General features: G+C 41.4%; 2 protein-coding genes across 2 annotated transcripts; both read left to right on the top strand.

Annotated features, from left to right (window-relative positions):
- Positions 1-18178: 18178 nt before the first annotated feature.
- On the top strand, positions 18179-20263 carry LOC127654397 (regulator of G-protein signaling 5-like). Its single transcript, XM_052141555.1, has 5 exons — positions 18179-18281; positions 18492-18581; positions 18670-18731; positions 19108-19274; positions 19358-20263. Exons 1-5 carry the CDS (start codon positions 18208-18210, stop codon positions 19598-19600), a joined length of 636 nt encoding a protein of 211 aa, XP_051997515.1. The 5' UTR covers positions 18179-18207; the 3' UTR covers positions 19601-20263.
- A 19690-nt stretch (positions 20264-39953) lies between these two features.
- Positions 39954-58091, top strand: LOC127654399 (regulator of G-protein signaling 5-like). The gene is made up of 5 exons (XM_052141557.1): positions 39954-40089; positions 41400-41513; positions 48329-48390; positions 53635-53801; positions 56248-58091. The coding sequence occupies exons 1-5, from the start codon at positions 40046-40048 to the stop codon at positions 56407-56409; spliced, it is 549 nt and encodes a 182-aa protein (XP_051997517.1). The 5' UTR covers positions 39954-40045; the 3' UTR covers positions 56410-58091.
- The last annotated feature ends 13998 nt before the right edge of the window (positions 58092-72089 follow it).

The following is a 72089-nucleotide window of genomic DNA, read 5'->3' as shown; positions in this document are numbered from 1 at the left end:
TTGGACTCAGGGCCCTCTCTCTTAAGATGGCCCTGCTGATCACGCTTCGCCTCCATCAAGAGGGTCGGGGACCTGCAAGCGTTCTCTGTCAGCGACACTTGCCTGGAGTTCGGTCCGGCAGATACGTCTGTGATCCTAAGACCGCGACCAGGCTATGTGCCCAAGGTTCCTACCACACCATTCGAGATCAGGTAGTGAACCTGCAAGCTGCCCGGGAGGAGGCAGACCCAGCCCTTTCGTTGCTGTGTCCAGTGCACGCCCTGCGCATATACCTGGACCGCACACAGAGCACCAGATGCTCTGAGCAGCTCTTTGTCTGCTTTGGGGGACGGCAGAAAGGGAATGCCGTCTCCAAACAGAGGCTCGCCCACTGGGTTGTCGACGCCATCACACTGGCTTATCACACCCAGGCCGCGCCCCTACCCTTGCGGGTCCGAGCTCACTCAACAAGGGGTGTTGCGTCCTCGTGGGCACTGGCAAGGGCACCTCCCTAGCAGACATCTCTAGAGCCACGGGTTGGGCAACACCCAACACCTTCGCGAGGTTTTACAACCTCAGCGTTGAGTCGGTTAGCGTCTCGTGTTTTCTCAGGTCCGAGCCCGTGAGAACTTCGGTAACACGTGAGACCGACCGGCCGGGTGGATCGCTGCGCTCAGCGCCCTTTTCCTGACATCAAGGTAAAGTAGTGCACCTTCTTCCCAGAGCCCCACTCCGAGTCAGACCCCTAGTCGATTCCTCCCTAGCCCTCCGGGTCCGCGGTTCAGCGGAGGAACTTCGCCGACCCAAGCCACTCGTGGTACCCTGATGGCTACCCTGTACTGGTATAGGTGCTCCACAGGTAAGTCCTCCTGCTCGGACTCCCCTGTGTGTAATTCCACGGTTCTGTCCACCTTACTGAGCGGACCCCGTGTCTCCCTTAGGCAGTTACAGCTGCCCGGTTGCCGTGCTGTAGCAACTCCCCCTTCGAGGCTGGATCTACCACCGCACCATACTTTCCACACGAGCCCTAAGGCGGCCGTGTGACATGTCTACCACTTTTCCTCCCCAAGAAAAAGGGCAGGTGTGGTCTCTGCAGGGTCTGGGTAAGACCACCTTCCTTATATGCGTGTAAGGACCCGGCCGTGATTGCTCTATCGCGAGAAACATAGAGAGAAAGAGGCCCAGCCAGGCTGGCCCGTTCCCATGTTGGCAAACATCGCCTTGTTCCCCTCCCAGGGTAACTAGAAGGATTCCGATGTTCTTATGGGGCATTGGGGAAGAGTGCGTGCAGCCAGGTACAGGCGATCCGCAGCACTGGATGAAATCCCTGCCCGCCTCTGTATCGGCGGTTCACGCATTACCGGTTCAGCGCATGGCAAGATTGGAATGGGTCCCCTAGTGTCACTTCTCCGACACAGCGTGGAGTGAGCGACAGAAGGGAGCGTTTGGTTACGTATGTAACCTCCGTTCCCGAGGGAGGAACGACACGTTGTGTCTTTCCTCCGCCATGTCGCTGAACCGAGCCACTGTTGTGGCCAGACCATTTCCGGCTCCTCAGAAAAATCCTGAATGAACACCCGTATTTGCCCCGCTTAAATACCCGTATGTCCGGGGGCAGGGTATGCAAATACTGACTGCTAACTCCCATTGGCACTTTTCAATAGATCAGAGGTGAATATCGGCGCTCAAGAGAGACCCCTAGTGTCGCTTCTCCGACACAACGTGTCGTTCCCTCCCTCGGGGGAACGGAGGTTACATACGTAACCAAACGTTTTTGGGCTTTTATGTTGAAGTTCTTGTTAAGTTCCTGTTTCCTGTTTTTGTAGATCCTTGTAGTTTAATTTTATGATTGATTTTCCCCTGATCATTTCTCATTAACTGATTGTTTACCCAGGTGTTCCTCGTTCCCTTGTTTGTTCCCTTGTATATTTAAGCCCTTGTTTCCCATATTTAGTTTGTCAGTTCTTGCATGTTTTATTATGCTCTGTGCTAGGTTCCCTGTGTTTTTCTTTACTCTGTGTTTGCTTTAATATTTTAATAAAGCTGCACTTAGATCATCATTCTTTGCCTGCCTCGTCACAGAAGAACTGACAAAAGATGGATCTAGCAGCGGTCTTCCTCCAGTTGAGCCGAGCGAACCCCTCTATAATTGAATACTCACGTCTGTTCAGCACCATTGCCAGATGCACAGGATTTGCTGATAGTCACCTGAAGTCCATTTACCAGATCAGCTTCCTTGCCCATGAATGGAAGGAATTGCCGGAAAACGGTGATTACACGTGGGAGGAGTACGTGGATTTAATTTTAGAGATGTTTGCTTCTGAGAGTACTCATAAAGAGCCAATGCCCACGCCTGCCACGGCCAACGAGCCAACACCCATGCCTGCCACAGCCAACGAGCCAACATTCGTTCCACCTCCCAGGCCCCCAGTCCCTGTCCTGTGGCCTCCTCCCAGGCCTCCTGATCTGGACCCTGTTCTGTGGCCTCCTCCAGGCCTCCTGTCCCGGTCCCTGTCCTGTGGCCTCCTCCCAGGCCTCCAGACCCGGTCCCTGTCCTGTGGCCTCCTGACCCGGTCCCTGTCCTACGGCCGCCTCCCTGGCCTCCTGACCCGTTCCCTGTCCTACGGCCGCCTCCCTGGTCTCCTGTCCCGTTCCCTGTCCTACGGCTCCTCCCTGGCCTCCTGACACGGTCCCTGTCCTACGGCCGCCTCCCTGGCCTCCTGACCCGGTCCCTGTCCTACGGCCGCCTCCCAGGCCTCCTGATCCAGACCCTGTCCTGCGGCCACCTCCCAGGCCTCCTGACCTTGTCTGGTCTGCTCTGGTTACCTTGGTCTCCTGGCTTCCCGCCAGATCTGTTCTGGTTCCCTAGGTCTCCTGGCTGCCCACCAGATCTGCTCTGGTTCCCTTGGTCTCCTGGCTTCCCGCCTGATCTGTTCTGGTCCCCTTGGTCTCCTGGCTGCCCATCTGGTCTGCTGTGATTTCCGTTGGTCTCCTGGCTGCCCGTCTGGTCTGTTCTGGTCCCCTTGGTCTCCTGGCTGCCCGCCAGATCTGTTCTGGTCCCCTTGGTCTCCTGGCCGTCTGCCTGATCTGCTCTGGTTTCCTTGGTCTCCTGGTCGCCCGCCTGATCTGCTCTAGTCTCCTGGCCACCCGCCTGATCTGCTATGGTCTCCCTGACCTTGCCTTGTTCCTCTGCTCCCCTTGTGCAACCCCTTGGACTGCCTGTTTGCCCCTTGTGCCTCATGTTTTCTCCTTCACTCCAAGGATGATTTGTTTTTGTGCTTTTTGGAGCATCTGGAATCCGCACCTTAAAGCGGGGGCTCTGTCACATTCCTTGTTGTCATTTGTTTTTGTGCTTTTATGTTGAAGTTCTTGTTTAGTTCCTGTTTCCTGTTTCATTTTATGACTGGTTTTCCCCTGATTATTTCTCATTCCCTGATTGTTTCCCCAGGTTTTCCTCATTCCCTTGTTTGTTCCCTTGTATATTTAAGCCCTATATAGTTTGTCAGTTCTTGCATGTTTTGCTCTGTGCTAGGTTCCCTGTGTTTTTCTTTACTGTGTTTTCTTGTTTATTTTAATAAAGCTGCACTTAGATCCTCATTTTTTGCCTGCCTCGTCACACATCCAGCCATCTTATTGGTTCTTTAAATGAGGTTTAAAATCTAAACATTTTCTCTTATAATAAAGTTGTGGCACATTCTTTTTCCAGAAATTGTTCTATCATGCATGTTGTGAAGGTGTGGGTTACAAACAGTTGACATTTTCTGGTAATATGGACCTCTCTTACTGTATGTACTTTACTTGAAATTACCAAATATAACTGTACATAGTTTTAGGATTACACTGTACTAATAGATGTACAATTAGTGAATTCTTAAATGGTATAGCCAGTACAGAAGGTTTTCACAATTTTAGTGGCAGTAATCATCATTGGCCTGGCCTTTTCCAATCATAAGCTAATGTGATGTATTCCCAGACAAGTCCCCAATCACTCAGCCTCAGGGCTAATGTATAGCACTTCATGAGCATTAGAGCTGATATCAATGAGTGTGTGTAGTCTTTTATGTTTTTGCCTCCTTTATTGCCAGGAAACTAGGAAAACAGTACAAGCTGGAAATTAGTGGGCTTTTATTCAAGGTTCTGGTTGATCATAATAATAAAAATTTAATGGGTGTACTTTTTTCTTAATTTGTGCCTAGTGAAACATACAATCTTTGTTTATAATATTTTCAGTTTCTTCATAATACTTCATAAAGTGCATACATTTAAATTTACTGTAAAAAAAAGTATGCACCTATTGTCATCTTAATTAACAAAAAACATTATCAGAGGGTTGGAAGTGTGTTTATTTTGCCTTCAACTAACATCTAAAACACAATGAGTCAGACACGTTTCAAAAATGCTTAATCAAGCGCCATTATAAAATAGAATTACACTGTCACAAAACGTTTAAAATCAAAAGAAAGAAAATACATTTTAATGTATACTATTTAGTAAATTAGATAGTACTATGAATTTAATAAAAAATTAAAAGCATCACTTAAAACACATTATAGTCATGAGTAATGGAAAAATACAAATTAGAACCAAACAAGCTCAGCATTCAGCAAGTATCCTTTGTCCAAGGTGAATGTGGAAGAATTTATAGTTCTTATCAGTATAATTCTGTCATTTGAAGGATACAGAAGTCATGACCTGAAGAAGGATGGAAAAAAAGAAAGAAAAAAACATCTATCATTAGGATACAGTTATGGCCTAGAAACTTTCTTCATGCTCTATGGACATGTTCCTGTTCTGTCTTATTTTGTTAAATTAAAGCCACGAAAAACCATGCGATCCAGTGATTTTACCTTTCCAACCTCACCTGTGGTGAGGCGAGAACCAGCTTGACAGTATAAATAATATTTCAATTATAAACTTAAAATAGACACACACACACACACACACACACACACACACACACACACACACACACACACACACACACACACACACACACACACACACACACACACACGTCAAACATATGTCTGTAAATCACTCTCTCTCTCTCGCACTGGTGTCCCTGGTCGGCCCTTATCCCTCTCGGAGGCCTGATTAACCTGATTAGGGGCCGGGTGTGCAGCATCACTACCCGGCCCCGCCCTCCGACCTGCCACACTCACATACTCAAGTAGTTTATCATTTTTGGAAATGCCAGCATGGCACTATGATAAAAAGATACATATTTACTAGGGCTGTCAATCGATTAAACATTTTAATCAAATTAATTACATGGTGTCCCGATTAATTAATCGCGATTAATCGCATATACAAATATTTGCTGAGAAAGCCCCTTATATAACTATAATTCAATATATAATGATTATACATATTTATATCAATATATAAGTATACATAGTTATCATTAAATATTTAAAAATTATATATAAAATAAAAAATATCCAGATAATTAAAATGCATTGCATTCTTGTGGCAGAAGATTTAATCATTGATAAGACAATACAAAAAGCGGCTTTAGAATACAATGTATTGTTTACTACCATATTATTGATCATAAGTCAATCATTGGCATACAGTTCACAGCAATCCATTTCACAAGTGAATTTGTCAATCAGTTGGAGATTTATTATGAGGGATTGTTTAAGGACCCGTAAATTTACACCTGCGTCAGACATTTTTATTTGTATTTTGTATTAATGCTTACAACACTTTTACATCTAGAGCCAAGAGGTATATTAAAACAAACAACAACAACAAGAAAAATAAATAAATAAACAGTTTAATAAAAATATCAAATTGTTTACATATTTAAATACAGCTTTCTTGTTACTAAAATTGGAAATTGTTCTTAGGTATTGATGAACCTCTGAAATAAAAATGAAAACTAATGGTTTATAACCGCCATACTTACATTTATGAATACTAAACTTTGCCAACAAAAGCAGAATATTAATGAAATAATATGCCTTATGAAGAGACATGTCATAGCTAAAAAAAAACAGAATAAAACATTTTCAAAACAAAGTTGAAAGCTGGGAATAATATAATCTCTAACAATCTTGCAGAAATCAGACCAAAAACAAGTCGAGTAGGGACAACTCCAAAATAAATGATTTTTTTTTTCCGCCTGCAGACCACAAAATGTACAGAATATATCAACATCACAATTAAATCTCTCTACAAGAAAATAATTAGTGAGGTAGTACTTATAAATAAGTTTGAAGGAAATTTCTTTGATTTTATTCATGATAAAATATTTATAGGTAACTTCCAAATTTCATCCAATCTCAATCCCGCCACACCCTGCATCAGACATGCTTGTGTAGTGTCTCGGGTGCATTTCATCATAAACATAAAATGTTTAGGTCACTGTGTCAAGTTAAGTATAGTTTAATACTCAATCTTTAAACACATCTTGAGATCCCTTAGTTCGCATTTGCGCTCCTTCAAGTGTTTTGAACGCAAGAACGTAACGCATGTTTTCTTCACTGTATAAACTGCGCGTTGCTCATACAGCTGAAATTTCACTTACTGCCCTCTGGAGTAAACAGGTGGTACTACAAGCTTACATTTCTCAGGACTTTTCCTTATTATGGTCTGGGGAAGTTCCATTAATTGCGTTAATTTTTTTAACGCGTTATTTTTTGTAAAATTAATCGGACTGAATTAACGCGTTATATCGACAGTCCTAGTATTTACTGTTGCAATTTGCTGCATTAATACTATACAATATGTGGTTATAGATGTGTGTTTATAGTAATTTTACAATGGCTTCGAACACAGCTCATCCAATCACAACTTGGATCTAGTTTGAACAATCTGTTTCACACAAATGTGACATGGCACGGTGGTGCAGCGGTTAGCACTGTCGCCTCACAGCAAGAAGGTCGTGGGTTCAAACCCTGGTTGCCCCGGCCTTTCTGTGTGGAGTTTGCTGTTCTCCCCGTGTCTGCGTGGGTTCTCTCCGGGTACTCCGGCTTCCTCCCACCATCCAAAAGACATGCAGGCTAGGTTAATTGGTGTCTCCAAAAAAATTGTGACAGAATCCGTGACAGAATCCCCCCTAAAAAGGGCCGGATTCCAGACGGTCCTAAGAAACAAGAAAATAGAAAAAATAAACAAATTTTCAAGGAGAGAGGAGCTAGAAAAGGGGGAAAACAGACAGATAAAAGGGAGCACAAGGGACACAGAGACAGACCAAGGAGGCACAAGGGACAATTAGGCAGTCCATGGGGGCAAAAAGGGCAGACCAGGGAGGCCGAGAGGGCAGACTGGAAGACCAGGGAGGCCGAGAGGGCAAGCAAGCAGTCTCTGGGGGTGTGTGACGGGAACCGGGTCAGGTGGCCTGGGGGGCGTCCACAGGGTAGGGATAGGCTTAGGAGGCCAGGGAGGTATCGACCAGGCAGGGACAGGTTTAGGTGGTCTGGGAGATGGCCGTAGAGCAAGGGCCGGTTCAGGGGGCCTGGGAGGAAGCCACAGGACAGGAACAGGCTTAGGTGACCTAGGAGGTGGCCATAGGGCAAGGGCTGGTTCAGGGGGCCTGGGAGGAAGAGTGGCCACTAGGGGAGCTGGCGGAGCCAAGGAGGACTTCTGAGGCGGAGCAGTCGAAGACTTGGGTGGCGGCGCCGAAGGAGGCGCAGGCAAGGCCGCAGGAGACCCTGGGGGTGGAAGCTTGAGAGGCAGAGCCCTGGGTGGCTCGGGAAGCTCGAGAGGCGGAGCCCTGGAAGGCTCAAGAGGCTTGAGAGGCAGAGCCCTGGGAGGCTTGGGAGGAGGAGCCCTGGAACACTCGAGAGACTTGGGAGGCGGAGCCCTGGGAGGCTCGAGAGACTTGGGAGGCGGAGCCCTGGGAGGCTCGAGAGGTGGAGCCCTGGGAGGCTCGAAAGACTTGGGAGGCGGAGCCCTGGGAGGCTCGGGAGGAGGAGCCCTGGAAGACTTGAGGGACTTGAGAGGCGGAACACTGGAAGGCTCGAGAGGCAGAGCCCTGGAAGGCTCGAGAGGAGGAGCCCTAGGAGGCTCGAGAGGAGGAGCCCTAGGAGGCTCGAGAGGAGGAGCCCTGGGAGGTTCGAGGGGCGCTGGCTCTAGGACGGGCACGACCACTGGCGCTGGCTCTTGGACGGTCACGGTTACTGGTGGTTACTGGTGCTGGCTCAGGGACGGTCGAGGCGACAGGCGCTGGCTCACTGACCTCTGAGGCGACAGGCACTGGCTCACTGACCTCTGAGGTGACAGGCACTGACTGGTTGACCGTGGTATGCGCTGGCTTGGGTTCGCTGGGCGCTGAGGGCAGAGCCACGGGGGGTTCAGAACTAAACTAAACTTCAAAATAACAGTACAAAACCAAAAGACAACAGTGAACGTGACAATTATCTTGAACATTGTCTACGATTCATTTCATGTGTTATTGTAATTTAGCTAAAATTACACAGATCAATCCTTATGGTACTATATTTCACATGCTTTGCAGTTATGAAAGCTTGCCTGTCCAATAAGAAGAACGCCAATTCAGGGTCGGTTTTCCGATGTTCACACTAGTTTTGCCCGACCACGAACATGTTCCCACCTAGCTAGACTGAATTCAGTAGATAAATGGTTTTTTGTGTGTGTGTGTAGGAGTGGGTGTTGTGTTGGGAGCCGGACGTTTGCTGGATTCCATCTCTCACCCTAAAACTTAAACATAAACATACTCCTTCAGGTTTAGGTTTAAGGTTTAGGGAGGTAGGTTTTGTTGATTTAAAACTCACAGCATCAATAAAACTAAAGCAAATAACAAAATGTGAGATTAAGAATAAAGAAATTGCTGAAGCAACCAAATGATTTTATGGTGCTTTAATGACACTTTTAGCTCATGTGTAGACCTGCATGCTCTTCTGGACACATAACCCAGTCTGACTCCTTTTGCATTGCAAGTCCAACGCTGTCTTATCAGTTTAGCTACTGCAAAGCTTGATCGAACTTTCAAATGCAAACATTATAATGTATGTCCTTAAAAATCAAAAAGTATTTTGATGTTATAAAATAGCATTTTGTGAGGAACTGGGCAAAAAGTCTTATGAACTGATAATCTGCCATTTTACTTGTTTGTGTGAAGGTGAATAAAAGTAATTGTTGAAGATCAGGTTGTTAATGTTAGTAATGGTTCCTTAAGGTAAGTTTGAGAACCAGTGTCATACAAGGTGATTCAAACAAACCACTCATCCTTTCGATTGCTCCATTTTCATTTCCTACTTTTAGGAGGCAGCAGTGGGGCACCCACTACCATTTCTGTGAAGAGATCTAGCAAAATGGTTTTAGCCTCTGGCAACCATAGTGACTTCTCTGTGGTGGTGAAATTACCTTTATGTGAGACAACTTATCTGTAAGATAGAAAAGGAAGTGGTAGATGAGGAGACCAAGGTTATTTTCCCCTCCACACATCTTCCTCATCTCTCAAAAAGGCTTCCAGGTAGTGGGGGTGACACTGAATGCCTTACATCAGAGCATAGACACACAGTTTTCAAGGCCAACTGCTGCAGAAGTTCCCTTGTCCTCATACAAATACATTTTTTCAGCTTTTATATTCTGAGTCAATACACTGCAAGAAGTGTTGGGTGAGAATGGCCTTTGTATCTGCTGACATCATTCGTTTGGGCTCCAAGGTGGGATTCCCTCAGGTTCTATGTCATTCTGGTGAATTAAACCTAATCTAATGTTCATCAATAGTCGCTTTCACACATACAGCCTTTTTCAGAAAATGTACTGCAATTTTCAGTTTAGAGGACATATGTGAACATGATTTTTTTTTTTTTACATTTTGCACTGGCTATTTCCCCAAATGAGAAGTTGCAACGTTACCTGAAGTTCCATTTTGATGCTATGTGTGAACAAGAGTTGTAAGATTAGCAGTTTGAGGAGGTACAAGGTCAAGATGTGCTGACAAAATACAGAGATGTTTCATTTAAACCAAAGAGGCCAATACATTTCTTAAAATTGGACAGATAGTGAACATTTTCCATGTGGTTAGAGGATATAACATTTATTTACATTTTTAGAGCCGACTATAGAGGACATTTCATATTTTAAGATGCTCCACGACTCAAATCTGAAGTTATAAAATGGAAATCGACCACACGCTGCCACGACACTGGACCATGAAGAAACCGAGATGGCGAACAAGCGCTCAAAGTGGAGCTAAACATTTAATGCCAATCACCTCCAAATCGTGTCACTACACTCGGTCTTTCCATCAAAGACCACACCCAAATGTGCTCAGCCCGTAACTTTCGCAACTCTGAACAGAGAAGCAGCAAACATCAGCTTCAGCGCTTCCATACATCCATGCTTGTTTACATCTATCATGTGTCTCATAGAAAAGGGGTGTGTGTTTCCAAGTGAGTTTGTGATCGGATCGACTTGACAGCTGGAGTGATCCTCAGTCATTATGTAGCCATTTAGTACATAGTCGGTAAATGTGTTATACTGTACACTCAATGACCAATATTAGGTACACCTTTACACCTACTTATTTCATGTGATTATCTAATCAGCCAATCATGTGGCAGCAGAGCAAAGCATAAAATCATGCAGATATGTGTCAGGAGCTTTAGTTAATGTTCACATCAACCATCAGAATGGGGAAAAAGATTTGTTCTCAGTGATTTCAACCGTGGCATCATTTTTGGTGCAAGACGGACTGGTTTAATTATTTCTGTAACTGCTGATCTCCTGGGATTTCAAACACAACAGTCTCTATAGTTTACTCAAAATGGTGCCAAAAACAAAAAACATCCAGTGAGTGGCAGTTCTGCAGACAAAAACCCTTTGTTGATGAGAGAGGTCAGCAGACAATGGCCAGACTGGTTCGAGCTGACAGAAAGGCTATGATAACTCAGATAACGCCTCTGTACCATAGTAATGAGCAGAATAGCATCTCAGAATGCACAACATGTCGAAATTTGAGACGAATGGGCTACAACAGCAGAAAGCCACCTCGGGTTCCACTTCTGTAAAGAACAGAATGGTCTGATGAATCTCGATTTCTGCTGAGGTACAAAGATGGTAGCCCCACTGCAGCCTCAAATTTCTGTTCTTGGCTGACAGAAGTGAAACCCGATGTGGTCTTCTACTGTTGTAGCCCTTCTGCCTCAAGGTTCGAAATGTTGTGCATTCTGAGATGCTATTCTGCTCACAACAATTGTACAGAGGAGTTATCTGAGTTGCCATAGCCTATCTTTCATCTCTAACCAGTCTGGCCATTCTCCTTTGACCATTGAATAGCAGATGTGGTACATTTACTTGTAAAGATGTTCCAATGATTTTACTGCCATTTGCCAGGTTGTATGTGTGAAAGGGGCTATTGTGAGCACAACTGATCCTTCTAAATAAAGCTATCTATTTTTGGATTGTTTCTTCATATTTTATCTATTTACTAAATATTATTAGGCACCACCAAAATTATATGCAAGAAATTACACAGAAAACATCTAGGTTACGTATGTAACCTCCGTTCCCTGATGGAGGGAACGAGACGTTGTGTCAGAGAAGCGACACTAGGGGTCTCTCTTGAGTGCCGATATTCACCTCTGAACTATGAAAAAAGGCCAATGAGAGTTGGCCATCAGTATTTGCATGTTCCGCCCCCGGACATAGGGGTATTTAAGCGGCGCAAATACGGGTGTTCATTCAGGATTTTTCTGAGGAGCCGGAAATGGTCCGGACACAACAGTGGCTCGGCTCAGCGACGTGGCAGGGGAGACACAGCGTCTCGTTCCCTCCATCGGGGAATGGAGGTTACATACGTAACCTAGACGTTCCCCTTCTGTCACTCTCTCCACGTTGTGTCAGAGAAGCGACACTAGGGGTCCACTTATAAAAGCGCCATGCGCTGAGCCGTGTACGTGAACTACTGATACAGGAGCGAGCAGGTATTCTTACGTGCAGGACGACCAACTGTATCAGGCTGCACGTACCCTTCCCCAATGCCCCATTTAAGCCATCAGGATGCCTTATCGTTACCCTGGAGGGGAACAAGGTGACGGCCAAGCCTGGCCGGGCCTCTTTTCTCTCTATGTTTCTCGCATAGAGCAACTTAGCCCTTATTCAGGGCGGAGAAGACCCTGCGGAGGCCACGCCTACCCGAGAGGGGAGGCAATTTTAAGTGGCAAAACCATCAGAGGTCTGACTTAGGGCTTATGTGGAAAAGTCGGTGCGGTGGTGGATCCAGCCTATAGAGGGTGAAACATACAGCACGGGAAGCACGGGAGTCCACTCGCCCGAGGGGACAGAACCGTGGCGTTACACACAGGGGGAGTCCGAAGGAGGCCTTACCCGTGGAGCACCTATACCAGTGCAGGGTAGCTTGCGGTACCCGCAGTGGCTTGGGTCGGCGAGTTCCTCCGCTGAACTGCGACCCACGAGGGCTAGGGAGGAATCAACCAGTGTCCCAAACCTGAGATCTCCAGGGAATGAAGGCGCACTGTTTCCCCTGGTTAGGGGGAAGAGCGCTAGATGCAAGCGATTCACCCGGTCAGATCGTGGGCGTGCCACCGAGTTCTACGGGCTCGGTACCTGAGAGAACACGGGACGATACTGACTCAACTCGGAGATTGTAGAATCTCACAAAAGTGTTAGGTGTTGCCCAGCCCGCTGCTCTACAAATGTCTGCTAGGGCAGTGCCCCTAGCCAGTGCCCATGAGGACGCGACACTGCTGGTGGAGTGGGCTTGGACCCGCAAAGGGGGGGGCACGGCCTGGGTGTGATAAGCCAAGGAAATGGCGTCGACAACCCAGTGGGCGAGTCTCTGCTTGGAGACAGCATTCCCTTTCTGCTGTCCCCCAAAGCAGACGAAGAGCTGCTCAGAGCGTCTGGTGCTCTGTGTGCGGTCCAGGTAAATACATAAGGCACGTACTGGACACAGCAGTGAAAGGGCTGGATCTGCCTCCTCCCGGGGCAGCGCTTGCAGGTTCACCACCTGATCCCTGAAGGGTGTGGTGGGAACCTTGGGCACATAGCCCGGTCGTGGTCTTAGGATCACGAAAGTGTTTGCCGGACCGAACTCCAGGCAAGCGCCGCTAACAGAGAACGCATGCAGGTCCCCGACCCTCTTGATGGAAGCGAGCGCGATCAGCAGGGCGGTCTTGAGAGAGGGCCCTGAGTCCAACTGAGTCAAGCGGCTCGAAGGGGGGTCTCTGGAGTCCCGTAAGGACGACCGAGGTCCCAGGAGGGGAACAGGTTAGGCCGGGAGGGAGTTATCCTCCGGGCACCTTTTAGGAATCTGACGATTAAGTCATGCTTACCAAGAGACTTGCCGTCTACCGTGTCGTGGTGGGCCGCGATAGTGGCAACATACACCTTGAGGGTGGAGGGGGACAGCCTCCTCTCCAGCCTCTCCTGAAGAAACACGAGCACTGACCTAACTGCGCACTTCTGCGGGTCTTCGGCTCGGGAAGAACACCAGTCCGCGAACAGACGCCACTTTAGAGTGTAAAGATGCCTGGTAGAGGGGGCTCTGGCTTGACTGATTGTATCTATGACGGTCGATGGTAGGCCGGCTAGATCTTCCGCATCCCATCCAAGGGCCAGACGTGGAGGTTCCAGAGGTCTGGGTGCAGGTGCCAGAGTGTGCCCCGTCCCTGAGAAAGAAGATCCTTCCTCAGGGGAATTCGCCAAGGAGGGGCTGTCGTGAGGTGTGTGAGGTCCGAAAACCAAGTCCGGGTGGGCCAGTAAGGGGCTACCACAATGACTTGCTGCTCGTCCTCCCTGACCTTGCATAGCACCTGTGCAAGAAGGCTCACTGGGGGAAATGAATACTTGCGCAGCCCCGCGGGCCAGCTGTGTGCCAACGCATCTGGCCCAAGGGGAGCCTCTGTCCGGGCATACCAGAGCGGGCAGTGGGAGGTTTCTTGGGAGGCAAACAGGTCTACCTGAGCCTTGCCGAACCGGTCCCAAATCAGCTGGACCGACTGGGGGTGGAGTCTCCACTCTCCGCCGGGCAAGCTCTGTCTTGACAGCGCGTCCGCCATCACATTGAGGTTGCGGGGATGTGAGTGGCGCACAGTGACTCCAGTCGCTTCTGACTCCATAGGAGGAGACGGTGGGCGAGCTGTGACATGTGGAGGGAGCGTACTCCGCCTTGGCGGTTTATGTAGGCTACGACCGTGGTGCTGTCTGTCCTGACTAAGACGTGTTTGTGCCGAATTAACGGAAGAAACTTCTGCAGGGCCAGAAAAACAGCCACCAGCTCTAGGCAGTTTATGTGCCAGCGCAGCGGGCCTCGGTTCCACCGGCCTGCGGCTGCGTGCCCGTTGCACACGGCGCCCCTACCCAATTTGGAGGCGTCGGTCGTGACCAGAACGCGTCGGTACACCTGCTGCAAGGGTACTCCAGCCCTTAGAAAGCAAAGGTCTGTCCAGGGTTTGAAGGTCTGGCGGCAGGCAGAGGTAAATTTTACGTTGTGTGTGCCGCGGCGCCATGCTTGTCTCGGGACTCGAGTCCGGAGCCAGTGCTGAAGTGGTCTCATATGCATCAACCCCAGTGGCGCGGCCGCCGCGGAGGATGCCATATGCCCCAGGAGCTGTTGGAAATGTTTTAGCGGGACCACGGCGCCTGGCTTGAAAGAAGCGAGGCATTTCAGCACTGACTGAGCACACTCGTTGGAGAGGCATGCTGTCATTGAGACCGAGTCTAACTCCAGACCGAGAAAAGAGATGCTCTGGACCGGGGAGAGCTTGCCCTTTTCCCAGTTCACCTGAAGCCCCAAACGGCTGAGGTGCCTGAGCACCTGGTCTCTGTGTGCGCATAGTAACTCTCGAGAGTGAGCCAGTATGAGCCAGTCGTCGAGGTAATTGAGTATGCGTATGCCGGCTACTCGGAGCGGGGCAAGAGCTGCCTCTGCGACTTTCGTGAAGACGCGAGGGGACAGAGACAGGCCGAAGGGGAGGACTTTGTACTGATACGCCTGGCCGTCGAACGCGAACTGTAGGAAGGGTCGATGTCGAGGGCAAATTGAGACGTGGAAGTACGCGTCCTTCAGGTCTACCGCTGCGAACCAATCTAGATGCCAGACGCCAGATAGAATTTGTTTCTGGGTGAGCATTTTGAACGGGAGTTTGGACAAGGTCCGATTGAAAACTCGCAGGTCCAAGATCGGTCGTAAGCCGCCGCCTTTCTTGGGTACAACAAAGTAATGGCTGTAGAAACCCTTCTTCATTTCGGTTGGAGGGACAGGCTCTATCGCGTCCTTTAATAGAAGGGAGGCGATTTCTTCGTGCAGGGAATGGGCATGTTGGCCGTGTACTGCGGAAAAATGTAAGCCCACGAAGGGGGGTGGAGACCTGGCAAACTGAATCGCGTAACCGAGTCGAATGGTCCGGTGTAGCCAGCGTGACGGGTTGGGCAGTGAAAGCCACGCCTCTAAACTCCGTGCTAGGGGCACCAAAGGGACGGGTTTTTTGGACGTACCCGGCAGGGCTTTGCAGCGGTGCGGAACAGGTAACGTGGCGTCGGGAGGCAAAGTGGCGTCCCGAGGCTCTGGTGCTGAGAACAAACTCAAAGCACTTACCTTGCTCCGCGCACCCGGCAGGGGGCGGGTTCGTGACTGAGGAGGAGGTCTGATGCTGGCGTCCTCTGGACTCGTCTGAACCGGCCGGCCGGGGAACAGTCGTGGGGCTGAAGACGGGGACACCGCGTCCATGGAGCCGGGACTGTTGAGGCCTGACAGCAGAGTGCCGTGAGAACGGCATCTGGCCATATGCCCCAGAGACAAGGAAATAGCTCTTGGCAAATGAAAACAAGGATTCTCCTCCGCCCTCCACCGAGCTAACTCTGGACTCTGGGCGTTGTCCTCGAGGGTCCGTGAGACAGGGCGCGCTTCCCGGTTTGCTCGACGCTGGGGCTGAGAGCTGGGCCGGTTGAGCGACCAGGAGCTTGTCTTCTGGCGGGAGGACGCCTTGGCGAGCAGACGGGCATGGGCGTGCGGCATGCTGCGAGGCATGATGTGAGAGATGGCCTCCGTCTGCTTCTTTACCATGGAGAACTGCTGGGCAAAGTCCTCGACGGTGTCGCCGAAGAGGCCGAACTGGGAGACAGGGGCGTTGAGGAAGCGAGTCTTGTCGGCTTCACGCATCTCGACCATGTTCAGCCACAGTTGACGTTCCTGGACCACTAGCGTGGCCATCGCCTGCCCGAGCGCTTGCGCTGTGACCTTCGTCGCTCTCAGGGCGAGGTCGGTCGGATCAGGGCCACCCCCCGTGCATGTTGCGAAGTGCCTTGGCTTGGTGGACCTGCAGGAGAGCCATGGCATGCAGGGCGGAAGCGGCACGTCCAGTGGCGCTGTAGGCCTTCGCTGTCAGCGAGGAGGTTGCTCTACAGGTCCGAGAAGGGAGCACGGGGCGACCTCGCCAGGTGGTAGGGGTACCGGGGCATAGATGGATAGACGGACCGCCCTATCCACCTGGGGAATCGCCGCGTACCCGTGGCGCGCTCCGCCGTCGAGGGTGGCGAGGGCGGACGAGCCTGTGGAGGTGTGACGAGTGGAGAGGGGTGCTCTCCACGAAGACGTCAGCTCGTCATGCACTTCCGGGAAAAACGGAACCGGGGGGGCGAGGCTGTGAGCGGCGCGCAGACCCCAGGAACCAGTCATCCAGCCGTGATGGCTGTGGGGAGGATGGAGAGTTCCAATCCAAGCCCATGCTGTTGGCTGCCCGGGAAAGCATGTCGGACATCTGTGCGTCAGCCTCAGCCTGGGCGTGCAAGCCCGAAGGCGGCAGCCCAGGGGAGTCCTCTGCATCAGATGCCGTGCCCTCCGATGCCGCGGCGAGCTCATCGGCTTCCATCGCAAGAGGGTCGGCTGACTGGCTGTGAGGCGAGTCGCCGCCGCCTCGAGCACGGACGGGAATCAACGAGCGTGCTGGGGCGCGGGTGGTCCGAGGGGGCGTACCCGGCGGAGCTGCACCCGCTGCCATCCCCAAATCGCCTCCATCGCCAGCCGCATCGTCCTCAATCCCGTGGGAAGAAGGAGCAATACGGGGGGCGGCTGGATCGCAACGTTGTCATGGTCATGTTCTCGCAGTGAGAACATGAACCATCCACAAATGCAGCCTCGGTGTGATCGCTACCCAGACACACGAGACAGCGCCTGTGGCCGTCGGAAGCGGAGAGCACTCTACCGCACCAGAAACAACACAGGGGTGGAAGGGCATCTTTATAAAGACGCATCCTTAAAAGGACGTTCAACGCCGCTGTGTTTTGCTCTTTTAGAGGAAATTACTCTTTTAAATAAAATCACTCTTTTAGGGAAAAAACTCGTGAGAGTTTTTAAATCTGCACTGTCGATGCGCCCAGGGGCAGGAATGCACAGACGTGCAAACAGGAGAAAGCCGCTGTTGTGCGCCGTGGAATCCAACAGTTATGCAGCAGAGGGATGACAGGAACTCGGTGTGTAGTATGCAGCAGTTGCAGACACGAACCATCGGCTCCAAAGAAATTTTCTGAATGAACTCCCGTATTTGCGCCGCTTAAATACCCGTATGTCCGGTGCGGGACATGCAAATACTGGTTGCCAACTCTCATTGGCCTTTTTTCATAGTTCAGAGGTGAATATCGGCGCTCAAGAGAGACCCCTAGTGTCGCTTCTCTGACACAACGTGGAGAGAGCGACAGAAGGGGAACATGTTTCTGCACTGGAAAAAATAAATAAAGGTTAACTTAAAAACTGTGCTTTGTGCGGTGGTAACATCTAAATTAACTGGTTTTATTCAAGTCATAAATATTCTTTAACATCACTGAATTAACCAGAATACAATGTACATAAGGTTACACCAACTAAACTAATTTTAAGGGTATTAGGTATTAGAGCAGGTATTACAGCAATTGCACATTTTGGTAATAATTACAGGCTACCACTTTTTACAGTGTGGTAAGTCATTACTGTGCACCCCAGAAAATATGAACTTTTTTTCATTTATTTTTTAGAAATAATAATATTTCCTGAACAGAGTATGAGCAATGTAAAAGAACACTGAAATGGCTTTGAACTGGGGCACCTAAATAACAATGCTAAATAATTTAGTTTCAGCAGTGAACTCTCCTGCCTTTTCACATTCACATAAACACTGTTAACACTGGCAGAGAGAGAACTTGTTGATGATTGGCCAATAGGAGAGATGACGCTCTGCTTCCTGCTCTATATAAACTCCCAGATCTCTTTCTGCAGACAGACTGCTGATGCATTTTTCCTAGAGACCACACTGCGTAATGGATAGTTATCTCCCTGCTGGCTTTTCAATGTGCAGAAGAATATCAGGGCTGCCAAACACTTGCCTGGAAAGGTATGTTTTGACATTAGTCAGGGTTTCATGGGCTTTTTGTCATGAATGTTGTAATTTTGAATTGGTGCATCTCAAATTATCTGAATGCTTGAACATATACCACTGCAGTTGTATATCATAAAAGTAGGGGTGATTTTAAATCCTGCTGGAGCTATTTCAAACAGAATAAGAATGTATTGTGTATTAATGATACGTTTTTTCTTACATCAGGGCTAAAAGCTTAAAGGCATGCGTGGGTGGATTTCTGCAGAGGCAAGACTGGAGCATCCTATGCTATTCCTACAAATACAGAAAACCAAGGTACATGCGTACAGAAGCTATTGCTACTGCATTGTTTCATAACTTACCGTTTCTCTTTTACTTCACTAACTGGCCGACATCTTTGCAGGCTGACCATGGAGGAATGTCTGATGTGGAAACAATCTTTAGATAAGCTCTTGTCAAACAAACGTAAGTATAATGTTCAAAGTAGTCACACTATTTCACATTGTGTAAAGTTAAAGATGACAGAGTTGTAAGATTAGAATGCTACTGGATAATGCAAATGGTGTGCAGATTAAATGACTGGACGATACTGTGCCAAAAAGCATTAATGTGTTAGATTGATGTAATCAAGTAAAAAGCAGTTTTACTAATGCCATGTAAGCAAAAAGAGCCAATAAATTAAAAGGATGAGCGCATCCATGAGACTATGGTTTAAATTTAAATGACAGCAAGGTGACTGCAGTGCACAGATGTGCCTATCTGTGTAGGGCACTCTAATCTGATTGGACACATTACACAATTAATCCCATCTCTCTAAACTAAATTTTTCTCCCTCTATCAGATGGACTATATGCCTTCAGAGCTTTCCTGGTATCAGAGTTTAGTGAAGAAAACATTGCCTTCTACCTGGCCTGTGAGGACTACAAAAGAACAAAGTCTGCAGCCAAGATGCCATCCAAGGCAAAAAGGATATACGATGAGTTTATCGGAAGTGAAGCTCCTCGAGAGGTAAAAATGGGAAATCAATCACTGCAGAGTCATTCATATCTCACATATTGTGAATGTTTTAATTTACAAGCTTTTCATTTCAGGTCAACATCGACTATGAGACCCGAGACATCACTCAAGCCAACTTGACATGCCCCACAGCAACCTGCTTTGATATGGCACAGCACCGCATATACATTCTAATGGAAAAAGACTGTTACCCCCGATTCCTCCGATCGGCTGCCTACCGAAACCTTGTCAACCAGATTATGGTTAAGAGCACCAAGGCAAAAACCAAAAAGGCTTTAGTGAATAGGCTCCCACATGAAGAGGAAGAACCCAAATGAAAAACGTGAATCCAAAGAAAGATGTTTTACACAAGATGGCAACTCAAGCTAGAAGTGGAAGAGGTCAGTGTGGATCCTAAAAATGGCTGCTTGAAACAGTCGGGGGGCCATGATGTGAAGATTGACGGAAGTAATTTGCGAACTGCATCTTGGAATCAGTTTATTATTGCATCCCCAGACCCCCTTAAAATAGACAAATAGGGAACAGACAAGCTGCTTGTGGAGAGAATTGCATACATATGTGCATCTACACATACAACTGTACTCAGCACAAAGGGGATGCAGATAGGACTCTACCGAAGCATGCATGGGAACATAAACAAATAGCATACTTTCTTACAACAAACCACTTGTGTTGTAAAGTTTATGAAATGGAGAAAAGTATTTTCATATTTATATATTAATTTGTCCTTTTTTTTTAAGTATTGTGGTGGTATCATGGTACAGTGACCATATCGGATGATCCATGATACTGTATGATTACCATATTCAAATACCAGTATATTTACTTTGTACTCCAAAGTACTTCAAATAATACCATCATGAAAACAACATGGTATTCCAATGGTAACATGTCCACAAAAACAAAAATGGGGATACTGTTACTTGCTTGTGACAATCTGCCTGTACTGCCATGAACCATATTTTTAAATGTTCAAAGTTGGTGTGCAAATATTTATTTTAAGTTATTGTTAAATTAAAGTGAAAAAACATGAAATTAAAGTTCTAATGTGCTTTGACATCTTGTGTTTGTCTTTTTTTAGACTTGAACAAGGTCAAGCGAGAAACTGAGAATGAAGTAGCAAAAACCAAGCTGGCACAGCTTTAGGTCATGTTAGACACCAATTTAAATGGAATATTTTTTCTAACAACATGGCATTTATGAAGAAATTAGAACTAACATATATGGCATTGATCCCAGAATCAGACACCTTGAGGTAAACAGGCTTGTTATGCACATGACTGACCAGACTTAACAGAGTTTGTTTCTTTCATTTTTAACCATCAATGCTCACAAGCAAAGAACAGCCTGAGGGGTAGGTTTACATTGTTGCCAAGGCAACTGTTTGAGCCTGGTAGCCAAAGCTGTCCACAAGATTCTCTCAGCTCATGCTTAAGCCATATTTCCTGCTAAAAATAATTATAAAGTTCGTCGGCCAGCTAAAAAAATCAAATACCATACCAGAAAAGAGGAAATGCATTTGATAAGACATTTACGTCTTTGTCTGAGCTGTAATAAAGGTATGTTAAACTTTGTGTTTGCTTATTCATGTAATGAAATAAATGTAGGTGTTGTTTAAAGGGAGTTGTACGAGGGTGGCTGTTATTATATTTTATAAGCAAATCTTGCTTGTAAAATATAATAACAGCCACCCTCATACAACACATTTTAAATTAGGATTTGTAAATCATGTCATTGGCACATATACACTGGACTATGTGACCTCCTAGAGAGTAATTGCATGAATATCATTATTAATCCACTAAAGCTATAACAATTTGTGGACAAAATATGATTCTACTGTAGATTAGAGCATTTACAGTGAATATTTTGATTTAATTCACTAAGTGGGGGCTAGAAGATGGTCTAATATACACCATATTTTCAACACAGCTATGGAACATTAAACCTGTGGCTTTTATTTAGTCTATGTGTATTCAAACTGGGTTCAGATGCTCCTGTTGATTAAAGAGGGGATACATGTACTTGAGTGTAGTGATCCAGTGGTTATTTGATCTAAAATAGGATGACTTTGATTATCAAAAGATAAATGGCATAGGCTAAATTATGGAAGTTATGCAAGAGAGTAACATCAGTAGGCTATGGGGATTACAATCCACAAGCATGCAATACAAATATGGGAATCAATTTTCATCATGGTAACAGCAAGGAAATAAACTATATAATTTATAGTACATTTGTTTTATGAATAAGATTATCAGGATTTCTTTGTTTATTTATTTGTTTATTTAGCTTATTCTCTTATTCTCTAAAAATTGCAACTTCTGTAATCAATACAAAAAATTATGGGAATTTACAATTCCCATTGTTTTTAATGTTGATTCTTATTACCTTAATACAGTCATTTTGTACTGTTTTTCTTTTTTTATGTAATGTATTTTTTTTACTACAAATCAGTGAAAATTAAAAGGCAGTTTCAGGGGAGAACTATTTCGATGTATAAATACTCTACTTACTAATATATATATATATATATATATATATATATATATATATATATATATATATACACACTCACCTAAAGGATTATTAGGAACACCATACTAATACTGTGTTTGACCCCCTTTCGCTTCAGAACTGCCTTAATTCTACGTGGCATTGATTCAACAAGGTGCTGAAAGCATTCTTTAGAAATGTTGGCCCATATTGATAGGATAGCATCTTGCAGTTGATGGAGATTTGTGGGATGCACATCCAGGGCACGAAGCTCCCATTCCACCACATCCCAAAGATGCTCTATTGGGTTGAGATCTGGTGACTATGGGGCCATTTTAGTACAGTGAACTCATTGTCATGTTGAAGAAACCAATTTGAAATGATTCGAGCTTTGTGACATGGTGCATTATCCTGCTGGAAGTAGCCATCAGAGGATGGGTACATGGTGGCCATAAAGGGATGGACATGGTCAGAAACAATGCTCAGGTAGGCCGTGGCATTTAAACGATGCTCAATTGGCACTAAGGGGCCTAAAGTGTGCCAAGAAAACATCCCCCACACCATTACACCACCACCACCAGCCTGCACAGTGGTAACAAGGCATGATGGATCCATGTTCTCATTCTGTTTATGCCAAATTCTGACTCTACCATCTGAATGTCTCAACAGAAATCGAGACTCATCAGACCAGGCAACATTTTTCCAGTCTTCAACTGTCCAATTTTGGTGAGTTCTTGCAAATTGTAGCCTCTTTTTCCTATTTGTAGTGGAGATGAGTGGTACCGGTGGGGTCTTCTGCTGTTGTAGCCCATCCGCCTCAAGGTTGTGCGTGTTGTGGCTTCACAAATGCTTTGCTGCATACCTCGGTTGTAACGAGTGGTTATTTCAGGCAAAGTTGCTCTTCTATCAGCTTGAATCAGTCGGCCCATTCTCCTCTGACCTCTAGCATCAACAAGGCATTTTCAGCCCACAGGACTGCCGCATACTGGATGTTTTTCCTTTTCACACCATTCTTTGTAAACCCTAGAAATGGCTGTGCGTGAAAATCCCAGTAACTGAGCAGATTGTGAAATACTCAGACCGGCCCGTCTGGCACCAACAACCATGCCACGCTCAAAATTGCTTAAATCACCTTTCTTTCCCATTCTGACATTCAGTTTGGAGTTCAGGAGATTGTCTTGACCAGGACCACACCCCTAAATGCATTGAAGCAACTGCCATGTGATTGGTTGATTAGATAATTGCATTAATGAGAAATTGAACAGGTGTTCCTAATAATCCTTTAGGTGAGTGTATATATACATATATATTTCACTTTGCGATGAGAACATCATAATGACCATCTTTTTTTGCATTGTGGTACTGCGAATGTTAATGGCCCTAAAAATGGCTTAATTTCCTATATGCAAAATATCATTTCATATCAGTTACTGTTGATTTTAGAGTGCAGTAGGACCAGGATCTTTTCTTGACAGACTTTGTGAGAATCACCCATTTAGTTACAATAAACAAGTATTTAGGTCAAATTGTAATGGAAAGAAGTTAGTGAGGTATGATTTAATATGTAGTTAATTTTGCATTGGCTATTTACATTAAATTCATCCAACCAATGTTATATCTTGCTATGCAATCTGGTTAACATTGCTCAAATTGTTTACTATGATTTTATAGTCAATGTATTCAGATATTGCAATTTCCTCTTAAGACTTTTACAACCGCCCTTTGCCTTTTAAAAAACGATGCTGAATGTGAGATACAAATGTAACAGCCACGCATTGCCACTGAATGAATACTATCTACTTGGGTCTTTAATTTGATAGCCAAGCCTACCACCTTATTCATCAGAAGAGCCAATGTTACATGGCCTATTCACAAACTTCCAATCCATCAGACCTCAAAGCAAATGTTGTCATGTTTGATGGCCCACGTCTTCTGAAAACTTAAATAACAGTGAGCATGAAGAGTCAGATAGTATCATCAAGGTTAGCAATGCCTCCACCGCACCCATCTCAATACAGAGAGACACAGTGATGCCTCAATGCTTGGGCCTCAAACCTAACTTTGATGCACAATAATCATTAAGTGAAAATAAATACCACCTTGATGAAGCTTTTCTCACATGTTTTTTTTTTTCCAGGATCACATTGTAGAGCATACGTGTTTACATCCTACATATGTAACTGTGTCATTTACACAGACTCACAATTTGTGCAGTACTGTGTCTCAGATATATTAGATCTGAATAAAAAAAAAATTACTTTACACTAGTAAAATTTGTGGTGGTGTATCTTTACAGGGAATGTTGCAGTGTATTTGATCCTGCTTGCAAGTATTTATGCAACATTGCCTCCTAGTGTGCGATGAGCAACAACACATACCAGGATTAATATGTAACAGGATAGCTATCCACAGCATAAATATTACATTTTTTTGTAAAATGTCTTTGCTGGCAAACCCATGAGTCGATGAGAGGGTTACTGGTAATATTAAATGTTCAAATACTTGGGAAAAAATTAATGATGGTTGGCTTTTCTTGTGCTCTTCCTTCTGTGTTCTGGATTGATTCATTTTTCTGCAATATTACCCAATGCTGTATCTCATGGATTTATATCCCACTCACAGACACTGTGAATTGGATTCCAGTCTAACTTGTGCAATTGCATCCAATTCTAAGACTCATAGAATTGTATCAAAAAGTGGGAATCATGATCATGATATTTATCTTCAGAAGCCCTCTCTGCAAACTAGGCTGAAAATATACGTACATAGAATGTTTTTCCCAAAGGGCCCCTTTAATACAAATATGTCATGAAGCTGTGCCATAATACACCTACACACCCTTGAGAAACAAGCCTTGACAAATATTTATCACAAAGAGTCTTTGGGATTATCATGTTACATTGTTGTATGCTTGTACACACCACTACACATGAGTAAACACTACTCGAATGCCCACAACCCTAGTCAGGTAGTGGAGTCTATGGTCGTGGCTTTCAACTGGTTTTGCTTTAGATTCTCAGATTTTACATTTGATATCAGGTGGAGACAGACTGCTGGACTGGTAATCTGGTTTACTGGGCATTTTCCCGGTGGGCCAACGCACTTTGGGTCCAATCAGGGGAGGACTGGCCATCGGGAGAACCAAAGGGCCCAGTGGGTCGGCCGCGAAACGGGCCGAATGCCCGCGATAGGCATAAATGAGCCGCCGCGTTATGCAGACAGCGTAGCACAGTGAGGGATAGACTTGCGGTCTCAGAAATGGGATGTAATGTTGTTTAACTGTTTTTGATTGTTCTGTGGACAAATGATTTAAAAATAAGCCTCTTTCCATAGACATTTCAGTAGACAAAAACTCCAGAAAGCACGAGTTGTAAAAATTAGATATCTAGTAGCTTTATACAACTTTATACATTGCATGCCACTAAAGAGACAGTAAAACTTACCCTCACAGCTTAATTTTCTGTCCCATCACAAAAACTAAAGGTGCACACTGTAATTTGTTTGTGCATGTTGTCTTGGACTGATACTGACACCTAGTGGTGTGGATGCAGCATCATTCAAAATTGCAATAGTTTTCAGTTACTTTATGCCATTTTGTAGATTTACACTATTCAGTCAGCCATGATTAATTCAATCCATTAGTGAAAATATCCAACAACAGGGCTCAGTTTAAGCGAGTAGTATTCAGCTGGTCTTGAGATCCTAATGTGTTGGCCCCCATGGAGGGACACTCTCCTTGACGATTTAAAAAGCTTTTATAAAGTTACTAAAATGATTCAAGTCAGTGGTCATGATTTTAAACATATGTTTTCAAATTACAATTCACTGATTCTTGAGATAAGGGACAAAACATGTCTTACATAAATAAGTCATCTTTATGTTAAAATTATATTTTCTGTAAATAAAACTGGCAATCAAAGTTGTGTCCTCCCTTTGCGTCAACTTTTTAAATAAATCAAGACAATGTCATGGTCAGCTATAAATCTGAGAACCACTTTCCCACATCTCATGGTGGATTGAAAGTAGGACACATAATCAGGTAAGTAAAAAAAAAAAAAATCTTTTTTTTAAAAAAACAATGTTTAAGTCTCTGCGGTCACAGCAACAATGTCAAGTCTGTCATTCCCATTATGATAAGTAAAGTAGAGGCAGCTTCAACTGGGGAAAAATGGCTTCAGCACATTGTTAAGATGGAAAATATTCAAATTTTGTCAACTCCGTCAGAATTTGCAAAAAAGCATTTTATAACAACCTGTTCCTATACATGGTTCATTAGCTGAGACCTTTGTCTACAAATATATCCATTTCAATTTAATGTAGTATTAAACATTTTAAACTAAGATTTTAAACACATTTTGTCCCCTGTATCAAGAATCAGTGAATTGTTATTTAGGAATAAAGCTATTTTAATTGGTGGTGGGGGGGGGGGGGGGGGGGTACTGAGTGCACCTTTAAAACTGGTTTCAGGTTGACAAATTCACACTAATCCAATCAGGCTTAATTGGTACCATGATGCATCTATTCAACTTTCTCCATCAACTCAGGCTTCGATCATGACTTTAAGATTACATTATGCTCATGCACGTAAATTAGTGACTTCTCGCGAGATTCTCAGTGGGATTTACCTCTCTGCTGAAAGCTGATGACTATGAAAAATAAGAATTTAAATGTGTTTAAACTATGCACAAGATATTGTTTTAAAAAATGTAAAACATTCAAAAGCATTTACACTGCTAAAGAGTTCAGCATGAAATCATGAAGACTTAAAATGCATGACTTACACAGTACAAGGGATAACTGTAAAAGTATGACACAATTAAAGACATTTACACAACAACAAGAAACAACAGCTGCTACAACAGCTCAAGAGGAATGCTGCAAACAAATTCTTACTGTGATAAAAATATATATATAAAACAGCTGGTAAATCAATCCGTAAGTGAATTCATATAGGCCCACACAACCTTATTAATTTTAAAAGCTTAAATGTATTTAAAATAGAAAATATTTTATACTTATTTTAATTGAAAACTTTATATATCATTCAAAACTATTACAAATAAATACAGGCTACTATTGATTTCTAAAGGAATAGAGACTATAAAGATGAATATTCTCCCTAAGTTTATTTTCATTTTCAAACTCTACCAGTTAGTACATCAAAAAGTGTTTTTAAACAATGGGAAAAAAACTGTTTGTAAATATATATGGGATAAAATGAAGTCTAGAATAAGTCTTAAAATTCTGAAGTTCTCAAAAAGGCTTGGAGGACAAGAATTCCCAAACAGAATACATTATTATAAAGCTTCCCAATTTCAACCTATATTGAATTGGATGAATGAAGAATCAACAGTGAAGTGGAGGAAGATGGAAATTTATCAAATGGGGGAACCTATTAGGTTATCCTTGTTACCCAAACAAAGCAACAAATTTAAATCAATAGTTAATATTTGTATTAAGTCATTTTAGAATTTGGTTAAAAAAAACAAACAGTAAAATTAAGAAAGATATAGTTAATTTACAAGAAATTGCTAAAGATCCTGATTTCCTGCCAAAATAGTTTAGATAATGCATTTAAGTTTTGGACAGACAGAGGTCTGAAAAGATAACACCAGCTGTTCACTGATAAAGGAATGGATACCTTTTCAAACCTAGGGGGAAAAAGTATGAGCTTCCAAATTCATATTTATTTAATTAAATACATGTATGAATATATTTATTAACAGAAGTTAAAGAAACTTCTCTGAATAATATTATATGTAGGTGGGAGGATGAATTAAAAATAAAAATTAGTCAGCAAGACTGGGAAGATATATCATATAATACATTCCATACAACTCAATCCAGTATATGCAGGGAATATGCTTGGAAGATACTATTTAGATTTTTTTTAAAACGCCTGTTATTCAACGGTGGCGAATTCTCAGGGCCAGCAAAGGCTTCTCTGCTGGCCTAACATGCCAAATAAATAAATATTTTCATCCTTTCATTCTCAATCACCATGTGTTTTTAATCGCTTTCCACTCTTAATTAATCTACAGACAAATAGAGACAACAAATAGTTTATCCAGTCAGAATTTATTCCTGGATGCTTACAAGTGAAACATGACAGCTGTTTCATAAATCGCATGCCTGAAGCCATGCTCCTTAGCATGTGAGTTTGAGCTCCACCCCCTCGGGCCTTCAGAAATTCCACAGAATCCCTCAACAGTGCAAATGAATGAGCAACTATAGTCAGATTGTCAGATTCGTCAGCCAATCAGATTGATTGATCTGTTCTTGGTGGGTGTGATCTTTAGGATATGCCCTGGTGGAGGCCTTCTAGCTGCCTTTGAGTGACACAATCACGCTTTAAGTGATGTATGTAATTCAAGAGCGAAGAGTAAGATCAAGCCGTCTGATGAGTCGGCTGTCATTGCCATTGAGAAAAAGATCCTTAGGGATTTAAAAAAAGGGGATGTTCTGCATCACCATGTGATTGCTTATTTTATTCAACAGGAAAGGAGGACTGATTTTCACTTCAAGTAAATTGGTAAGTGCTCTTTTGCATTGTTATATCAACATCGGGAGTTTTCGAAATAGGCTGCTTGAGCATGCAGTGTCAGATCAAGTTTTGAAAAGTAGAGCTGCATTCCATTTAACTCGAAAAGTCAGATTTTACAATTTCCTACAAGGAAAAGTGCAATGGAATGCATCTTGAAGTCAGAATTACAACTTTTAGGCTCATGCAGAAATTCTCAACTCGCCGAGATGCAGGGGCATGATGTCACAACATCATGTCGATACTCAGGGCGATATAGAAAGCAAGTGATAAACATTCACTTTATTAAGTAATGTCAATAAAGAGTTCCTTTCCACATTACATGATATTAAAGCTTGTTTAACAAACGCTTGCAGAAACAGGCGTATAACACATTATAATCTCTTTTGATAATCGTACACCTGAAGCACAAATGCTAGCTCTCTAATGAGAGTCAAACCCCTATGCTAACGGAAGTGTTGCTGTTTTGTTTCCTAAAGGTCATCTTCCGAATTTCAGGGAATGGAATGCATTTATGGTCGAAGATATTATGTAGGAATATCCCACATCCAACTTGAATGGAACTCAGCATAACTGTGTACCTTTTCACTTTATTTGAAATAAAATATAACATGTCAATTAATTAATTACACATGTTATTTATAGAATATTTAGTGAATGGTTATTTCAGAAATAAATCATAATTTTTTGAGATGGTATTTAAATAATATCTATATTGTTAATCAGTTGATAGATGGCAATGGTCAGTTTTATTCTTTTTCAGAATTCTCTAGTAAATTAGATTTTGGGGTGTCATTTATATCCTAGTGGTATAAAAATTCCTCTGAAAGGAGAGCAAACCAATCCTATTTCTCTGAATAACACTTCTATTTCAAAAGAAGGAATTCTTATTACTGATGACAAATTCAATAACCACTTTGTTCGCAATCATATCAGCAGAAAATCTATTCCAGCATCTTCCTTTCAATGGATGTTGTTATACAGTGTTAATTTGAATTTGGTCTGGTCTCTTCCCCATAAATATCTATAAAGAAATAAGATAAAAGAAGTCACGTTTAAAATATTACATAGATGCTACCCTTGTAATAGCAGACTCCATAAATATATTCAAAATATTGAGAAGAATTGCACTTTCTGTGACATAGAAGAGACGATTGTTCATCTTTTTAGTGAATGTCTTTGTGTTAAATCATTTTGGAATGAGCTATGTACCTATCTCTCATAAAAAACAAATATCAAAATATGTATAAACATTTATAATATAATTTTTCTTTCTAACAATGCAAATTCACATATCCAGTACATTGTTATACTTGGTACATTTTTTTATACACAAATGCAAATTTTTGGGTATGAATCCGCTATTGTCACTTTTTCTGGTTGATTATAACTTCTATATTATGTCTTTGATGGGCATAAAAAACTCTAAATCATTGCAAAGTAAAAAAAATGCTTTCATTGTTTAACCTTATATAGATTTTTTATTTATTTTTGGCTTTGGTTTTTATTTGATAATTGTTGTATATGTTTTGTTCTTGTTCTGTAACTTTTGACAAAATTTCATGTAAGACGTTTGGCATGAATACAAAATAATAATACAAAAATTAATAAAAAAGATATGGTTATTCAAAATAACATCGTTTATTATTATTATTATTATTATTATTTCTATTTTTTTATGTAAAATATAAACAAAAAGCATAAAAAAGGCTACTATTGATTAATTAAAAAGGGAGCACTTGGAATACTGTATGCAGAAAAAAATGGTATGCAATAATAAGACGTATTTGTTCTTTTTATAAAAGACATATTTTGTGTTCTGCTTATATTATTGCTTATATTATTATAACTTCAAGTAAAATACTGCATGTTCATCTTGAGTCCATGAAAGAAAGAAGGGAGTTGGGTGGCATTCATTCCTTCCTATAGCAATCTTGAGCCTTTAATATTTTAAAAATTATAATTTTATTGCAGGTATCATATTAATCCATTTTACGTGCTGTTTTATTAATAGCCTAATATATTTTCAAATATATTTTATGCTATGTCTAAAGAGGGTAAATGAAAAGCAATTACATTTGAAATAAAATACAGCACTCTATCTTCTGAAAATATACATTTATACTCTCAAATAAATAATTTATAATGAAGAGTCTATTTAGTCTAGCGTAAATTGCTATGTTATGAACACCGCTAAACAGACCAACTTTCATGGTACCTAAAACCTGGGGTTGAGGCAAGCTAAACTAAAACTTACCTAGCTAACTTCCGAAACCGGATTCATGGCCTCTGCTGTCTACTGCACGTCCATGCATTTTCATCTCTGCGTCAGCAGAGGGCGGCATATGTCAACGATGGCAACATCATCGAACACGCAAAGTCAAGGAACTAGGCTATTTTGTCAGCACATTTAAAATCCACTGAAGATCTGAACCCGCCATTTTATGAGAAAATCATTCAGATTCACACGTGTTTCTGTAGTTGGTGCAGTCTACTGAAGGAGTTGATTGCCATTCATTAGTCCAATGAGTGAGTGTTTGACTAATGAGCACAATGTCTGAATTACAGAGATTAACTTGAAAATCTGCTCATAGTTGTCCTGTAAAAACATTATCTACAGTCGGATGTCATTGTTATGGTGCCAAACAATTGTTGAAGAGGTTGCATGGCAACAACATGATCACACGTGAAGTCATCTTGAAGTTTCTGATAGTTTTGTACCCTGTTATCGGCAGTTGTATGCCGACGCGCTGATATGTAGCATACTTATCAGACATGTTTGTAGTGGTTTCAATGTGTTTACCTTTCCATCTGGGATGACTTCAAAGCCAGGCAGTAACCACGTTTGAATAATCAATGATGAGCATGATTCGGAGATTTCACTTTTCCCTCTAACATTACTTTTTATTATACTAATGGTTAAGGTAAGGTCGGGGTTGGGTTGGGGGATAGTATCTATAAATATATACTTTTCTCTCCATTGTTTAATGTCCTGTAAAGCTGAAAACAATTTGCTTCACTACTAGCTTTTGGTGACCCCTCTTGGACATAAATGTAGCTCACACATGCCCATATACCCTACAACACGCTTTGGCCACTGGGGACGTTTTTCGAAATTTCAGTCAACGAATACCAATATTGACTAAAGGAAAGTCGGTCGACTCTTTCCGATTTCACTTTTAGATCAGGGAAATGACAAACTGATTTTCCATGTCTGTGTCAGCAGAGCATACATAAAACAATGAATGATAGAGCATGACAAAGTTTTGTATGCTAATTCAGCAGCTAGGCCTACTGTGGATCAGTAGTTACTGATTTAGATTTTTTTGATGGCCTCAATTTTTCCTTCACGTGTTTCCTTTTATTAGTTTTGACACATTAACTAGAAGCATGTGAAAATGGATGGACATTGTCAAAATAATTGAGGCACTCCTTTGATAGACCCTTGGAAGACCCTTTGGGAGCAGTATATACAGAGGGACGTTGTGAACACACACTGAGAAGCAGTCCCTTGGTGCTGATAAAATGAGTATTCCAGGAAGACGCTTCAAATCAGGCACTGTCCGTCCCATCATGTCACTTCTGTTTATGACATAGTTCTCCAAGACTTCCAACCACTGCTTCAGAGTCATCAATTTCACCTTCTGACTGCATATCATCAGTATTATCCTGACTGTTTGAGTGTATTGAACTGTATGATGTCATGTTAAACTGGAAACACCAAATTTGTTACCTCATGCCACCACAGAACAATTTTTATATGAATTTATAATCAAGGTTTTAATCAAACTAATATCAATGGGACAGTCTTCACTGCTTTGCTCTCAAAGCGTGGGAAACTGCTTGCTGCTGGTCCCCTGTGAAAAAGAAAAATTGTTCTGTCCACTGACCTTGTTCCATAGGGCTTTGGACCCTCCGTCTCCTGTGAATTAGACTTTCACAGACAGTCCTGCAGATCAACTTAAATTTTTCATATCTATTATGTCATCATTGGAGGTATGGAATTTTATTATTGCAATGGGAATTTCAAATAGTTCCAAATTAAACCTATAAGTAAAATTATTAGTTAATTTTGTGCTCTTCCGAACCATTTTATATATTTTATTTGGGGAGGAATTTAGTTTTCCACAAATAGCATAGTAGGGTTGTTCATCCTTAGTGTTTTTCATACTGAAAGCAGGGATCAATAAATTGATAAATGCTTCTCTTTACCCTATCCAGAAATGATTTCATGTTGCCTTTGGAAATTGTGCCCAAAAGAAGAGAAGACTTAAAAAAGAACTAAAATATGGCATGGAACACAAATGCATTCCAGATGTTGGTAGCTTTACAAAGTCCACATGTTTCATATTCATCTCTGTCGCTATTAAACAAGAAATGCTACGTAAAAAATGTAATTCAGCACTGCCTGTTGCCCTCTTGAGTATGGCACTGATTTGTATTGCCCCACCTTTGATCTTACCTCAAAACTCATCCATTTGACCACATAGCCATCATTAAACCATATTGAGTAAAAAGTGCATTGCTGATCTTCTCATCAGAACTCATCCAGGAAATTTTTGATCACAATAAATGTTCAACCTGCTTTGGCTTTAGGAAGCATAATTGAGAACATAGGCTGTTTGAAAAACTGCTTTAAAGATATGCTTCATCATCAATAGCATGTAATTGAGCTGTACACACTGAGGGTGAAATCCCATGGTGATGAGGCGCAACAGAGAAAGCCGTCCATTTCATAGGTCAAATGTGAATCACCAAAAATGCCATTATACAAATAGAAATATCTGGCTAGTTCCCCATTTCCTTTCAATTTCAGCCAAAGATTGTAGATTAGGGAGGTCTATAGGGTGGGAGATATTTATATTTCCCCACAGTGAGATTGTTGCTCAAACATAAGCCTTCCGTTTTGCTGACTATCTCTTGATGATCTAGGAGAGCTAATCCTGATGGCACAGATTTTCCATGATGGATTAGCTTCAACATCAAGTTTAGTTTGGCATTTCTTTATCATGCAAATTGAAGGCTTTCGCTTGCATAGTTGCACATACTGGACATTATCAGAAGGACATTCTCTGTCTGCATCATTAACATTGTCAAATGTGCTGAAGAAGTTATTCATTTAAATCTTATACAGATGAGATAAGTATAGGAATAGACCATGCATATTTGTATCACCACAGAATAATGGAAATCCAAAATAAATAATTTATTTCAGTTAGTGGTTTTATGACAGCCGCAACTCAATTAAAATTACACTATGTACTTCATGCTGTCTCAATGTATAATCTACTAATGCACCTTATAAAATAATTACATAAAATGTATATGATATAATATAATGTATAATAATTTATCAAAAAGGCTGACTTACACTATTCTCAGTTTTTATACATTTGTTTGTCTAAGTGAGGAGACTGGGTTTAAGGCCACGTTATTTGTACTATTTGTCCTGTAATCTCAGTTTACAGTTATGTAATGGCTCAAATTAATTCAAAGCAAATAATTTATGCACAGGATTCTTCCATTAGTAAGCTCGGGTCCCCCGGAAAAGCCTTTGCAAATAAACGATTTAAAGTAATCAGTTTATGGTGCTGCGGGAACATAATATTAATTTCCTCTCAAGTGGCTTGTGCTGGTGTGCTGCATGAAGACAAACTCTCAGAGGCATCCAGCCACTGCCTGTGCCCTGCACTGTCAAATTTATGTTGACAGAAGTTGCCATAAAGATCATAGCAAAACTATTCAGATGGTTTGAATATATCCTGAATATATGAAACTTTTAAATTATATTCATCCAGTCCTTGATATTCTGTTTATATTCAGAGGTAATGTGAGTGATATGCGGTTCAGTACTTGGCCTGAAAGAGCCGGCCATTTTCATGTGAGCTTTTCAAACGTCTGCTCATCACCAGGGGTGTCCCCCTGCAGTAGCAGCACTGGCTCCGCCATGTCGTAGAGACCCCCATAGGAAGCAGACGTGCCCTATCTCACGACCTGCCGTCAAGAACCCGAGGAAGGTTTCTAGGTGCCCCTGAGATGGGCGGAGGTACGTGGAGACCTGCTGCAGGCCTAGAAATGGTAAGCAGACCACTTCATCCCCTGGTGGAGGGCCGGGAGGAGACTCCTTTGTTGCCTTTTCTTTGATTCGCCGCATGCCCGAAAGGCTGCTGTACCCACATTTTCAGAAAAGGAGTAATTTGCTCATTTCCTGGGTCACACACCCGGTGTTTATGGACATCGTTATTGTGATCGCCAGACACAGTACATTTATGGCAGGCACAATGCTGCGGAGGTGGGCCCTCCGTCCCTGCGTGCCCTTCTGTGGTACAACACACCCATGCCTGGGCGGTTGTGATGGATTATGAGCATGGTTCCCTCCTCCCCCATCGCTGACCTGTCCTATGGTGGGTACCCGGAGCCAGGAAAGTGCTTTGATGTCCCCAGACTCCGCATGGTCACGAGTTCAGGGTCCGAAACCCCTCGACGTGCGCCTCTGGCTCCGCCACGAGGCCCCACCCGCCAGTACGTCCAATGCGATTGTCTCTTGGGCCACCTCGTCCAGAGCTTGGGGGCGTGGCATGCGCTCACCAACCCATCACAATGGCTGTCTGGGACTGTCCGTCTTCACAGAAGTCACAGAGGCAGCCTTTGCCCCGCTATGGGAAGTGGGCGTCTGCATCCTCAACTGTCTCTACAACTGGCTGGCTCTAGCTCACTCTCAAGACTTGTTGTGTGTGCGCAGGAACCTGGTGCTCAGGCACCTCAGCCTGTTGGGGCTTCAGGTCAACTGTGAAAAGAACAAGCTCTCCCCGGTACAGAGCACCTCTTTTCTTGGGTCTCTAGGATGGCCTATGCAGCCAGTGCTTAACTGCTTGAAATTGCTGGCCCCCCACCTTGAGGGTGTACTTGGCCGCTATGGCGGCGCACCACAAAGCAGTTGATGGTAGGTCTCTCGGAAAGCATGAACTGAACATCAGGTTCCTTAGACGCACGAGGAGGCTGAACCCTCCTAGACCATGCCTTGTTCCCTCATGGGATCTCTCCATGGTCTTGCGGGGTACCCCATTTCAGCCCTGGAGTCAGTTGAACTAAAGGCGGTCTCTTGAAGACTGCCCTCCTGACTGAGCTCTGAGGTTCTACAATCTCCAGGTTGGGCTTTGTCCCGTGTGTTGTCAGGTACAAACATGTTTGCGGGACAACTGGGGTGTACCGCTTGGGTATAGCACCCTCCTGGAGGGGGAGACATGCGCTTTTTACCAGCAATGTTCATGGGTCCCATTGGCCTTTTCTCAATGGTGTTTGGGGTGTTTGGGGCTCCCAAGAGCACAAGTGGTGTTTGGGGCTCCCAAGAGTGACCCCTAGTGTCACTACATCGAGACAATGTCCCTGTTTGACAATTGTCCAATGACAATTCCCTCCATCAGGGAATGGAGGTTACGAAAGTAACCAGGACGTTCTGAGCAACCAAAACAACTGTGTGAACGTGGATAGTCACAGTGTTCTCAATTATAGTACTTGTCTCACTGCAACAAATGTGGCAATTTATGTAGCTGAATGTAGTTACTACTGTGTTTAAAAACATTGCTCTGTTGTCTTAACCAGTGGCTTAACCAGTGTCATGAGTTTGAGTTTGCTACTCAACCAGTAGCAAATGGGGGAGTGTTAGGGAAACATGTTTGGAAACACTCATTATTATTGCAGCTTTGTTTGGTGATACTAGTGCCACAGAAATTACACACTTCACCTTTAACGTATGCAAGAATGTCCTCATTTTGATTTCAATCTTTTATCCTCTAACTTTACATGATAGGCTCTATATGTCATGTGTGTGCTAAGTGCAGTGCTACATGCAACAACCATGCACTATGTCTTATCCAGTTTTCATTTCATCCAAAGCGCAAGTGAGCATGGGTGGGAGTGTTTGTGCTATCTGTGGGTGTATGTGCAATCTGAGTTAGGAATTACGTACTACCCATACTATTCTTACTACTTCTGGCATATGTGTCTATGGCAGAAATAGTATGAGAAATATAGTAGTATGCAATTCCAAACTGAACCTAAGTTTTTAGCTGGCTCTTACTCTTTCCATTGGTCACAGTATTACTTGTGTTTTTGGACTCTATACTGACACCTGTCGTCCTGGAAACTGGAAGTTTGTTGACTAAATGCTGCTGCTTTACACCTAATATATTTATGATTTGTTACTTTTAATATATATTTTTATACATCTCATAATACACACATCCCTATAATAATGGACATTTTAGTTTTCAATCCAACAAAATTTTTACGCGTTGTGGTGCACTGGACTGTGCGACTCACAAGCAGCCGCGACTCACAAGCAGGGACCTCATGTTTGAACATTTTATCTTTCCACTTGCTCTCATTCTGTATGGACTGTCTGCTGGATCACACTCCTGTTAATAAATACCATACCATCACTCTGGTCTATACTGTTGACTTGGGCTCCGTTGTTGTTTGTAGAAAGTATATTGTGCTTGTTGTTGTATTATTTGGTTTACTTTTGTTTGCATGACTTTTATGTTTGAGCATTGATTGAAAGCACAATATAAAGTATGTTATTATTACTGCCATTATAAATGGTAGTAACTCAGTCAATTGGCTCAGGGGCAACCAGCTCCATGTAAAATTAAACAGCTTTTTTGGGGGTATCTGATTTTCATTGGGCCTGTTTACACTTGGCTGCTTCATGCGTTTTCACTGATCGGTTAGCTATCTGATCATGAAATGACCAGGTATAAATGCCCTCTAAAAGGCATTTTAGACAGATTGCAATGCGTTCTCTCAAACCACTTCAGGAGGTTGTTTGAGACTCCTTCCATTCATTACTTGGTCAAGTGTATATGCGGCAGTGAGCGCAGCTGAAACGAATGAAAGCATCTTTTGTTCAGTTGGAATCAAATAGTAAATCACATTTTTAAAATTTTCTGCATGGCATTAGCATCACGGAAGTGAACTCTGTGTTATTTGCATATAGCGTGGCAATTGAAGATCAGATTTATTTCCATTTGGAGGAAGCACACTGATGTGGCCAAGAGTAAATGGAATGTGCTTCAATCGAATAACAATCTGATCAGTAAAAACATATGAAGTGCCTAAGTGTAAATAGGCCCTTTCTCAGGTGTGTACAATATTCTCAACATAATTAAAAAAAATGCTATTCATTTCTATATGTGTAAAACTTTTTTAATTAGCAAAAACTTACTTAGTGCATATTTAATGCACAAAAGAACATAAGTCCAAATTTCTATTCTTCTAAATAATTGCATACAAAATTAATTTACACTACCAACTTCTTCTGAATGTGCAGTCTTTTTTTATTTCACTGGTACTTGCCAGGGAACGGACTGTATATTAATATGCAGATGGTGGAATAACCGTAAAGAACCTCAGAATTAAATTGAACTTGACCTAGTCCATTAGCACATTGAACTCGCGATTTTCCCAAACCCACTTGTGCTTAGACTTAGTGCATGCATGAAAATACCAAAACCTTTGGCATATGACTTATCTTATAGTGATGAGCTAAGCACTAGCACTCTTAAAATAAGGCCTGATGTGTTAGACATATAAAATTCATGCCATTCAGGCACTAGTTTACATTTTAATATTTGAAAAATGACAGCATGTAATTATGATACACATTTGAGAAACTACAAGAAAATACAAAAGCAAACCAACAAAACAAGAAAACCAATCTCTACAAAATGGAAGTTTGGTATATTTTTCCTGATAGAATAGCCGATACTCCCATTTTACAATGGCAGCATTAAGTGTTGACATTACCAGCAATGTCATAATGAGGCTGCACGTTCTGCCCTGAACCTTAAGGTGCCTTAAGCAGAAACCCATCGAATGCCAGCAGCTTCATTTTTATCTATGAATTCTACGATCAGCTCAAACTTATTGTCCCACAATGTCATTGATTACCATTGGCTACTTTTGCACTATTCCGAATAGCATACCTGAATAATTATATAATTTCCACGCTTAATATATCTGAAAGTTATATAATGTATAGTTGAAGGGTGTACCTCTATTCTAACACATTGTTTATATTTCGTAAAAATAGATTTTACGGTTATGCAAGATATGGAAGCCATATGCTACCCAGATAAAAATACTGTATGCCTAATGGCATATTTTATTAATGGCCCATTATTTGAAGCGTGACAGCGTGCTGTATGCTCCCATTATGACACTAAAGAAAATATTAGTTTGATGATAGGTTGGAAGTTCTGCCCTGAACCTTAAGGTGCCTTAAGCAGAAACCCATCGACTGCCATCTGCTCCATTTTTATCTATGAATTCTACGATCAGCTGAAACTCATTGTCTCAGAATGACAATGACATGTGCCTCATGGCATATATTATTAATTGCCCATTATTTGTAGCGTGACCGTGCTGTATGCTCTCATTTTGGCATTAAGGAAATTATTAGGTTGGTGATAGGTTGGTTTTGACAGGTTAATATTTTATATTCAAAATGTGAAAGTTTTAAAGGAAAAAAATATTAATTTAAATAATTGTTAAGCCTCTCTCGTCAACCACAACAACAACATTGACAACAGCTTGTGTAGCCCTATTGTATTTTACGCTTATTTTCATTGCACCATTTGTTGGTTTTTCTTAAGTTTTTTGCAACTGCACAAAGAATGTTCTAGCAAATCCATGTAATTGGGAGTTTGTTTACTTGCCTTCAGAGAGGACAATACTGCATCCAAATTTTCTATTATCATTATTTTCTGTCTGTCACACAGAAGTTTCCACCCAAGACATCGTTTTAATAATATAAGAAGTGTATCCCTAAAAACATTCTTAATTTTTTTTTTAAAGCTAAATGCAATGTTCCTTCAAGGATGGATCTTTAAAAAAAAAGATCCCTTAATGATGTTGATATGATGTTAAACAGCAAAATATGGTTTAACAATATATTGTTTTGGCCTAAAAACCCATAAACCTTTTTAAAGGCATATGTTTTTTAACTGTATAGGTAAATTATTTTACTTTATGGGTACAAAATAAATAAATACATTATTGATTAACATTTTTAATACTGTACTGTAGGCATCCCTCTTTTTTTATTCATATATACTGGAGTTACATTCTTAAACTCTACAATTTTGAATAATATTATAACAAATAGAGTTACACTTCAGGTACAGTTGGTATGACTGTTAGTTTAACATTCTTTGCTTGTTCATTCTGTTAACAAATTAATAAATAAATTAAATGTTGTACTGTATGTTTTAGACCAGAAACCTAAACATTCAGTGTATGTGACACTACCACTACACTACCACTTACTAAGAAAGCAGCCTTAAAGAAGGTGAACTACACTTTTAACATGGGCTGTATGTATTAATTTTACAAAACAGCTTTTCTTGTTTCTATAATACAAATTTGGCAGTGTTTTACTATATATAGATTTAGATCTGTCTAGATCAAAAATATTGTGCGCTAATGTATCAGTGCTTTGGCAAGTTTAAAATTTCCTCTCCCTTGATGATTATCTCCAGAGCTCTCCCGCCTCCCATTATAATTGCAGGCTAGTACTGGATTGGCTCTGGAGTTGTTGGCTTTGGGCCAGCAGCCTCTCTCCATATAACAGAGGAGTGTTGGAAGACAAATACTTAAAGAGAGAGGAGACAACAATTCATGGTGGTGGACTAACTCTGCAAACCTAAACTGAACAGCTCAGAAAATGTGTAAGGGATTAGCTGCCCTGCCCCAGACATGTCTGGAAAGGTAAGCTCTGTCAACCATCTTAGCATCGTGATTTACACAAATTCACCAATGGAACGTTTTGTTTTGTTAGCCAGTTACTTTAAACTTTGACATTTTGGGATTATAGGCATGTGTGGTAAACTCTCAAAAAGAATATTCAGTTGATAATATTTGTAAGTTGGTGCCTTGCACCTTCTGTTTCTAAAAGTTTAATTACATATTTCTGTCTTTATCTATAAAAAGGTATAGATCATTGCATGTGGGAAAATGGAACTTTCAGTACAAGTTAAGCTCAATCAACAGAATTTGTGGCATAAGTTTGATTACCACAAAAATGTATTTAGTCTCGTCCCACCTTTTCTTAAAAAAATAAAAACAAGAATGTGTGATACAGTGAGGCACTTAATATAGAAGTTAATGGGGACAATCCGAAAACATTAAATACTCACTGTTTCGAAAGTATAGTCACTAGATGTAAAATGCATGTTAACATGATTTTAGAGTGATAAATTTACTTGCTAACCTTTTCCATGTAAAGTTATAGCCAATTTTACAACTTTGTTGCCATGACAATATAAACCATAAAATGACTGTTAAAACAATTTAAACAACTTTATAGTTAAAAAACAAATACACAATTTTTAACAGAATAATTAATATATGTAATATAACTTTCATCAATTTATAAGCATTATATGCAATACTAGACAGCGCTGTCCTAAAATTCTCATTTTTGTCTTTGTTAGCTGAGAAATGTGTGCATTGACGTCAGATGTTTTTGAACAATCTATGATCAACTGATCTTTCAGTGTCACAGAAAGATTAACTGTTCACCAGACTTCAATAAATTACCACATTTGTCTGACATCATTGCATCCACACTCATCTAGGATATTAGATCCTTTCTCAACTCTACAGGGACAGTTAAGGATAGTAAAGAGGTCAACTGAACACCTTTACTATTATTGATTTCAAGGAGGAAGTAGAATATGTTGTTTTAATGTCTCATCTGTCAAACTTTAGTAATTACTGTGGTGATGGCAACTGGACAGGCCAATGAATAATACATTTTGAAGAGAAGGTTTCCATAGCTACAATGATAAATACTATATAGCACCAAATATGAAAGACTATACTGTATGTATCCTTAGATGTTATGTTGTGTATGCATGCTTTTTGCAGGTATCTTGTACATATAGGAATTGTGTCCCAATTGTTCACCTCAACAACATTAATACTGAAATTACATTATAGATGATCATAATAATCATCATATAATAATGTACATTAAAACATTCATGGACATCTGGATTGGTTTGTGTCATTCTCAGGGCTAAGGAAATCAAGATTAAATTGGGAACTCTGCTTCAGAAGCCAGAGAATTCCATCGACCTTATCATCCCCTACCAAGAAAAGCCAGAGAAGAAACCAGAGAAGCTTCAGAAGTGAGTTCCTCTTGGCTCCCTTCACGTCCTCTTTTTCTCTCTTTTGCTGATGGTTACTTCAGATCCACACGTCTTCTCTCATGCCTTGCATACACATAGATAGAATGTCAATAAATACAAAGAGCAACTTGAAACTTAAATCATGTTGTCTTCCACTCACAGACAGCAGCCCTGACACTTAAGTCGCATTTGAAAATGCATGAATGCAATTGCATTACATAACAAAATATCAAAGCAAATGGCATCTGCAAGCAAATGATGCCACTGTATATCTCAGAACATTTACATAACATAGCCATATTGTGATGTTCTTTAAACCTGGTGTCAATGTGATTGTAAGTGTATGTATGAAGTTCACACAGAAGTACTAGCAGAGCAGCACAGGTGTAAATCATCATTGACATTAACTATTGTGATGATGCATTTACATTCCATAATAAAGTAATCCTCCTCAATTATACCTCACACATCATATTTGGTTCCTGATCAAAAGTACAGTCACTGTGACATTTATTCATCCTCATTCAGATTATAAAATAGCATCATCCAGACATAACAGCATATTCCTTACCCTTCAAGAGAATTAACCTATTCCTCAAAACAATCATTCATTCAATGCAGTAACCAAAACAAAGATGTCAACGGTTTGTCACGGTTTTGATGATGTGAGAGCAGATAAAGATGGTGGCCGCAAGAGTTGTGACTGAGCTCCTTGAGCAGACTCCTCCAGTGGCGTTTTATTGTTTCTCGTGACACAAAGTTATTCAGTCGGCCCTAGTAATCCTAAGGACAGCATTCCGATCTCTCTGCAGCTGGTTATTCTGAAAACTGAGCATGCACAGTGATAATCCCCATTCGGATGGCAATTATTTTAAATGGGGACGTGAGGTCATTTCAGCATTTACAGGGTAGTCAGTGATTTTATTGCTGTCCGAATCCGAAATGTAGGTGTTTCTCTCCCAACTCCTGCTAGAAAATTCTCGGCCAAATTATCTACTATTTTTTGACAAACACCAAGGTTGTGTGGTAATTAATTACGGTCCGAATTCACATATCTGAGTTCATAATCCAAAAATCCTTTTTGACCACTGCTACTGTAAGTGCCGTACATTTGCGCTGTGCGTGGTAATGGCTCTGGCGGTAATGGACAGTTAAGAAAGTTCGAGGATTGTGTAACAGAAATATTGAAATAATTCACAATAATAAAATTACATTGCCGCTTGTAAGGAAGACTCAGGTTGATTGGGATCCATCAGCGTTTATTAAAGAAGACAGAGTAAATACAGGCGTGGGTCAATGACGGGCAAACAGGAATGTCTCAGGTAGACTAAATTGTAGTCAGGCAGGCAATAAGTCAGGGCAGGCAGCAATGATCAACAGTGGAGAGACAGGCGTAAACTTAGTCAAGGCAGGCGGCAGACAGACGAGAACGGAGTAATCAGGCAAGGGTCAGAACACAGATAAACAGTAATACTATGGGAAAAGGCTCAGAAATGCAGCCGGAGCAAAACAAGACTTCGCAGTGAATGAACATGAAAACACAGTTTAAATAGGGTGATGATAATGACAGTCAGCTGGAGCGTAATCACGCCAGGTATGTGGGTTTATGGGAAATGTAGTCTAATAGTCAATACTCAGGTGAAACCGATCTCCGGTGGCCGGTTGAGGAGGTGCCCTCACCGGCGTTCGTAACAGAGCCCCCCCCTGTGAGCGGCTCCTGACGCGAGGATGCGACCGACGTCGGGGTCTACCTCGAGGCCGAGGGGGCGGTTTTTCCGGGTTGATCCTGTGGAATTCCGAGATGAGATTGGGATCGAGGATGTCGTTGACTCGGACCCAGGATCTCTCCTCCGGACCGTACCCCTCCCAGTCCACCAGATATTGGATTTGACCTCGGTGACATCTGGAGTCCAGCAACCCTCGTACCAGGAAAGCCTCCTCACCGTCCACAGTTATGGGAGGGGGGGCAGGGTTCATCTCCTCCTCCTCAGACCTCGGACCACCGGCCGGTTTCAGCAACGAGAATACGGTAATTAGCTGGTAGTTGGAGACGAAATGATACCGGGTTAATTCTTTTAATGATTTTGAAGGGACCCACATACCTGGGGCTGAGTTTCTTGCATGGCAAGCGGAGGCGAAGGTCTCGAGTGGAGAGCCAGACCAACTGTCCAGGGGCATAGTCAGGGCAAGGACAACGATGTCTGTTGGCTTGTTCCCTTGATCTGTCTAGGGCTCGTTGGAGGTGGACGTGAGCCTGGTCCCATACCGCTTCGCTGCGTTGGAGCCAGCTGTTCACCGCAGGGACCTCTGATGATTCACCGGACCAAGGGAACAAAGGGGGTTGATACCCTAACACGCACTGAAACGAGGTTAACTTGGTGGAGGGTTTGAGAATGGACTTCTGGGCATATTCGGCCCAAGGGAGGAAGCGACTCCAGTCAGTTTGGTTACTTTGGCAGTACATGCGTAGGAACTTGGTGATCTCCTGGTTGAGTCGCTCTGTTTGACCATTAGATTGCGGATGGTAACCTGACGTGAGGCTGATGTTAACATTAAGTAGAAAGAAGAAAGCGGTCCACACCTTGTAGGTGAACTGAGGCCCCGGTCCGAGACGATGTCTTCGGGGAGCCCGTAATAGTGGAAGACGTAGTGGAAGAGGTGTTCTGCTGTTTCGAAAGCTGATGGGAGTTTGGCTTGGGGAATTAGGCGGCATGCCTTGGAGAACCGGTCTATGACGTTAGGATGGTATTGTGCCCCTGCGAAACTGGTAGGTCAGTCACGAAATCCACGGCGATGTGGGACCAGGGTCGTTGAGGTATGGGAAGAGGTTGAAGCAAGCCTGCAGGGAGTTGTTTAGGGGTCTTTGCCCTGTTACAGGTATGGCAATTGTTCACGAACGTGGATGTGTCGTTCTGCAGTTTCCCACCAGAATCGATTCCTGAGCAAGCATACGGTAGAAGTGATACCAGGGTGTCCTGAGTTCGTGGAGGAGTGCACCCAGCGAATTACCCTCTCCCTCAGGCTGAGCGGAACATACGCTCGGTCGGGCGGGCATCCTGGTGGGGGTGGGTTGGTTGCATTGGCCTGAGAAATCTCTGACATAATGTCCCACTGGACCGGGGCTACAATCAGAGTGGGTGAGATGATGGGTTCGGAGACAGGGTGCTGAGGCGGAGGGTTGTGCTGACGGGAGAGCGAGTCGGCCTTGACATTCTTAGAGCCGGGAAGATATGAAATGGAGAAGTCGAACCGAGTGAAGAATAAGGCCCATCTGGCCTGTCTGGGATTGAGTCTTTTGGCGGAGCGTAGGTATTCCAGGTTGCGGTTGTCTGTAAGAACAAGGAATGGGTGTCTGGCCCCCTCAAGCCAATGATGCCACTCCTCCAGAGCTGCTTTCATGGCCGGAAGTTCACGGTTGCCCACATCATAATTCTGTTCGGCAGGTGACAGTTTGCACGAATAGAAGGCACACAGGAACATTTTTGGAGGACTACCCTGACGTTGAGAAAGAATGGCGCCAATGTCGGTGTTGGATGCATCGACCTCCACAACGAAGGGAATGTTAGGGTCTGGGTGATGGAGAATGGGGGCTGAGGTGAAGCGCTCTTTTAGCTGGCTGAAAGCTCGGAGTGCGTCGGTGGACCACTGGAGTTTGGTGTGCCCCCCCTTAACCATGGCAGTGAGTGGTGCGGCAGCGGTGCTGAAGTTCCTGATGAATCTACGGTAGAAGTTGGCGAACCCAAGAAAGCGTTGTAGTTCCTTCACCGTAGTAGGTTGGGGCCTTACTGTCATCCATAGCCACCCCCTCTGGGCTGATGATGTACCCGAGGAAGGCAACTGACGTCAGATGGAACTCGCATTTCTCGGCCTTGGCATACAGTTGATGTTCGATGAGACGTTTCAGGACAGCTCTGACCTGTGAGATGTGTTCTTCAAGGGAGTTCGAGTAGATTAAGATGTCGTCGATGTACACTATCAAACACTGGTTCAGCATGTCTCTAAAAACATCATTAATGAAGGACTGGAACACGGAGTGGCTATTGGACAATCCGAACGGCATCACGAGGTACTCATAGTGCCCACTAGTGGTGGAGAAGGCCGTCTTTCATTCGTCCCCCTTCCGAATGCGGATTAGATTGTATGCGCAGCGCAGGTCAAGTTTAGTGTAGATCTTTGCTGCTCTCAATTGTTCAAGGGCTGCGGGAACTAAGGGTAGTGGGTATCGGAACTTGACTGTGATGTCATTCAAGCCGCGATAATCAATACAGGGACGTGTATTGATTTGCCCGTCAATGACGGGCAAACAGGAATGTCTCAGGTAGACTAAATCGTAGTCAGGCAGGCAATAAGTCAGGGCAGGCAGCAATGATCAACAGTGGAGAGACAGGCGTAAACTTAGTCAAGGCAGGCGGCAGACAGACGAGAACGGAGTAATCAGGCAAGGGTCAGAACACAGATAAACAGTAATACTATGGGAAAACGCTCAGAAATGCAGCCAGAGCAAAACAAGACTTCGCAGTGAATGAACATGAAAACACAGTTTAAATAGGGTGATGATAATGACAGTCAGCTGGAGCGTAATCACGCCAAGTATGTGGGTTTATGGGAAATGTAGTCTAATAGTCAATACTCAGGTGAAACCGATCTCCGGTGGACGGTTGAGGAGGTGCCCTCACTGGCGTTCGTAACACCGCTCCACCGCAGTGAGTGGGAACTCTTACATAGAAGGGAAAGAAAAATGAGAGCCAGATAACTGAAACGGTCCATTATTATGGCAGAAATAAAATGGTAAAATATAATTTAGAAACATTTACTAATTACATTTATACATATTATACACTTTTTAAACACAGACAGATAATTCCAAATGATGTCTGTCATTTTGATAGATAAAACTTAAGAAAACAATTTTTACCATAGTTCCTCAAATTTCATTTGAACTATCTTTACTGTCCTTAATATGTGCGGCTTCTATATCTCCTTGAGTGCACTTAGGAGAGAGCACAACTGAGGTGATGCAGGCGACAAAGCATGCGTACCCCCATGACAGATTTGTTTGAATGCGTTGATAAACAGTCTTGTCCCTACAGTTTTTTTATTGTTTAATTGCTCTTCGCAAGAATTTTGACTTGTTCCATGTGTGAAAAGGTACACTGTAAATGTCTGCAGTGCTTTGCAGCACGGTTCTCCTGTGCTTTAAAAATTTATATTCAATTTAGCGTAATTCCAAACATATTTAAATGCAAATAGAGAGGACACAGTTTGTGGATTGACAACCCGATCTGATGTAAAGTCGTACATAATTTAAGAGTGGGCTATTTCATATGGTCTCGAATGATGTTGTTCGCATAAACTTGTACGACTTCGTTTCGCGCAAATTCCCGGATGTCTAATGCGGAAATAAGCACGAGTTTTGCGCATGATGAGTTAAGGACATGCTTATTAATATTATGCCCTTACCCAAACCCCTTATCTAAACTTAACCAATCAGTAGAGTGTGTAAACATGATAGGAAGCTGTTGTGTGTGACCAATTGTCGCATATTAGATGGAAAGGATGTCCAGCAACATCATTAGCTGTAATGAAAGTCGTAGGAATTCAAATGAGTGCAGTCGCACTTTATCATACGAATTAGCCAAAATTACAAAAGTCGTGATTTCGCCGTGAGAGTGTGTAAGGATTAATTAATTTTCCATATAACAAGTGCAACTGCAATCATGTAATTGACAAAAAGTCTTGCTCATCCCTGTGGTTTAATTTTCATCTGAAGGCATGAGTTTTATCACAGAGGAGCTATGAATATTCACCACGAGAAACAATTGCGGTCCAAATAGGGCAAATGTTATAATTCTGGGAAATCGCTTTCTGGAGTTACAGAGTGGAATTATGCACTCTCTTAAGGCCCAAACATACTTCACGCAAGTACGCGAATGCAGATGCACCTTTCTATGCAAGCTCAATTCCATGCGTCATTGCATAGTGAAATGTGTCAGTGCTCAAATGTTTAAAGAGAAAATGGAAACAACTACGGGACCGTTTTGTCCGAGCCAGGAAAAAATGGAAAGGCTTCTGCACTGGAAATGCCACAACTAGCTATGGATATCCAGTCATTTTGGACATATTGTGATGGCTTTTTGACTTCTAAAAAAACTGTATCGCCTCCTTGTAGTGTGAGGTTTGTAACCACAAGAGCGCACGTAAAGTATGTACAATGGGACCACGCGTAGCCATGCATTGGCCAAGCACTCGCATCTGCATTTGCATACTTGCGTGAAGTGCGTGCGTGCGTGCGTGCGTGTGTCCAGGTATTCTCTATGTTGTGGGGACCAATTGTCCCCACAAGGATAGTAAAACCTTTTTTGACATTGTGGAGACAATCAGTCGGCATGAGGAAAACAGCTTATAAATCATACAAAATTATGTTTTTTGAAAATGTAAAAATGCAGAAAGTTTTCTGTTAGGTTTAAAGGTAGGGTTAGGCAATAGAATATAAAGTTTATACAACATAAAAACCATTATGTATATGGAGAGTCCTCATAAAAAACTTGTAACTGCCCCACACTGAATTACAGTACAAGCTAGTGCATAGGGTAATGTATTCCTCCTTACATTGCTGGATGATGCGCAATGCAAAACTAAGCCAAAGTGTTTCATTTTTTCTTGAAAAAAACACCAGAATGTACCCCATATCGCAATAACATCACCAAACTCAGAATAGAGCCACAAATATTGTTTATCAAAACAGCCTGTTGGTCAGGGTTTCTTATGATGGCAGAAAACTCAATTAAGGACTTTACTGCTTTTTTTTTTTTCAGACCTACACCTGAAGAGGCAGCTCAATGGCATGAGTCCCTTGATAAGGTCCTCTCCAACAGCTGTAAGTACTATGTTTATCTTAATGGCCAATTGGTTGCATTTTTGCATCTGAAATATTCTTTCAGAAACGACGACTGATTGGAAGGTTTCGTTTATCTGTTGGGTTTCTAAAACCCATTTAGGACTTTGTTTATATCTGCTGGCTGGGAACCTCACAAAAATCTATGAAGTTACACTGATGCACTTGATTTGGTATGTGTAAACTGCTTGTACTTGAGCAGTCAGATTAATCTTTAGATGCTGCACACTTGAGAGAATGTTCCTAACAGAAGTTTAGTTAAAAGAAATGGATCTCTCTGTTTGATTTACTCATGAACACACATTGCTGTGTGCACTCAGATTTATACACACAAAGCGAAACAGTTCTGTGAAGATTAACACACACACACAGTTTTTGGAAACTACTTTAAAACAGGGACTAAAACGGTTCAAGGAACGAGAATGATAACCAAAAAAGAACACAATTCTTTTTGCTGTAACCTTAAACAGGAACGGGAACGAGAATTATAACCGAAAAAGAACACAATTCTTTTTGCTATAACCTTAAACAGGAATGAAATCCCTTTGAATTGTTTCCGAAATAAAATGTAATTTTTAAATGCTGGTAACTAGTTAATAATTGGATAATTTAGTTCTGATAGCATTTTTATGAAGCCAAAGACCAAAAGGGTTTATCATAGTATATTTTTGGAATGACACCACTTCCTGTTGCATGGAAAGATGAGGCTTCTTTATTAATTTTTTCTACTAATAATGTCTAACAGTGTGCATAAACCACTGGAGATTTGTATTTTTTTATGAAAGTCATGAAAATTCCAACCACCGTGTCATTTCTAAATTGTTTTTGTTTTCTTTGTTTTCAGAAAACATCACTTGTCTAATATTTTATCTCAAGCATGCTCTTCATTGATACTTTTTTCGACTTGTTTAATAAGTACACTAACTTTTGAAAGCAAATTTATAACGGGCAGAATTGTTTGGTGTGATGGAACTCACACCAACAATGGGACAGTTGTAATTTTTTTTAAATTGATATGCATCATTTTCATGCAATAAATATTGAAATGTTTTATGTTTTTACATTTAATTGATTTTAAACATGTAATAATTAGTATATTTATAATGAAATTTCATAGTTTTAAGTTAAAGTTGGGTCTTTGACAAGGCTAAATTTATAATATCTATACAAAAGGCATTAGAAAAGTACAGGTAAAAAAGTTGATATATGACTTTCAGATAACAAAAAGAAAAAAGGTTTAACTACTTATAGCTATACTCGATTCCTTAGTACTGTGCGCACACTTTCCTAATTCTCTTACCATCCTGATTGAAATAAAAGTTATCTTATATCTAGGGCTGGGCGATATGGCCAAAATTGTTATCACGATAATCTTTTTCATATTGTTCGATATCGATATTTATTACGATATTCATTTACACATTGAACTTTCTTTTTATTTTTTTCAAAGTTGATGGAAGAAAAGAAGAAAACATTTATTCTAAACAGTCAAAATAGTCTCTACAAAACTGCACAGGGGGTCTGCGGGATCTTTTACCAATTGTACCGTCTTTTACCGTTTATCAATTGAAAAAGAATGTTAAAAGATAATCTGTTTGTTTTGAAGCATAGTGACATCAGTGTAGTATTTGTTGGAATATTTTTACATAAAAATTTAATATTTTTTATATTTCTTTAGATTCAGATACCCAAGTATGTGGGCATAGAAGCCCTTGTGACTGTGGAATTATGCTGAATGTGGGTTCAGGGGAGTCCCGAGAGAAAATGTAGAAAACGTTTTTTTTATTTATTTTTTTTATGTAAAAAAACATTTGTGTATTTTCATTAAAGTGAGAGACTAGTCTACCAACAAGTACATTTAGTCATTCTTTTTCCATTCCAGATATGTAATTAATTTTCACAAAATTGGAACAGAAATCGATTTGTTTATTATTAAAGGCTCTTAACATGCTGATTAATAAAGATACATTAGAAGGGAAAAACGTCATGGTCTAAAAGGTGCTTTGAAACCACGTTAACTCATGCAGCGCTTCGTGTCTACACACATGCAGGAAAAAGAGGCATCACGTGTGGAGCGGGACAGGGTAGAAATGATGCATGTTTGGTGCTAGAAAACAATATTCAAGATTACAGCGCAGAAAGATCAGAGCTGTTGTCCACATCACTTTTATTCTGTCGCGCTCTTCACTAGAGATGATGAGAGGGCGCAACCATTGTCATGAAGTCTTGCGGTGCGGATGGAATCAATCTGGTGTCCGACGTAACCTAATTGTTAGCAAGGCAGCTAGCATTAGCAAGTTCATCCAGTCTGACCCTACGTTACCACTGGCGCGTTGTGAGCGAAGCTGAGAGCGTTTTAATTTGATTATTTTAAAAGAATAAAGGGACTCTCTCCCTCATCAGTGTCTGACTCTGGTTCAAACTCATAGGGCTGAACACCACTATTTACCGCTGTCAATCATATTGCTTATGATGTCTAGTTATGATGCAGATATGTTAAAACTCCACCCTATTCTGGATATGGGGTGGGGAGCACCAGCTCATTTGCATTTAAAGACACACACACACAAAAACAGCTTGTTCCCCTTCTGCCACTCACTCGACATTGTGTCGATTGTAGTGAAACAAGGGGTATCTTCTGAGAACCTTGTGTACCTCTGAACTTGAACTTGAGAAAAGGCCAATGTCAAGTTGGCAGACAGAATTTGCATGCCCCACCCAAGGACATATGGGTATAAAGGGAGCGGGCAAGCGAATGTCAGACAGATTTTTTTCTTCGGAGCCGAGCGGTTGTGTGATCCACGAGCTGTGTGACACACGACTGCTTCACCCACCTTTGCAAGAGAGCTTTCTGTTGGATCTGACGGCGTATTCCAGCGTCTTTCTCTTCTCTGCACACCGTGCAGACTCTGCCCCTGGGCACTTTGACAGTGCTTCTCTTATAAATGAGTTGACTTCTCTGAAAGAGTTTATTCTCCTCTGAAAGAGTTTGATTCAGGTAAAAGAGCAACATACACAAGTAAGCGTTGAACGTCCTTTTCAGGATGCATCTTTTTAAAGATGCCCTTCCGCCGCTGTGTAGTTCCTGGATGCGGTCGATTTCTCTCCACTTTTGACGGTCATAAAAGCTGTCTCGTGTGCCTGGGCTGCAAACACACGCAGGAAGCGTTTTATGAATGGTTTATGTTCTCAGTGTGAGAACATAGCCATGGCAACATTGCAGCCGTGGCTTTCTTTTCTCATGAGATAAACCCACTTGAGCCGCCCCCCCTTGTCGTTCCTTCTTCCCACGTGATTGAGGACGACCCGGCTGGCGTTGAAGGTGATTTGGGGATGACGACTGGCTTGGTTGCCGGGTAAAACCCCACGAACCACCCGCCCCCCGGCACACTTGCTTGCTTCCCCCTCACGGCTACTCGATCGGTTCAACGGGCCAGGGCTCATAGTAGCTCATTTTACTGCCCGGAACCTCCTCGCTCATCCACTCTCACTACTCTGGATGGTGGGGCGGCCCACGGGTACACGGAGGTCCCTCAGGTGGACAGCCACCTTGCGGGAACGTCCGGTACTCCCCTCCAAGGCCTGTAGGACAACATCGTCACTGACTGCAAAAGCCTACAGTGCCACTGGACAGGCCGCCTCCCCTTGCATGCCATGGCTCTCCTGCAAGTACACCAAGCCAAGGCATTCAAAGATCAGCACCTGGGTTGTCCCGATCCTGACATGCTGCAGGAACTGCGCTCTGCCACCGACCTCGCTCTCAGTGTTACGAAGGTCACAGCGCAAGCACTCGGGTGGGCAATGGCCACCCTTGTGGTCCAGGAACACCATCTACAGGTATGGCTGAATTTGGTTGATGTGCAACGTTGACAAAGCCCGCATCCTCAACGCCCCGTCTTCCAGTTCGGTCTCTTCGGCGACACTGTCGACGACTTCTTCCAGCAGCTCAGGGCGGTGAAGAAACAGACGGAGGCCATCTCCCACATCATGACACGCCGTCGTAGCCCAGGCCATCCCCAGTCTGCTCGCCGTGGGCGTCCCCCTGTGAAAAAGCCAGCGGCAGCGCCGCCTCAACCTGGGGCCAGCTCTCAGACCCAGCGTCGAGCACCCGCAGGCGGCGTATGCCCCCTGTCTCTAGGAACCCCTCTAGGGCCCCTAAAACCCCTAATTGTTCCTGAGACGGTGCACCCAGGAAGCCAGACGTTTGTTCCCCCAGTGGAGGTCCGGGAGGAGAATCCTCAGTTCTCCCTTTTCTTCGCCGCAACCCCCTTCGGGCAGCAGTACCCAAATTGTCAATAAAGAGCAATTCCCTCACTTCCTGGGTCATCAGACCGACGCGCGCCGTTCTCACGGCACCCCGGCTCTAAAACCTTGCAGTCCCGGCTCCCCGAACACGGCCATCTCGCCTCCGGACCCATGACTGCCCAGCGCTGATGAGTCTCGAGGACGTCCCTGCAGGATCTCCTCCTCTGTCTATAACCCGCCCCCTGCCGGGTGTGCGGAGCAAGGTAAGAGCTTTGAGTTTATTCTGAGCACTCAAGCCTCGGGACGCACCTTTTGCCTCCTGACACAGTATTACCTGCTCCCCCCGCCGCGAGGCCTCACCCGGTACGTCCAAACGATCGTCCCGTTAGTGCCCCTTGCACGGAGCTAACTAAACAATGTTTTTTTTTTTTAAATGTAAAAATGCAGAATGTTTTTTTGTGAGAGTTATGTTTAGGGTTCGGGGATAACATCTATAGTTCGTAAGGAGAGCCGCATCAACATGTGTGCGCGTGCGTGCGTGCGTGCGTGCGTGCGTCTGGATGTGTCTGGATAACTGCTATAGTAAAGTCTTTGTCCAGTCCATTATATCCATTTTTTATGAATTTAGCCTAAATAATGCCACATTGCGCATTTCTTCATTGCTTGTTAAAGTTAATTCTCAAACAAACAATTTCAAGCTGATTTCTATGAGAAATCTTTATTGAATAGTCAATAATTTATCCTTTAAATGCACAAAGCTAAATCAGGTGCTACTTGAATACTGTATGCTGTTATTCTATATGGACTTGAGAGAGATTGCATTATGGGCTGTGTGCCCTAGGCATGCACAGCAATAATGTTTGGATAAGGTTAAGAGCTGGTGTGACAGGTCTCTGGTGGCATTTTGTTGCTAACACATTAGTACAAAAAAGAACACAGAGCTTTACACTCTAATGGATTTTCCACATTTGTATTCCATAGATGGCCTGGCCACCTTCATGAGCTTCCTGAGATCTGAGTTCAGTGAGGAAAACATTGAGTTCTGGGAGGCTTGTGAGGACTTTAAGAAGACCAAGTCCCCCCTGAAAATGGCCACTAAAGCCAAAAAGATTTATGAGGATTTCATTCAGACTGGTGGGCCCAAAGAGGTTTGTTTGTTTTTCAAAGATTTTTGTATAGCGCTAATCACAGATTTCCAGTTAAGAAAAAAGCACAGTGCTTCGGAGGTAGGAGGAAGCAGTCCTTCCTCAGGCCCCTTAATCATGTCCTGTGAAAATATGTTTGATATCACTTGGTTAGATCTCTGTGTAAATGCTGAGGCCCAGGTTCTCCCCTCTTAGCATCCACAAGGAGCTATAAAAAGATTTTAAAGTGATGTTGTATCTGCAAGCTTTTTTTTTTTTAAGGGAAATTACCTTTTGTTAAAATGAACGGGCCTTCATAACATGGAGAAAGGTTATTAGAGAGCTACACATTACCCTATGTACTGCATAAATAAGAAATTTTCAGTTGAATCGAGTATTTTGGTAATCCTTTACAATAATGTTCCATTCGTTAACATTTTTTAATGCATTATAGGTATCATGAACAATGAATAATGATTTTTCACAGCACTTATTCATCTTGGTTAATTTTGATTTCTCAAAACACTATAATTCAGTGTTTATGTCAGATCATATTACATTAACATCATAAGTCACCATAAAATGAAAATTCTCTCATCATATACTCACCCTCCTGGTGTCCCAGATGTGTATGACATTGATTCTTCTGAAGAACTCAATTAACATTTTTAGAAGAATATCTCATGTCCATTCAATGCAAGTGAATAGGTGCCAAAAATGTTAAGCTCCAAACTCCACATAACAGGAGTATTATAGTAATCCAAACTCCAGTGGCTTAATCTATCTTCAGAAGCGATATGATTAATGTGGGTAAGAATCAGATCAATATTTAAGTCATTTTTATGTCATAAATTTCCCTTCCTGCCCAGTAGGGGGTGATATGCACAATAAATGTGAATTACCAAAAATAGAAGGAGAAAGTGAAAGATAAGGAAGAAGGACTCAGATATTGTTCTGTTTCTCACCCACTACTATCATAACACTTCAGAAGGTATGGATTTAACCAGAGTTGTCTGGATTACTTTTATGTTTCCCTTATGTGAATTTTGGAGCTTCAAAATGTTGGCACCCATTCACTTGCATTGCTTTGACCTACAGAGCTGAAATATTTTTCAAAATTCTTCATGTGTGGTCTGCTAAAGAAAGAAAGTCATACACATCTGGGATGGCATGAGGGTGAGTAAATTATGTGAGAATTTTCATTTTTGGGTGAACTATCCCTTTAACATTAATCAAGATTAATAAATGCTCTCAAAGTGTAGTTCACTGATAGTTCATATTAACTAATGTAGTTAACTGATGTTTATGAATACAACCTTATTGCAAAGTGTTACCAGTATTTCAATATCAAAATACATTTTAGGGATAGCCCAAGCTATTTTCAAGCTTTTATTTTGTGTCCAAATTATAACTACAGTACCACATTACTTAAAGGGTTACATAAAGGGTTGTTCGTTTCTTACATTCGACGCCCTAACATCTTGAGGTCTTACTAAAGAGAAAAAAGTGGCACAACCTAATGAAAATTAAGCTTTATGAATGCGACTGCTAATCTACAATATTAGCCAGATCACTGTTCCCTGTAATGTAAATTCTAGTTGCTTTAGAGCATTAGCAAAAGCATATGCAAATATCATACTCTTTGTAAATGTATTTTTAAATAACAAATGTCCAAACTTTTTCTGGTAGCCCAAAGGTTTCTGGTTCAAATCCAATTCGGGTTCAGTCATCTATGGACAGAAAAGTCACATGGACTGTCCTTGTTGTAAATGTACTGTAAGTCTCTTTAGTTTGCAAACTGACAAATAATGTAATAATGATCACGATGTTGCTAAAATTAAACTTGAAATTAAATTGGGATTAAAACATCAAAGATGCACTCTTTGCATCAAGATCCTTCTGTGTGCTGAGGTGAAAAGGAAATGTGTTATATAATAGCTATTAGCATAAACGCACAAACCCTGATAATTTAATAATGTCCACTTGTTTCTTCGTAACCATAATTCATTTAAATCGTAGAGTTTGTAATAGTTTTTCACAATAATATTTTAAAATGACTGTTATTAGTCTGATTATATCTCAATCTCAGCATTTGTGTTCAGTTACATAATTGTTTGCTTCGTCAGTTTGTATTCAACGATGATCCAATACAAAATTGGAAATGATACAGAAAAAACCCTTTGTCCATTGGTCTCTCTTAGTTAGTGCTCTCTTTGTAAAAGAAAGTCCTGCTTGCCAAGCTATAATAAGAGAATCACAGCAGAGCATTTTTACCCAGGGAAACTACAAGTATCTGCCTAAATTGGACTCTCTTTCTTACTTTATTTTACCAACTAGTCTGGAAGAATGATGGTCATAATGTCTTTCTTGCTCATTAAGTTTGTTGTCCAAAGAAAGTAAGAAAGAGAGTGAGTGAAAGGCAGAAAGAAAGACATTACATATAGAAATTTATTTTTCATCTTGTTTTCAGGTAAACATCGACCACTTCACAAAAGATTTGACTCTGAGGAACCTGGTGGATCTTTCTTCTTCTACCTTCGAGCTGGCTCAGAGCCAAATCTTCACTCTGATGGAGAAAGACTCTTTTGGTCGGTTCCTGAGGTCTGAGCAGTATCAGGAACTTATCAAGTAAACTGACTTATCCAGTTGCAGGGAGACAAAAAAAAAAAAAATAGGCAAGAAGAATCAGTGCCACTTTTTTCAAGACAAAATTGTCTCATATGGACTTCAGTTTTTCTTTATAACTGCATAACATACAAAATACTACTTTTATTTACTTTTTATTTTATATAATTCTTTAATATACTTTATTGAACAAAATACATTCCTGAACATCAATTAACAAAACAAAACAAAAAACATTGGGTATAAATGTATTTGTCTCCCTGTAGCTGACTGAATCAGCCCATTGCTAATGAGAACATCTTAATGTCTATTGTTTAGTTAATGTGATTCCTGCCCAGTGCTTTGAATGTCAAAGTCAAGAAACTTAATAAAGAAGTTATCAATCAGGGATTAAGAGAAATACCACTCCTCATAAAAATGTGATTTGTCATTAACAAACATTTGAATTGTACAAGTGCCAAGGGTTTGAAGCACCTCTTAAAATGTTGTAGATATGTCTGATTATTTGGAGTTACTCTCTTTTCTGACCCCTGTAGACTAAATAAAGCTCTGAGAATGATCCCCGCTTGTTATTCGTGGCTTTTCCGGTAAGTGCAGAAGTGGTTCATGTACTTTTAATGAGGACATTCTGACCTAATGGAGTTTTGTCCTCTTAGAAGAAGCATCTTAGCACAATCTAAATTGCAGGGAAAGGGTGTGTGAATGGGATATGGGAATGGGAAATGTCTTTTTTGGGGGGGGGGTATCTGTGTTCATTGCCCGTGGAGAAGTAGCCCATTTAGTACAGAAAGCTTCACTCTAAGTCAATGTAGAGAAAACAAGTGAAGTGCTAAGATGCACTGCAGTCTCTGGGAACTTGTTGGGTGGTTACCACTATTGAAAGTTGCTAAGATGGGAATATCAAGTAGGAGGGAATCTCTATAAAGCACTGGGCACAGTATATTTTTATTCTAAAGGCAATGTTAATTCCCATGCAAGATTAAAAGCAGATTAGATCATGGAAACCCGAAACAATGAAACAGCAATGGTTTACCAGAATGCCACATATTCAGTACATTGTAAGTCTTATAAACTTGTAGTCTAGACAAGAATAATCAAACTACAATTAATACTTCCATTTACGTTTTTTGTTTGTTTGTTTTTTTTGCCCTTAGCATGTGCAGCTTTTAGTGTTCAATCATACGTTTTGAGAAGTATGGAATTTATTACAGTGTGAAAGGCATATTAAACACCAAAATGTAACTCACAAGTGTGATGTTCAGTACACTTTTGCATGCTTTTTTTATGTATGTTTTATCAGACACAAATACTCCTGCATGTTTCTATCTTTATCATACTACAGTATGTGTGTAGCTGTGTGACTAAATATCCATTCATATTCATTGATATATAAGCACTGATAAGCAGGTGCTTTCAGAAGTCCTTACTGATGCCCCACAAATGCATTTTTATTTTAGTTCACTGCAGCAACAACAACAATAAAGTGATTCAGATCAAGAACCAATATGATTGTTCATGAATTGGGTCTTTTTAAATTTTATAATCAGTAAAATAATTATAAACCATATTGCCATATAGTTTTTATTATTTCCTTTGAGGTAACTGCTGAAAATATGTCAAGTTGTCAGTAAGGACTGACAGAGTACCTTGCTCCTACAAAAAATCTGCATTAAAAACTATATGCATGTATGTCTGATTGTTTGATTCTTAATTTAAAAAGTAAAACCGGAAGAGGATGTCCTTATGGTTTTTGACAAAACATGTGAGGCCTGAATTTTTCCTTTTCTTTAGCAAGGCCTGTAATGTAACAAAAGTAATGTAAACGTAAAAATGAACTGTAAAGCTTTGTATTTAATTTGTTTTCCTCTATATGATAAAAGTTATGAATCATCTTCGAATTACTCACAGTTGCTTGATGGCACTACATTGTGTCATGCATGGAATTTCAGTATTATTTGTATTCCCTAGTGAACATTTATCTAAATCTTTAAAATGCCATATTTGAATAATAATGCGGCTGCTTCCTAACATTTTCTGAGCTACAAGCTCTTTCCTTCACAGCCTTTTAATTTAGCCACTTGACCAGAGTTTTATTCACCATGAAATGATTTGAGTCTGTGTGGAGAATAGAAAGATATGAAAAAAAGATAGAGAGAGAGAGAGAGAGAGAGAGAGAGAGAGAGAGAGAGAGAGAGAGAGAGAGAGAGAGAGAGAGGATAGCTGAGATGAAGCAGATGGGCAATGGAAGCTTTCCAAAATAAACATTGTCAGATGCAAACATTGTCCACATTCATTACCACTCTCATTCCTAGAAATAGACACATGACTCGTGGCTTGGGGTTAAGACTAGCAGAGCTGAAAAGTCCTTCTATTACTGAGTTGCGTCACAAGGCTGTATTCCACTACAGTTACAATTTAAATAATTGGTAATTACAATACAGTTACATTCAAAAAGTATTTTGATTACGGATGGAAACATTTAATCTGAATCATTTAAAGTGCGTTTGAACCGCAGTGAAACACTTTCTTATGATGTGTTACATTCATACCAGCAGACAGAGAAGTAAGTTTGGAGCAAAAGAAATAGAAATTAATCTTGTGTAAATTGTCAGCTTTATGCTAAGCTAAAATGCTATTTCTAGCCATTTTACATGCACATGCTACCAGGCACGATCATATTTTTAATCAAGAAATTCACGATGGATCATAATTTATTTTTTCCAGTAAGACATTTGATATTAGTGAAAACATTATATTCTTGATAATAATTTTTGTATTGTTTTCCTGTAAAAAATATCTAAAAATCCTTAAAACAAGATCCATTTGATTTATCTTGTTTTATAAACAACACTGCATTAGTTATTTAGGTTTTTCAGATGTACTTTTAATGTGTATTTTGTCTTACTGTACTGTACTGTTTTTATAGTCAAGACAAGTGAAAAAATCTACCAGTGCTGAAGAAGTAATCCAAAGTGTTTAGAATACGTTACTGACCTTGAGTAATCAACGGAATATGTTACAAATGACATTTTACAGCATGTATTCCGTAATCTGTAGTGGAATACATATCAAAAGTAACCCTCACAACCCTGGGTGTAAGTGTATGTCTTACGACAGCTTAGATAAAGTTATAACAAGGCAAGTGTAGTATGATACACTGGTGAATTATTTAGTGTGTGTGGGTGTGTGGGTGTGTGTGTGTTGACCCTGATGCTAATCATGCCTTTATGGCACGATAATGCTTTGCCTGCTATTTGCACATGCACACAAATGGAAACAAATGAGGCTGAAATACACAAAATCAGAAACCAGATAATGACTGAGAAGGGCTAAGATGGCAGGCAAGATAATTCTCTGTAAATACTCACTACATGTTAATTTGTGTGCTAAAACCAGACCACTCGGGAGAATGGGTTTAGTTATGAACATGCATTGTTTGTGATAACTGCCACCAGGATTTATACAAAGCATGTCTAAGTTATTCTAAGAAATCTAAATATAGAACTGGTAAGTTCAGCTCCAAATACCAAGGTTGTTTCTTCTTTAAGCAAATACCTAAACACACTGTACCATAACAAAGCTATTACATTGATCAAGCCATTTCCTTCAAATTAAGCAAATCATTTGGTATAGTTTTATGACATGTGCAGTTGGTAGGTACAATAAAGTAGTAGTGAATCAATTGTTTTGGTAGTGTAAACCAGTGGTTTTACGTCAGGTTCTAGATTTTATATTTATTTTTTTTCAATGATTTTCAGGTGTTAGCTTCATTAAATTAATCACTGACCAGGCAGAGGGAGACAGAGCACCCATTAGCACCTCTCAGAGGGAGGCAGTGTTGTAGTCAAGACCACCTTAACCAAGACCAAGTCAAGACCAAGACCAGAGAGTATCGAGACCAAGACAAGACCAAGATTTTGAGGGTTTGAGACCAAGTTGAGACAAAGGCAGGGCAAGACCGAGTCAAGACCACACTGCATGGCACACTTACAATAAAATGTGGAACATGCAAGCACTCCTCAAATTGATCTGAAAGATCCACATTCCCATAAAAACACCCACAGAAAACAAATGAAGATTCCTCTGCATTCACCTCTTTTATTGTCATATTTATCAAACAATTATTCAATACTCAAGTCTTCACTTTTCTCTGTCTTTTCTTACACAATATAGTAACTTTCTGAGTTGAATGTAATGTAGGAAGAGGCAGATTGCTAATGTTAGCTAGCTAGCTTTGCTAGCATCACTTACACTTAGCTTACCTTTCTTTATGCTTCCTTTCTAAGTGCCAATAAAAGTTTGACGTAGTCCTAGCCGTCTCAGTAAGCATTGCATTGCAGAATTTACATACTGCAGTGTGTTTTCGTTTGGACGCTTTTTTGCAGATGAACGCTTTCTGGTTTAGGTCACTTTTTACGATTAAAAAATACCATGGCACAGCACTATCCCACATAACCATTGTCGAATGTTTTCCTTTTCAAGAACTTGCCCATGTTTTCTGTCTGTCTTAGTAGCTTGAACTCGTAATGTTTGAAAAAAAACGTAACAAAAAAGTAACACAGTTATGCTGTATAATGAGGTCACAGATGCCAAGACACAGTAAATACATTTATTTATTTATTTATTTACAGAATTTTCCAGAAATAAAGTCGCACCTGACAATAAGTCACACCGGGTCAAAATCGTGTTGTTGATAGAGACAAAAATACACAGAAGTCGCACTGACAGAGGTTGGATCCTGCAGGCACTAGGATTCGAGAGCAGCCGCCCGGCCATCAGTCAAACGCACTTGGTGAGGATTTCAGGACCTCAGAATCTACATATCGAATCGCTGTGTTTTTGGACTTTTAAACAGGAGTATTTGCTTTTAGTAATTGTATGTAACAGTTTCTCATATTCTTTTTATGTTTCATGAGTGAAACTGTTCATAACATCTGTGCACAAATAAGCAGCTTATAGTCTTTGAGTAAAAGAATACACTCATTTATTCGGTTCACTGACTGAATATCTTTACTACAAGTGTGATGAAGCATCGTTTTGTGGGCATGTGAGGAGTTGCATTTGACAGCGGACTAGAGTTTGTTAGAACAATAATGTAACAAAATATTTAAACCGGTTGCATAAAATACTTAAAATATTCTGAATTGGCAACTTTAAAATTCTTCCACCATCTCTATGCCTTCACTAAAATACTGGGAAAAAAACTGTATTTATTTGTTTTGAGGAATTTGATCATTTTCCACGGTACACCTGACAGTCTTTCACGGCACACTAGTGGACACAGTGAGTAGCCAAATTGTATTAAAGAAGATTTTTCTGACATCACTCAGACAGCCACAGTTTCTTCTCCTGTCTTCTGCATTCACTTTCTTGGAGTGCGTGTGATGGGTAGGGATGACAGCCTGTATCAGTAACAAAAGTTTCTAATTAGAAATGAGTCAAGTTATTGCAAGCATTTGAAGCAGGAAGTTTTACATCCAATCACAGTAATGATGTTAACAAATAAATCAGACAATGCACAGGCAATTTAAGGATATCCCCACAGGAGTCCTGTTTGTCTGAGACCAAGACAAGACCGATTAAAAATGTGGAGACGACCAATTTCGAGTATTACATCACTGGTGGGAGGTTTAAATCACTTGACTGTCTAAACTCCCAGCTGAGTTAATGCCTTGAAACACTGAAAATACACATCCGGCTTGCTTGAAATTTTCACTGGCTGTGGGCCAGGCGGGAACGCACCACCAAGGCAGTGACCAATGAGTGCAGTTCTTTCATAAAGTCACGATTTGCTTGTAACTTGACACAATTGCATTATATTTATTGTCACATTGTTACTGTTATTGTTAAACAGAAGTGATTATTAATATTGAAAATTACAAAGTGCTTAATGTGAGTAAGGTTCTATTTGGGCTGGTTTGTATTTTAAAACTAGATTTGTAATTTGATGAATATTATTGTATTATATTATAAGCAATCTTACGATTTTTATTGCTGCAGAAAAAGCATGGTGTCTGGAAAGTCATGGACTGCATTTGGAAGAGAAGTGTATTACTCTTTGGAGTCAGCATGTATGTTTGTATGACATATCTCATATGTCATATTATGACAGACCATTAAAAGAAAAAAAAAGTGTTCAGCGATTGCTGCCAAACTCAATGTACTTAGGAACCATTTAAATATGCTATAACGATTATGAGTAGCCAGGTTGTAATTCATATTTATAATATTGCTGCAGTGATAAGGCACAGGACATTGTAAATGTTTATCGACCTTTTTTATTTTGTTGTTTAGGGGTGCAAACTACCCTTTAAGCTAAAGACACCTTTTCTGTTGCCAAATTGTCCCTATTGTTTGGTAAAAATAAGAAAGTGTTCCTTATTAAGCTTAAAACATTTACAGAAGCTTCAAATACACCAAAAAAAATTAAATCCATGGAAAATGGGTTTGCATTCCTTTTGTCATTTGTAATGTTGTAATGTTTATAGCATGCGTCGTGGAAACATCTACTGGTATTTACAGTATTTGGATCAAAAGTGCTTTAAATGAATATCCGTTCACATCAACGACTTAAGTAATGCACATGGTTCAGATCTAATTCAGGTTGATTGGCTGGAAAATGGGGCATGACAATGAATCATCGAGAAAAGTCAAAGGCAGTCGTTAAGTGTGACACCTTCCCTTCTTTTTAATCTGTAAATGTGAAAGGCTTATTGACTAGGAGGGCAAGATTAGCAAAAACAGTCATTAAGTGTGACTCCCCCCACCCAATAAATTGTTTTGAGTCTGCTAGTGTACACCCAGCTTTAGCCAGTGACCCAGCACAAAACCAAAACTGTTTATCATGCAAAAGTAAACAAAACTGTCCTTGTGTCAAACATTGAAATTTATTCTTACCATCTCTTGCATTTCCATGGTTTCATGCTCTCAGCAGCCAAAAATTCAATGCACAAAACAATTTTTCTTTCTTTTATTATTATTATTATACACTCACCTAAAGGATTATTAGGAACACATACTAATACTGTGTTTGACCCCCTTTCGCCTTCAGAACTGCCTTAATTCTACGTGGCATTGATTCAACAAGGTGCTGAAAGCATTCTTTAGAAATGTTGGCCCATATTGATAGGATAGCATCTTGCAGTTGATGGAGATTTGTGGGATGCACATCCAGGGCACGAAGCTCCCGTTCCACCACATCCCAAAGATGCTCTATTGGGTTGAGATCTGGTGACTGTGGGGGCCATTTAATACAGTGAACTCATTGTCATGTTCAAGAAACCAGTTTGAAATGATTCGAGCTTTGTGACATGGTGCATTATCCTGCTGGAAGTAGCCATCAGAGGATGGGTACATGGTGGCCATAAAGGGATGGACATGGTCAGAAACAATGCTCAGGTAGGCCGTGGCATTTAAACGATGCCGAATTGGCACTAAGGGGCCTAAAGTGTGCCAAGAAAACATCCCCCACACCATTACACCACCACCACCAGCCTGCACAGTGGTAACAAGGCATGATGGATCCATGTTCTCATTCTGTTTACGCCAAATTCTGACTACCATCTGAATGTCTCAACAGAAATCGAGACTCATCAGACCAGGCAACATTTTTCCAGTCTTCAACTGTCCAATTTTGGTGAGCTCTTGCAAATTGTAGCCTCTTTTTCCTATTTGTAGTGGAGATGAGTGGTACCCGGTGGGGTCTTCTGCTGTTGTAGCCCATCTGCCTCAAGGTTGTGCATGTTGTGGCTTCACAAATGCTTTGCTGCATACCTCGGTTGTAAAGAGTGGTTATTTCAGGCAAAGTTGCTCTTCTATCAGCTTGAATCAGTCGGCCCATTCTCCTCTGACCTCTAGCATCAACAAGGCATTTTCGCCCACAGGACTGCCGCATACTGGATGTTTTTCCCTTTTCACACCATTCTTTGTAAACCCTAGAAATGGTTGTGCATGAAAATCCCAGTAACTGAGCAGATTGTGAAATACTCAGACCGGCCCGTCTGGCACCAACAACCATGCCACGCTCAAAATTGCTTAAATCACCTTTCTTTCCCATTCTGACATTCAGTTTGGAGTTCAGGAGATTGTCTTGACCAGGACCACACCCCTAAATGCATTGAAGCAACTGCCATGTGATTGGTTGATTATATAATTGCATTAATGAGAAATTGAACAGGTGTTCCTAATAATCCTTTAGGTGAGTGTATGTAGTTAATGTAGACTTTTAAAAATTGCCTTGTAAAATAGCAGCAAAGTGCGGGCAGCAGGAGTGCCAGCTCCTTACTGTTGTCCTACAGTGATTGTGCTGTTTTTGATTTACTTTTTGTTGCTGTAAATCTCCAACACCATCAGGGGTGCCAGCACTATACTGTGTTTCTGCAGGGCTTATACCATTCTTACATTGAAAGTGTCTTGCTGTATTTTCACTACACAGTTAAATACTGTAAATGTAAAAAAAAAACAGTATAGAACTTGCAGCAAGCTTGCCAGATGTTGTATCAATAGTGTTTTTGTTTGCATATTCTTACTGTGATTTAAAAATACAGTAAATTGTATTTACTGCAGGTAACATTATCACGGGGAGCAAAACATTTGCGTCCCGAAACAGTTGTGCTGAGTAAAAAACTCAAAGCACTTACCTTGCTCCACATACCCGGCTGGGGGATGGAAAGTGACTGAGGATGAGGTCCTATGGAGGCATCCTCTAGACTCGTCGGAAACAGCCTGCCGGGAGTCTACAGTCAAAGGCGTAGAGGTGAGTAGGTGTAGGTGTTTGGCGCCAGACCGCCATGAGAACGACGTGTGGGGGAACCGGTTAGGTGACTGAAGGAGTGAGGAACCACTCTCTTTTTCCTGGCAATGTGGCTATTGCAGAGGGTTCTAGTCCAGCCCCGCGCTTACGGTGGCCTGGGTAAGCATAGCGGACATCTGCGCGTCAGGCTCAGACTGGACAAGCAGACCCAAAGGTGGCAGCCCAGTCGAGTCATCAGCATCAGACGCCGCTGTGATGCTCTGAAGTGGCTTTCTCTGAGGAAAGAAAGCTGTGACCACAACGTTGCCATGGTTATGTTCTCGCACTGAGAACACGAACCATTCATAAAACGCTGCCTGCGTGTGATGACAGCCCAGACACGCGAGGCAACTCTTATGACCGTCAGAAGCGGAGAGATATTTGCCGCATCCAGGAACTACACAAAGGCGCAAAGATATCATTAAAAGACGCGTCAATTGAAACGATATGACTTGAATCTAGAGTTTTCAACCTTTCCAGTCCTGTAATTCTTCACCGTCATAAATCAAATGGCCTAGGGGTCTGACTTCTCTTTTATAAGGTTACAAGGACCCTCATATTTTGCACAACTCTAAGAAATTTCATCTTAATCTAGCCTTGCTAGATAATGCAGAAAATCACTTTGAACTGTGGTAACGTTTGTATCTGACAAATTAATGATTATAGACTGATGGAACTCTATAAAATATGTGTAGCGATGTGCAATCACCTATAATTGATAAATATAATCTTTAATTTTGTATGATTCATCTAATTCTACTAAGAATGGTAACTATAACATTTACATTTACATTTATGCATTTAGCAGACACTTTTATCCAAAGCGACTTACAGAGCCCTTATTACAGGGACAATCCCCCTATCGATAAACTATAAGGTTTAACTTGATAAAATACAATGATGTGTAAAACCAATATGATTTTGTAACTAGAGATTTTCATGTTTAATTACCTACACGTATAACATCCTTAAAAACATGTCATGTTTAGTATGTAAACATTTGTTTGTGTATGAAGAAAAATCTGATGAAAATCATGCCTCTTGTACCATTCTCAAGATATAAAAGCTTGTGATTAAATATGCACTATTTTTGAGCAGGAAAGTCTTAAGAATATTAAACAAAGGACCATAACTCAACTGTCGGAAAAGACAACCCAGTTGGCCATGTGACTCTGAAAAGTCACTTCTGATTGGCGCAGGACACCTTTGGGGGATGTGGCCAATCTCAGTTCAAATAGTTCCAAACAGGAAGAAGTCTCTCTCTTCACCTTGCTCTCTTCAGCTGCTATTGCTCTTGCTCTCTCCTCGCTTGCTCTTCTTCGGCCTGCACGTGCCTCATCTGGTCACTCTGCTGACGGCCAGGTCCTCCCATGTGAGATCCAAGGGAACTTGGAAGGAGTGAAAAGGCCTCGCTTCACTGCTAAGCTAACCATTCATACAGACAATAAATTCGGTCACAAAGAGATCAAAACATCGACGGAGCGAACTTTCGACCAAGTGCCAAGAACCTTTCCGAACCTTTCAACAATGCAAGGAAACACCACAAAGACAAGCAAGTACATCTCCAATATTGTGCTCAAAGTGCTGGTATATTAATCAAATAATTTGGGTAATCCGATAGCAAATCAATGTAGACTCAAAGAAGGATGAAATGGTTCTTAAAATATTGTCAACAGACTCCGTAAAGTTAATCTTCACTATACTGATCAGTTATTTCACATTCTGTCACTTTTCACCAACCTGTCTCATGTGTATATATATATATACACTCACCTAAAGGATTATTAGGAACACCTGTTCAATTTCTCATTAATGCAATTATCTAATCAACCAATCACATGGCAGTTGCTTCAATGCATTTAGGGGTGTGGTCCTGGTCAAGACAATCTCCTGAACTCCAAACTGAATGTCAGAATGGGAAAGAAAGGTGATTTAAGCAATTTTGAGCGTGGCATGGTTGTTGGTCCCAGACGGGCCGGTCTGAGTCAGTTACAATCTGCATGGTTACTGGGATTTTCACGCACAACCATTTCTATGGTTTACAAAGAATGGTGTGAAAAGGGAAAAACATCCAGTATGCGGCAGTCCTGTGGGCGAAAATGCCTTGTTGATGCTAGAGGTCAGAGGAGAATGGGCCGACTGATTCAAGCTGATAGAAGAGCAACTTTGCCTGAAATAACCACTCGTTACAACCGAGGTATGCAGCAAAGCATTTGTGAAGCCACAGCACGCACAACCTTGAGGCGGATGGGCTACAACAGCAGAAGACCCCACCGGGTACCACTCATCTCCACTACAAATAGGAAAAAGAGTTTACAATTTGCAAGAGCTCACCAAAATTGGACAGTTGAAGACTGGAAAAATGTTGCCTGGTCTGATGAGTCTCGATTTCTGTGGATCCATCATGCCCTGTTACCACTGTGCAGGCTGGTGGTGGTGGTGTAATGGTGTGGGGGATGTTTTCTTAATCAAGTTATTTGTCATTTATCTAATTTATAATGGTTGTCGAACGCGACTAATTCCATTATACATTTCCTTACCTAATAAGGTACAACAAGGACAGTTTAATCTAGCCCATAGCTCACATATTTCGAGACCCTAAATTCCCTCCTAAATTTAGCATGCGTGCAAATTACCCAACATACATTGATGGTAAAATGCGTGCAAAATACCCATTTTAACTGACTGAGTCCATGTCTCTAAATTATATATATATATATATATATATATATATATATATATATGTAATACCCTACAACACTTTTAGAGGAAATATACTCTTTTACAGGTCTATTTGCTCTTTAAGGAAACGCTGTCGAAGCGCCCGGGGCAAAGCTTAATCTGTGCACTGTGTATCCAACAGCAACGCTCTGCAGAGCTGAACGGAACAGAAGTGATCTCAGCTCGCTGATCGCGCAACCGCTCGGCTCTAAAGAAGAAATCTGAATAAACAGATGCATGATTCCCTCCTTTTATACCTGGCCTTTTCTCAAGTTCAGAGGTAACCGAGGCCTTCAAGAAAGTCCCCTAGTGTCGCTTCAGAGGTCAAGAGACAGACATTGAACTCACATTAAATATCACAATTCCAGCATCAAAATTGACAATAAAATGGCAGCATTAAAAACTGAATTAGAACTCAAGAAAAATGTTTTACATATAAATCAGCTAAAACAAAAACAAGACTTGCTCTTTAAGTTGAATGTCAGCATGACAGTCACAATGAATGCATGAGAGTTTGTGTCAAAAGATTGTGAGAATTGGAGTGACTTCAGGATAGACTATAGATGACAATGTAAGTGTGTGCGTGAGAGAGAAAATGTGAACTTATTGCTGTCTTCTCTAAATGAAACTCCATTCAAAGTCTATGAGTTTCTTCAGTAGGGTGGAGTCATTGGGATTGACTGTGACAGTCTTCAGATTCCACATTGGCCCAGCTGGTCTTAGACAAAACGCCTGTATTGTAAACACATTTTTGTTAGATTAGAGTTTAAGCAAAATAATGTTTAAAGCTGATATGTGTAATTTTTGGATTAAATTGTTAAATTACATATTTTTTTCAGTTTTGTTTGGTAACACTAGTGTCACAGAAATTATACACTTCAGTTTTAATTAATTTGTAAATGACGTGCTTGTGTGCCAAATGAATGTTGAAGTGGAGTTGAATAGGACATATCTTACCTCTGAATGTATTCCAGTGTACTTGGTACTGTACATTGAAAATATTGTACACTGAAAACACAGCAGCAAGGCCTGTCAAAAATGTAGGTTGTATGCTTTCAAAATTACCTGTCACTAAAAGCTGATCATCCAACGCTCAATGCAGAACTGATTTGGTCTACCTGAAACTTTAAACATTATATCTTAGAAAACATAACTTTGTGGTAACCTAAGTGAATAACCATGTTGAATAATGTTGAATAGGCAACACATTGTGCAGGAATAAGTCGTGTGGTCAGTGTGGTTCAATCACACTGTTTTTACCAGAGATGGGACCAAGTCACACATGTTCAAGTCTCAAGTAAGTCTCAAGTCTTAACCTTCAAGTCTCAAGTAAGTCCCAAGTATTTTTTTCTTGGGCAAGTCAAGTCAAGTCAAGTCACAGGCTATGTCAAGTCAAGTCCAAGTCAAGTCACAGGCTATGTCAAGTCAAGTCCAAGTCAAGTCACCTTATTATTGTAATTTTACCTGCAGAATCTGATCATAATAAAGTGAAAAGACAAGATATAGGTAACTGTCAGTAAATTACAATACTCATGTTCAGTAAAATACATCATGGAATCAAACAAAATTGTAACTTCATAAAATTATTTATTTTTCACTTCTGCCAACAGTGTTTGAAATGTTTTAAATTTTCAACATTGAGTCCATAAAACAAATAACAGCTTAACATCCAACAGACTCCTCTCTGAACACCTCCCTCTCTCTCAAACACATTAAACTTTGTTACATTTCTCCTCTCTCACACACTCTCTCTCACACACACTCTCTCACACACACACTCTCTCTCACACACACCCACACTCCCACACACTCTCTCTCCCACACTCCCACACCCACACTCACTCATTCACTCTCAGCTCACACACACACACACACACACACACACACACACTCACTCTCGCGCTCACACACACACACACTCACTCTCGCTCACACACACACACACACACACTCACTCACTCTCGCGCTCTCACACTCCCACACCCACACTCACTCACTCACTCACTCACTCACACAGAGTATATCCATAAGCCTATTTTTGCAATGTCTGTGAGTGGGAAACGTTGAGGTACTAGCGCGCGTGAACATCATGGCAACGTACAAAACAAAGTACCTCGCACGGGAAACACTTAACGTAAATGCGCGTAACTAACGTAAATCAAGCAGGCTAGTATGCAGCATAAGCCACGAAGTGTTGGCGAAATAAAAATTAATGGACAGATTTTTTTTCCCAGAAAACTTCTTGCACAAAATAAATTCAAGCACTTTCAAGGACCTGTATCTATGTATGTTTATTTTAAAGAACTTTCCAGGGCCTTGAATTTTATTTTTCAGATTCACAATCTTTCAAAGATTTCAAGGACCCGTGGGAACCCTGCTATTATTACATTAGCTAACTACCAACTAACCAGATATAATTAACAAATTGACAAGCACTTACTGGGCAGAATGGCTCTTCAAATGGCGGATCTAAATTGGAGGTTGTCATCTGGCTGTCCGCGATCTTAACGTTGCATGTCTTGCAAAGCGCTGTTCGTCTTTTGCCATCTTGATAATAATTTTTGAAGCCGAAGCTGATGACCCTCGGTAACGTTACTCCTCCGGCTGACATGTTGATGTGTTATCTGATCTAAGTGGGCGTGGTGTGCGTAAGGTACGAGAGGGCATGGCTGATGATAGCCTATAGTGTCGTGATCCAGTCATGACAAAACTATTCTCAGCCTGCGCTCCAGCTGGATCAACTTTATTTTTTTAAATAATTTATATATTTTATATTCAAACTGAAACATGATGTGATTAACACTCAAGTCATTCAAGTCTTCGTGTCTCAAGTCAAGTCAAGTCCCGAGTCTTTAACTTCCAAGTCCGAGTCAAGTCTCAAGTATTTTATTTTTTGTCAAGTCAAGTCACAAGTCATAAAAATAGTGACTCGAGTCGACTCGAGTCCAAGTCACCAAGTCACAAGTCCCCATGTCTGGTTTTTACTTCCTTAATAACACATACCAACTTAATCTCACATAACAACACTTAATGCACATACCAAGAAGTATGAGATGAGGACTTGAAGGTAAACCAAAGGTCCTCTCAATGTTTACTGCACTGGCAGATGCCTGTAGGGAATAAAATACATGTTAGAATAACATCTGAAGGTGTTACAATTTCTCCATTACACTTACCATGTGTCAGTTTGTATGTATAATACCTTTGAAAACCAATAAACATTTGGAGGTGTACAGTAAAGAACAGATTACTTACATCAGCAAGAAACAGTAGTCCTTCAGTGTTTTCTTTAAAGTGTGCCATCAGTAACTTCACAACACGGAGTAACTGTAACTGTACAATCCATCTCAGGAGATGATGAAATTGAAGATGTGCTTGTGTGAGTTGATGAGCCAGAAAGAGATGACAAGAAAGCACTTGGTGATTGGCTGGTATGTGAAGATGGTCCAGGCATCGGTGAAGGGCAAGAAATTAACTGCAGAGACACGGTCTCTGTCTCTGAAAATAATAATAATAACAATAATTGAATCATTAAACAATCAGGGCAATTTCATTCTCAGCATGCTAACATACAAGGTAAAACAAACATTATTGGTGTACCTAATTACCTAATCTAAATGCCTCCAGTAGCTTGCAAAGTTGAAAAATTGGCAAGAGGCCATCAATGTCCTCTTTACGTACATACTGCAAGTCTCCTTTACATTCTACACTACACATCTTTGGTGTAGAAATAAATTGGGTCTCCTCATCAATGCTTGGCAAAGCCTTCAGAGTAATGTCTATTAGCTCATCATCCAAGGTGGACATTGCTCTCCAAGAGAGGAAAAAAATATAAAAAATTAGCAGTGGGATGCCACGGACTGTGTACTTGGGTAAAGTTTAGTAATCAAGTAGGTACTCATGTTTAACACAACAATGCATCCTCTGCATTGGTGCAAGGCAATAAACACCCATGTCAGACATTGAACAGCCTGATACTGTTCAGTATTAAAATAAACTGCTGTTAAACCCTTATGGATTAGAACAAATTTGATCTGTCCAAATACAAACCCTTCATAACCTTCACCAATTGCAACAAACATATCTTTTTTGTACTTTGTTCCCTTTAATATAAACTTGTGTGCTATCTGTGAGAGTTCACAGTTTCAAAGTTCAGATGAGAAATTGATTGTTTA

Source organism: Xyrauchen texanus, chromosome 13, assembly GCF_025860055.1.
Source record: "Xyrauchen texanus isolate HMW12.3.18 chromosome 13, RBS_HiC_50CHRs, whole genome shotgun sequence".
Classification (NCBI taxonomy): domain Eukaryota; kingdom Metazoa; phylum Chordata; class Actinopteri; order Cypriniformes; family Catostomidae; genus Xyrauchen; species Xyrauchen texanus.
This window is presented reverse-complemented; position numbering and strand designations above follow the sequence as displayed.

Coding starts and splice junctions, on each gene's coding strand:
- LOC127654397 (XM_052141555.1), top strand. CDS start 18,208: ATGGATAGTTATCTCCCTGCTGGCTTTTCAATGTGCAGAAGAATATCA. Junction 18,282..18,491: donor CCAAACACTTGCCTGGAAAG/GTATGTTTTGAC, acceptor TTCTTACATCAG/GGCTAAAAGCTTAAAGGCAT. Junction 18,732..19,107: donor TAAGCTCTTGTCAAACAAAC/GTAAGTATAATG, acceptor TCCCTCTATCAG/ATGGACTATATGCCTTCAGA.
- LOC127654399 (XM_052141557.1), top strand. CDS start 40,046: ATGTGTAAGGGATTAGCTGCCCTGCCCCAGACATGTCTGGAAAG. Junction 41,514..48,328: donor AAACCAGAGAAGCTTCAGAA/GTGAGTTCCTCT, acceptor TTTTTTTTTCAG/ACCTACACCTGAAGAGGCAG. Junction 53,802..56,247: donor AGACTGGTGGGCCCAAAGAG/GTTTGTTTGTTT, acceptor TCTTGTTTTCAG/GTAAACATCGACCACTTCAC.